The sequence below is a fragment of the Nicotiana tabacum genome, chromosome 11 (genome assembly GCF_000715075.1).
Source record: "Nicotiana tabacum cultivar K326 chromosome 11, ASM71507v2, whole genome shotgun sequence".
NCBI lineage: Eukaryota > Viridiplantae > Streptophyta > Magnoliopsida > Solanales > Solanaceae > Nicotiana > Nicotiana tabacum.
The window spans coordinates 106,071,130-106,143,218 of NC_134090.1; positions in this window are offsets into that span (position 1 = coordinate 106,071,130).

Below are 72,089 nucleotides of genomic sequence, written 5' to 3' on the forward strand. Positions count from 1 at the left end.
CTAGTATTGAGGTTCCTTCTATTGATTCTGTGCCCGTTGTTCGTGAGTTTCCTGAGGTATTCCCTTTAGACCTGCGGGGTATGCCACTCGATAGGGATATTGACTTTTGCATTGATTTGGCTCTGGGCACTCAGCCCATTTCTATCCCGTCGTATCGTATGGCCTCGCCTGAGTTGAAAGAGTTAAAGGAGCAATTGCAAGACTTGCTTGAAAAAGGTTTCATTAGACCTAGTGTTTCGCCTTGAAGTGCGCCGATGTTGTTTGTTAAGAAGGACGGATCGATGAAAATGTGTATTGATTATCGGCAGTTGAACAAGGTTATAATCAAGAATAAATATCTGTTGTAGAGGATTGATGATTTGTTTGATCAGCTTCAAGGTGTCAAGGTATTTTCGAAGATTAACTTGAGATCTGGCTACCATCAGTTGAAGATTAGGGCATCTTATGTCCCTAAGACAACTTTTCGCACTCGGTAGGGACATTCTGAGTTCCTGGTGATGTCATTCGGGTTGACAAATACCCTAGCAGCTTTTATGGATTTGATGAACCGAGTGTTCAAGCCTTACTTGGATTCGTTCGTGATAGTCTTCATTGGTGATATTTTGATCTATTCCAGTAGCCGGGAGGAGCGCGAGCAACATCTTAGAATGGTTCTTCAGACTTTGAGGGATAGTCAGTTGTATGCCAAGTTTTCAAAGTGCGAGTTCCGGTTGACTTCAATTGCATTCCTGTGTCATATTGTATTAGCAGAGGGTATTCAGGTTCATCCGAATAAGATTGAGGCAGTCAAGAACTGGCCCAGACCAGCATCAACTACAAAGATCCAGAGTTTCTTGGGATTGGCAGGCTACTATCATCGGTTTGTGGAGGGGTTTTCATCTATAGCAGCCCCGATGACCAGGTTGACCCAGAAGGGTGCCCTGTTTAGATGGTCAGATGAGTGTGAGGTAAACTTTCAGAAGCTCAAGACAACTCTAACTATGGCACCAGTGTTGGTTTTGCCCACAGGTTCAGTGCCTTATACAGTTTATTGTGATGCATCTCGTATTAGACTTGGTGCAGTGTTGATGCAGGATGGAAAGGTCATTGCCTATGCTTCACGGCAGTTGAAGATTCATGAGAAGAACAATCCGGTTCATGATTTGGAGTTGGCAGCCATTGTTCACGCGTTTAAGATTTGGAGGCATTATCTGTATGCCGTGGCATTTGAGGTATTCACGGATCACAAGAGTCTATAGTATTTGTTCAAGCAGAAGGAGTTAAATTTGAGGTAGAGATTGGAGCTATTAAAGAACTATGATATCACCATCTTATATCATCCGGGAAAGGCCAATGTGGTGGCCGATGCTTTGAGTAGGAAGTTAGCTAGTATGGGCAGTCTTTCTTATATTTCGATCGGTGAAAGATCGCTTTCTTTGGATGTTCAAGATTTGGCCAATCAGTTCGTGAGGTTAGATGTTTCTGAGCCCAGCCGTGTGTTAGCTTGCATAGTCGCTCTTTCTCCTTTATTGGAGCGTATACAAGATCGACGGTATGATGATCCTCATTTGTATGTCCTTAGGACACGGTGCAGCATGAAGGTGCCAAGCAGGTTACGTTAGGAGAGGATGGAGTTTTGAGATTGCAGGGTTGCGTTTGTGTGCCTAATGTGGATGGGCTTCGAGAGTTGATTTTAGAGGAGGCCCATAGTTCCCGGTACTCTATTCATCCGGGCGCCACGAAGATGTATCAGGATTTGCAACAGCATTATTGGTGGAGAAAAATGAAGAAGGACATCGTTGCATATGTGTCTCGATGTTTGAATTGTCAGCAGGTTAAGTACGAGCATCAGAGACCTGGTGGTTTGTTCCAGAAGATTGAGATTCCTGAGTGAAAGTGGGAGCGTATCACTATAGACTTCATTGTTGGACTCCCACAGACTCAGAGGAAGTTCGATGCAGTGTGGGTTATTGTTGATAGGTTGACCAAGTCAGCACATTTCATTCCTGTGGCAGTCTCATATTCTTCCGAGAGGTTAGCTAAGATCTATATCAGGGAGATAGTTCGCCTTCATGGTGTGCTCGAGTCTATCATTTCGGACCGAGATACGCAGTTTACCTCCCATTTTTGGAGAGTAGTTCAGCGAGAGTTGGGCATACGGATTGAGTTAAGCACAACGTTTCATCCTCAGACAGACGGGCAGTCCGAGCGGACCATTCAGATTTTGGAGGATATACTCTGAGCTTGTGTCATTGACTTTGGAGGCTCGTGGGATCAGTTTTTGCCTTTAGCAGAGTTTGCATAAAACAACAACTACCAGTCATGTCACACCCCGAACTTGGGGGAGCGAGACCGGCACCCAGTGCCTTACCTATCTTTGCGTACCATTGTGCAACTAAGAGATTCTGAACATATGCTGTCATACTGTGGGCCACATTGCAAGACGACATCGAATTCTGACTAAATATAAATATAAAGCTTGGCCAACAAGGCCGTCATATTTATCACAACTGACAAACCAACCAATATACATACAAGGCCTGAAAGCCCAACATACTGTACTAACTGACCAAAATATATCTACAAGCCTCTACTGATGGATACTCTGTGATCGGAATGGCTCTCCAACCTACTCATGACATATATACATATATATACAAGATATACATAAGGCTCTAGACCCGGAAACTTCGAAAGGCATGGAGCTTACCGATCAAGCTGAACTCGGGCAACACTTATTGAAGAGGCCTACTCATCTGTCTGTCTGACCTGCAGGCATGAAATGCAGCGCCCCCAGAAAAGGGACGTCAGTACGAAATAATGTACCGAGTATGTAAGACAATATACTAAAAGCGGAAACTTAATTGATAATATAATAACTGCAAGTAGCTGGAAGTCAAAGATAATCTGAAGATATGCTTACCTGCTGATACTAACTTCATTCTCTCAATATAGTAAGTAAAATAGTTTTCCGGCCCTATAAGGCTCGGTATACATATATATCTGCTCTGACGTAGTAGGCTCGCTCATAAGCGCTCGGCCATACTAGGCTCTGTATTTTGACCAACTGGGCTCGCTCATATGTGCTCGGCCATAGTAGGATCGTCATATAACTTACCATCTGATCAGAGGTTGCCCAATAGGGGCCTGCCCATCGATTATAGCTCGATGGTAATGAAAATACTTTTAATACTATATATATGTAACTTCTCTGCTCTCTTGACTGGTAGAAGGAAATACTCATTTGAATATGAATTCCCGATAAGGAGAATATTATAACTTGCAATACTAGAAAAATATACGCAATTTGCGAGTCTAGCAAAATATACATACCATGGCACACTTGGTCATAGAACTGAAGACTACAGATAGTTGAGGGAGGAGGTAGCCCGTCTATTCAACGAGGGTCACCTTCGAGAATTCTTAAGTGATTGAGCCAATAACCACTTCAAAAATAGAGATTCAAACATACAAAATGAGCATAAAGAGCCACAACATGTGATTCACATGATCGTTGGGGGAGTCGATATTCATCAAGAACCTGTATTTAAACGCACCAAGGTGACAATCACAAGGGAAAAGCGAACTCGGGACTACTTACCAGAAGAAACTTTGTCTTTCAACGACGAGGATGCAGGGGGGATCGAATAACCCCACAACGACGCATTGGTAATATCTATACTTATGAATAAAATTCAAGTTAAACGTGTGTTTATTGATCCAGGCAGCTCGGCAAACATTATTCAATCAAGGGTCGTAGAGCAACTAGGCCTCCAAGATCAAATCGTGCCCGCAGCTTGGGTACCTAACGACTTCAACATGGAAAGCAAAACCACCAAGGAAAAATCATTTTGCCAGTAAATATTGCCAGAACTATCCAAGAAACAAAGTTCCATTTGATAGAATATGACATGAGGTACAACGCGCTGCTTAGAAGGCCGTGGATTTATAACATAAGGGCAGTGCCCTCGACGCTTCATCAAGTCCTGAAGTTTCCAACATCAGAAGGAATCAAAACGGTGTATAATGAACAACCCGAGCCAAAGAAATGTTTGAAATCGATGAAGTAATACCGGTATCGGCGCTTTTATCAACAAAGGGATCAGAGTCAAAGGGAAAGCATGAAGTCAAATAGCAACCACAGTCACCAGTCTCGACCCGATTAGAGGAGCAGGAAACTTTCGAGTATGATGATTATATGATACCTCGAATCTTCATAATCCCCGATGATTCTGATGCAACATAGTCAAAGGGTGAAGAGCTGGAACAAATCATATTGATCGAGCATCTGCTCGATCGAAAGGTATACCTAGGCACGGGGTTAACGCTCGAGCTCAGGAAAAAAATCGTTCAATAACTTTTGGATAACATGGATTGTTTTGCTTGGTCCCACCTAGATATGACAAGGATCCCACCGGAGATCACTATGCATCGGCTGAGCTTGAACTCGAAGTTCCGCCCGGTAAAGCAAAAGAGAAGGCCCCAGTCCGAGGTTAAGCATGAATTCATCAAGGACGAGGTAACCAAACTTCTCAAAATAGGGTCCATTCGAGAGGTAAAATATCTCGAATTGCTAGCAAACGTAGTTGTAATCCCTAAAAAAGGAATAAACTTAGAATGCGCGTAGACTACAAGGATTTAAACAAAACATGCCCTAAAGAGTCTTTTCCTTTGCTGAATATCGATCGCATGATATCGGCCACGAGATCCTTAGCTTTCTTGACGCCTACTCCGAGTACAATCAAATACAAATGAACCCGGAGGATCCGGAAAAAACATCGTTCATTACTTAGTACGTACTTATTATTATAACGTAATGACGTTTGGACTAAAAGACGCCGGTGCTACCTATCAACGCCTAGTAAATCGAATGTTCGAAGAACAAATAGGTAAATCAGAGGAGGTTTATATTGACGATATCCTAGTTAAATCCCTACGAGAAGAGGACCATTTAAAACATTTGCAGTAGACCTTCGACATACTGAGAAAATACAACATGAAGCTCAACCCGGAGAAATGTGCGTTCGGGGTCAGTTTGGCCAAGTTCCTCAGCTTTATGGTATCAAATCGGGGGATCGAAATCAACCCCAATAAAATAAATGCAATCGAAGACATCACAATTATTGATAATGTCAAGGCTGCACAGAGGTTAACAGGGCGTATAGCCGCCCTAGGTCGATTTATTTCAAGGTCCTCAAATAGGAGCCACCGGTTCTTCTCACTGCTTAAGAAGAAGAGCAATTTCGCATAGACCCAGGAATGTCAACAAGCCTTAGTGAAACTCAAACAATACAAATCGAGCTCGCCATTGCTTCACACCCTGAAAGTGGACGAGCAACTCTACTTATACTTAGCGGTCTCGGAGATAACGGTAAGTGGGGTCTTAGTTCGAGAAGAGCAAGGTACGCAATTTCTTGTTTACTATGTTAGTCGTAACCTAGGTGAGTCCGAAACCTGGTACCCATACTTAGAAAAAATTGGCGCTCACTTTAAGGCCAAATGGGCCGTCGAGATCAGCGGGTACGATATTGAGTATCAACCCCGAACAACCATCAAGTCTCAAATCTTGGCAGACTTCATGGCCAACTTTACGCTAGCCCTTATACCCGAGGTCAAAAAGAAACTATTATTAAAATTGGGTACATCATCGAGGGTGTGGACCCTCTTCACATATGGCGCTTCGAACGTGAAGGGGTCTGGGCTAGGCATCATTTTGAAGCAACCCATGGGTAATACAATTAGACAGTCTATCAAAACATCAAAATTAACTAACAATGAGACCGAGTATGAGGCCATGATTGCATGTCTCAAGCTAGCTAAGAGCTTGGAAGCATAAGTCATCGAGGCCAAGTGTGACTCCCAACTTGTGGTAAATCAAGTCAACGAAACTTTCAAGGTTCGAGAAGATTGAATGCAGAGGTACTTGGATAAACTACAAGTGTCTCTACATCGTTTTAAAGAATGGACCCTACTATACGTACCTCGAGAACAAAATAGCGAGGCTGATGCCCTTGCAAATTTGGGGTCATCAATCGAAGACGACGAACTTAGCTTTGGGACTGTCGTACAACTTTCGAGGTTAGTAATTGAAAAAGGACATGCCGAAATAAACTCCACAAGTCTAACCTGGGATTGGATGAATAAGTATATCGAATACCTAAAGAACGGGAAGCTTCCATCGGATCCTAGGGAATCGAGGACTCTACGTACGAAGGTCGCACGGTTCACATTGGCCGAGAATAGAACATTGTACAGGAGAATATTCGATAGACCGTTGGCGATATGCTTAGGACCGGGAGACACCGACTACGTTCTACGGGAAATTCACGAGGGCACTTGCGAAAATCATTCTGGTGCTGAGTCATCGGTTCGCAAAGTCATCAGAGCAGGATACTACTGGGCCAATATTGAAAAAGATACAAGAGAGTTTGTTCGAAGATGCGACGAATGCCAAAGGTATGCGCCGATCATTCACCAACCCAGAGAGCAAATCCACTAGTCCTATCCCCATGGACGTTCATGAAATAGGGAATGGATATCTTCGGCCATCTACCATCTGCCCCAAGTAAAGCTAAATTGATTTTGTTTATGACCAACTATTTTTCTAAGTGGAGTGAAGCACAGGCCTTCAAGAAAGTTAGAGAAAAAGAAGTCATAGACTTCATCTGGGACCACATTATATGCTGATTCGGGATGCCTGCCAAAATTTTATGTGACAATGGAAAGCAATTCGTTGGCAGCAAAGTGACAAAGTTTCTCGAAGACCACAAAATAAAAAGGATCCTATCAACATTGTATCGTCCTAGTGGAAACGGACAGGCCGAATCGACAAACAAGACCATCATACAAAATATAAAGAAAGTATTGAACAATGCTAAAGGAAAATTGAGAGAAATATTGCCCAAGGTTCTTTGGGCATATTGAACGATGTCAAAATCCAGCATGGGGGCAACACCATTCTCTATAGTCTATGGTGCTGAAGCTCTGATCCCCGTTGAAGCGGGGAACCTATCTTCAGGTTTTGGTATGCAATAGAGGATTCAAATCACGAGGCTATGAATACGAGCCTCGAATTGTTAGATAAAAGACACGAAGTCACCCTCATTCAAATGGCCGCACAGAAACAACGGATCAAAAGGTATTACAATCGAAGAGCAATCTTCAACACTTTAAAATCGGGGATATAGTTCAAAGAAAGATCACCCTCAATACTCGAGACCCAAATGAAGGAAAACTCGACCCGAACTGGGAGGGACCGTATCAGGTCCTCGATATCGTCGGAAAAGGATCCTACAAACTTGGCACGATGGATGGCGACCAATTACCAAACAATTGGAACGTATCACTCCTCAAACGATATTACTTCTAAGGTACGACCTTCTCCATTTTCATTTATATTTTATACTAACCAATTACAGATGTTCAATCGAACACATCGAAGGGTTCTTCATCACAAAGTCCTTAGGTCTGAAAGCACGTGTTGCACTCTTTTTCCCTTAGACAAGTTTTTATCCTAGATGGGTTTTTCCGGCGAGGTTTTTAATTAGGAAACCATTGTTCGTGCTAACTTAGAATAATTCAACAGTATCCGAGGCTTCTTTAAAATCAACCTCGAATACTAGAGGCATCACCCTCGGATGTCAACTTTGTTACAAGGAAGATACTTCGTGTCAACTAGGTCTCGATAGGTAAAGTTTTATAAGGGCCAAATGGTCAAACGAACCACGCCCATGTAGATTACTCGAGCCCTAAAGGCAAATATGTACGCATGTATAATCTATTGAGAGAAGTATTTTTCCTTGCCAAATATTTCATGCCTTAGAGAAATTTTTACTTTACAATTTCACACTTTTGGTCTATTGTGGAAACAGGCTTAAGGGTCGATCACAACTGAAGTTCAAACAACCTATCCAATACTCAGGGATTGCCGTCCGAAAAATCGAAGTAATCGAATTATTAGAGTCTCGAGACCATAAGACCTTAAAAAGGCAACCCTCATTTTTATAGGCCAGGTCACCCCATTCGGGGACTGACACTTCGAACAAGTTCGAAGTATAATCGGGAAACAAGCTCAAGAGGCAAATCTCAAGTTAAAGGCTACGGCCAAACTAACACAGTTCAGAGACTTCTGAATTTCGTACTAAAATAGGCCTTCGAATATTTTCATAAAACCGGTTTAAAAAAGGATACCCTCGGCAAAATTACAAAGGGTTTCGATCACATCAACCCTCGAAAACCCTAAGGGGTACCCAATTGTTCGGACTCTCGAACCATTTTCTCTGTTTCATAATAAAGGCACTACGAAACAAAGGGTTTCGATATCATCAGCCCTCGAAAATAGTGGAATATGAATACATATTTATCTCATGCTAAGGCATAACAAATTTTTATGTAATTAACTCTTTAAGACAACGGGGGTAGAAAGCCTTATGTATATTAAAATGATCGTTCTACAAAGGCCACATCGGCCTAATACAAAAGCCTAAGGGCAATCGTTTGCTTTGAGTTTGAGGAATCATCCTCACTCAGTAAAATCATAAGGATTACCTTACTTCGAGTTCTAGCAAGTACTCACTCGACACTAGTTTGGTCTCGGTCCAAATTGCCTAGACCTCGAACCTATGAACGAAACAAAGACAAAGCAAGGGAAAAAGGAAAAACGATAGATTCAGAAAGGAAAGGAAAATATTTATATATATCAAAGTTTTTCTTACAAGGGCCATATGGCCCAATCAAAAACTCTTTTCAAAGGCCAAAACGACCTTAAAAGAAAAAACTACTAAACCTAAAAGTCTAGTCTTGTTCGGGAGAAACTTCGTCACCTTCGGAGTCTCCTCCGCTCTCGGATCCACTCATGCTACCGGAATCATCATCATCGAAAGAGACCAGCGCTTTGGATTCGGCTTAAAGTTCTTTTGCATTTTTTATCTCGGCAGTAAGATCGAAGCCACAGACGTGGATCTCCTCAAGAGTCTCTCTTCGAGATCGGCACTTGGCATGCTCGGATACCCAGCATGCTCGAGTCTGAGCAGTATCAGCAACTTCCTTTGCTTGAGCTTGAGTGACTTCACCGTCATATCGGTATATGGCAACGATTGCCTCAGCATCAGCCTTAGCTGTCTCAGCCTTAGATTTTGCCACAGCAATCTCTGTGACCAACCGAGCCTGGAGCTCCTCAATTTTCTTGGCCCTTTCTATGTTCTTCTCTTTCATACCTTGGAGCTGGCTTTTAGCTGAGGATAACTGAGCTCGAGCAGTCTCTTTCTCTAAGGCATGGTAGTCCATATTTTGCTTCCACACTATGGTTTCTGCCTTCACTTTATCTACCTCTACACGGAGTTGCCCGATCGTCTCGTGTAGTTGATGGACCTATGAGATCGAATTGTTAGCCACCACTCCCGAGCTGAGGCCATGAGATTCTAAGACTTTATTTACCTGCTCGGTCAGTTCGCTTTATTCTTTCTGAGCCATGGCCAGTTCAACTCGGAGGCCCTTGATTTCTTCTTTGTTCCACCCACTAAGAAGTTTAAGGTCATTCTTCTTCTCGGTAAGCCATTGAATATCGGTCTCGTACTGGTTTAGTTCTGCTTGAGATTTGGGAAATGCCTCCTGATAAAGCACCAAAGCCTACACAGAGAAGAAAAGAAATTAGACAAGAAGGGAAGAAACACAAGTATGATATCAACAAGGGGAATTAAGGCTTACCCGATTCAGAGCCTACTGTACCTCATTAAAAGACTCGACACTCCACCTGAATCTTTCCTTAATGTCTCCAAGTCACTCGATCTAGCGACGTCCTCAATCCTAGAAAAGTAACCACGGAAAGGGTCATCCCCTCCGTGGGCTCCTTCTATGGAAGGAGCCTTCATGGCCCTGGCCTCCTAAATCATCCCCTCAGAAAACGAAGGAAGCGACGGGGATTCTCCAATTTCAATTGCCCCAAATGGGTCACTTGGGTCATTCTCACCATTTCGAAGAGCCTCGAGCTCGACACCCACTGCCTCTTCAATGGCCTCTTCGCCTTGAGGCAAAATGCCTTTTGGCACGTGGACTTAGGCCGAAGCCTCACCTTCGACCTCATCGATCCTAGATCAGTCAGTATCGATCTCCATTGGTTCTGAAGCTTTTCGAGTCCCAGTGCTAGCTCGTGTACAGGCTATCAGCCCTGAATCATCTTCATTTTCTTCTTTCTGTTCAGCCTGTTCAGGCTCGTCTCGTAGCCTGAGGACTGAGTCCATTTTCAAAGGGTTGACATTTCCCCTACGGGTCTGCCTCTTTTTAGGCTTTTGCTCGTCCAAATTCGTAGAGCTAGAAGCCTCTTTCCTTTTCCTCTCTTTCTTCTGTTTCGGAGCAGACGGTTTGGGAAGGTTTTCTTCATCACCTGAGGGGGACCTCATCGGCACGTCCTTCCCAAGGCCTGTAAAAGGAGGGTAAGTAATATCAAAAGGAAATTCGGGTAGTGATCAGAGTTATTGGATTATACAAAAACTTACCATGGCTTCGGGCCTCCCATAGAACCCTCGACAATTCGCTCCATACATTCTCAGCGTGTGTCGATGTGGACACAAATCTCCTAACCTAGTTCTCTAGATGGGGAATCGCACCCAGCATCCAGGCAACGGTTGCACCAAATAAAACATCGGTAAAAAATGATGAAAAAGTAAAGATAATAAACAGAAGTTAAAAGATGAAGTTATACTCACGTTTCATATTCCATTTCTATAGAAATGACATGCTCTCGACCGGGATCAGGTCCGAGGTCATTACCCGGACAAATCGGCCCATCAACCCCGGTCCCTGTCCTTATCTATGCTTAAGAAAACTTCCTTAGAAGTCCGACGTTGGAGCTTTATTAGCCCTCATCAATAAAGTCGGGGGCTATATAAGCAAATGAGGTGGTCGAGGGTGAAGGGAAGCCCCTCAACTTTGCTCACAAAAAATCGAAGCAATGTCACTATCCTCCAAAGAGAAGGATGAATCTGGCCGAGGGTGACCTCGTACTTCTTACAGAAGTCCACAATGATTGGATCTAGAGGACCGAATGAGAAAGGGTAGGTATACACACTCAGAAACCCCTCCACATACGTAGTGATTGACTCTTCACGCAAAGGCACCTCTATGTGCTTATCTACCCAGTTGCAATCCTTTTTAACTTGGTTCAAAAGGGAATTGGTAATTCTACATATATACCTCGACATTGGCTCATATCGGCTCGGAACTGAGGGAGTTTTTTTCAACTTTGAAGTCGGAGTCGAGGACGCACGATGGAGGAAAGAATTCCTTAGTGTGTGGCTCCGCCACTAGTTGTTCACCGCCAGCTTAGACGAGGAAGCTTTTTCCTTCTCTGCAACGGTTTTAGATGTTTTCTCCATTTGGTTGAGGTTAAAAAAAGATGAAGGTGATAATATTTGATGTTCTAAAAGGGGATTAGTAGTGAAAACCCGAAAATTTGCAGATGAACTTGGAGAATGCGTAGGGTTCTTGAGGATTAGAGCAAAAAGATTGAAAGTAAAATTTTAAAAGAGTGGGAAAAAGATGTATTTATAATATGAAAATGATGGTTGGGTACCGGTGGTGGCCGACCATCGACTGGCAATTATTAAATGCTTGGAGGACTATATCGACAAGACGTTCAGTCGCCTCTGTTTCTTACGTCACGGTAATGACGTCATGGTATATCGGGGTAAAATTCGAAAACTAAAGTCATTTCTTGGCATTGCACTCCAAAAAACGAGGGGACTATCTGTATATGGTTAAAATTGGGCTCACCCGATTTTACTGATTTATCGAGACTGAGAATAGATCAAGGATTGGCCCCGTAATTTGTCATACCAAGGTATGAGGATAAGACATCGAGTTCGAGATTCACAGTACCTGTCGAGGTCGAGATCGGTGATAATGGAGGCTAAACAGAATGGACATCGAGCGTAATCGAAGATAGCATAATAACGGAAAGGTGAGATATCCGTGATTGACCGGGCATCATGGCGGAAATCTCGGAACGGATAAAATCAAGAGCGGTTATTTAGCTTATCATAAGATTTGTTTCTGTAATTAGAGTTATACCATAATTAGAATTCCTCTACTATATAAGGGGGAATTCCAGTCATTTGTAAGACACTTGGATTCACATATGTAAAAGCTATATGACACTTTCTCTTTAGTTTATATTCTTGTTCATCAGCTTGCTTATCTCTTAACTGTTTTGGTTCTGACCAATTCGAGGGCACTTTAGCTCAAGGGTTGAATTACGTTTCAATACTGGTTTGCTTTATCTTATTGTCAATTTCTATTACTAATCTTTATATTTATCAATTGGTATTAGGTAAAATCACGTGTCCTTAAAACCACATTATAAGTTTGATTATTATCCAATTTTAAGGTAAACAAACTCTATTTAAGTTTCCCCAAGTATATATGTAAGGTTTCATTGGAAACTGAAGCTAAATGCTAGTGGAATAGATGATGTACACTAACTTTAATTGGGTTTAGCTATGCGTATATTTGGGTATATAACCTGTTTCGAAGAGTATTTGAGAGTTTTTAAGTTGGAATTGTTTAACTCTTTAGATCTGATATTGGAATTGAGTTGGTGCTTAATTATAATGGGTAACATTAAATTTGCATATTTTTATGGAAAAGTGGCCTGGAGGCCACTTAAACTTGTAACGGTTTGTCATCCTGATATATAAAAACATATATTTTTTCTATTTGGACACCTCTACTTGATGAACTCATACTAATAAACATATTCGATTGAACATGTCCTTCACTCGCTATAACATGGCCGACACATCATATACTAAACCATTTATTCTTTGACATGTGTAATCTGTGGGTCCTAATTAACATAAAATTATTTTACCAGATTTTTATTCTCATTCTCTTTAAAAAAAATATTTTTTTATTTTCTTCTTCATAGTCAAAGCTCATGCCGGTCCACCACCATTCCACCATATTCCATACATAGCCATTATTAAAAAAAAATTCCATTCTCTTCATCTTAAAAATCGTCCTCTCAAAAGACCTCCTAAATCAGTAAAATAAGCCATTACCTTATCGATTCACCATTAAAAGGCCGAAAATAGTTATTTGCCGTGGACAATCTCTCAAACAAGAAAAAATTAAAGATGATATTCATTTAATATTTTTGCAGTGAAACTTTTAATGAAGAAAAATGGTTGTCTATTTTGATTGCTAAGGATGATGTATTTTTGGTTATTTTTCAGCAGTGTTAATGGGGAAGGAGACATAGGTTAGCAGGTCTAGGAGATATTGTGGTGTTTGGGAAAAAAAACCATTGGTTTATTTGAATTATTTTTTATAGAGAATATGTGCACTATTGTTGTACAGGGAAGAGCTTCAAAGCCTCTAATGGAGATGAAAAAGGAAAAAAAACAGAAGGACATGTCGGGGGAAAGAAAAGAAAAGAAAGGGGAAAGGGGATGGGGAGATGGGGTGTCGGTGGATATTTGAGACTTTTTTTTTATTCTTTTTCACTTTTTACCTTATCTTTTCAATTTTAGTTACTTCAGCAAACAACTTTCACGCATCTGATTTGCGTGATATGCACACACCATTGCCACATCACACATATTGTTGACACATAGACTTGATCAATGGTCAAAGGTGTTTATTGGTACTCATTTCGTCAAGTATAAATGTTTAAATGGAAAACTTGTAAATTCATTTACCAGGTTGACAAAAGGGTACAAGTTTAGGTGGTTCGGAGGCCAATTTTTCCTATTTTTGTTAAGATAAGGTTATTAACTAATGTTCGTTTCATGAACTGAGAAATAAAGAATTATAGAGAATAGTTTAATAGGGTCATGGGTAGCCTAATTGAGGTTATTTCAAATGGAATCGGGAGGAGATTTGATAGAATAAAACTCGATTATGTCGGTAGTTCATGAAGTTGATACTTAACTAGTGTTTATGATAACATAGATTGATCGAAAGAAGATAAAAATGACGCGCTTAGTATTTCGACACGAGTATATGAGTAGTAACCCTTACACAATTTATGTTTTCATAACCTACATGGTTTATATATGATTTTGAAAATAAATGTGTTACCGATGCTTTGAAATTGCATGTGGGACAAGTCCTTTACTCGATATGGTACCGAAATGGTTATTTGAGATGATTATTATTGTTTTAAATATTCTCATTGTTATTAGATAATTTTATCGTTACCAAAATAAAATTACATGATTTGATAAGAAATGACATGTCCTTTATTATTTTGAAAATGCTTTCATACGAGTATTGATTATTTACAAGAAAGAGTATTAATGGGAGGAGACTTTGAAGTTTCCCGTAGCTAACGGCGGGTTCGTTAGTGTAACGACCCGACCGGTCGTTTTAATAATTAACGTCTCGATCTCCTATTAATTGCTTTCCCCGTGTTTGTTCTACTATTATGAGTTGCCAGAAGGATTTGTTTTGTATTTTGGAGTGTTTTGTGACACTTAGTCCCTAAATGAGAGCTTAAGCTTTAGAATTTGGACCGTAGTCGGAACAATATGAAGATGGCCTCGGAATGGAATTTTGTTAGTTCCGCTGGGTGATTTCGGGCTTAGAGGCATTTTCGGATTGTGTTTCGGAGGTCCGTAGCTTATTTAGGCTTGAAATGTAGAAAGTTGAATTTTTTAAGTTTCCTTTTCAATAGTGAAATTTTGATATCGGGGTCGGAATCCGATTCTGAAAGTTGGAATAGCTTTGTAGGGTTGAATGTGACTTATGTGCAAATTTTGGGGTTAATCGGACTTGGTTTGGTTGGTTTTATCATCGGGTGTAGGATTCTTGAGATTTCTAGATCATAAGGCTTGAATTGGAGGGTGATTCATGGTTTTAGCGTTGTTTGATATAATATGAGGGTTGGAATAAGTTCGTATGATGTTTTAAGATTGGTTGGCATGTTTGGTTGATGTCCCTTTTGGATGTCTAACAGATTGGAATTTGAACTTAGGCAAAAATCTGAGTTGCCGAACCTGTCAGAACCGCACCTGCATGTGTAGGACCGCAGGTGCGGTGCCGCAGAAGCGGCTTGGTGATCGCAGAAGCAGGAATAGGCCAAGCCTCCAGGAACCACATGTACGGCTGGGTGACCGCAGATACAGCCACAACCCATCTCGTTAAGTGAATTTCACACCTGCGATGCCTTTTCCGCAGGTGCGCTCCAGTGACCACAGATGCGGAAATCGCTGGGCAGAAATATAAAATTTCGAGGGTTTGAGTTCATAACTTGGAAATCAAATTTGGAGCTCGGGATAGGGCGATTCTGTGGGGTTTTTAAAGAGAAGATCATTGGGTAACAATTGCTTATCCCTTTCTAGTTGTATTCCACTAATCTATTGTTAGTTTTATCACTTAATTTCGGATTTGGGGTGAAAAATTGGAAGAAATGGGGAAAAGTTCCCCAACCAAAAAATCTGATTTTTGAGGGAGATTTGGTGTCGGATTCTGATAATTTTTGAACGAGTGTTCTCGTGAGTGAATGGGTGTCCTAAATTGGTAATTTTTACCCGATTCTAAGACGTGGGCCCGGATAGGATTTTTGGGCATTTTTCTATTTTCTTATCATAGCTTCGATTTCTTAGCTAAATTAGTTGTTTGTAGTCATATTTACATTATGGTATTTATTTGATTAGATTTGGGCCACTCACAGTTGGATACTCGTGGCAAGAGCGTGGTTTCGGGTTGATTTTGAGCCGGTTCGAGGTAAGTGGCTTGCCTAACCTTGTGGGGGGGAAATCCCCTTAGGATTTTGGTTCTGTTGTTATATGAGTGTCGTGTACGTGAGGTGACGAGTGCGTACACGTGCTAATTGTTGAAAAACCCCATTTTCATTAAGTAAATATCTGTGTTTCCTTTTGTTTGAACACTAATTGTACTTAAAGCCTACTGTTTAGCTTAGGAAAGCATGCTTAATTGACTTAACTGTACTATCTGCTTAACTGTCTATTTGAATCATGTGCAGCATGTTTAGAATAGAAATCTCCGTTTCTTCCTTGGTATGAACTTGTATATAACTGTAGATTCTTTCTTGAGACTGTTGTGTGTTTACTTTGGGACTAAGGATCGGTAGTCCGGTAGATCCCCCTGCATGTTTACTTTGGGACTACAAATCGGTATTCTGGTAGATCCCCCTGCATATTTTATATTTGGGACTACGGGACAACACCCGGTAGATTTCCCTGTACTGGATATTTACTTTGGGACTACAGATTTGTATTCCGGGAGTTTCCCCTGCATATTTATGATTTGGACTACGGGACGATATCCCGGGAGATCCTCTAGACATTTACGTTTGGGACTACGGGATGATATCCTGGGAGATCCCTGTTGCTATTTCTGTGTACTGAGTTAGATTCTTTATGTGATTTTTATTCTTTATAGACTATTAGCATTTTAATTATATTGTCGTATTCCATACTGCTTTACCTTGCTTTTCATCTATAACCAGTAGGGCCCTGCCCTTCCTCGTTACTACTCGATCGAGGTTAGGCTTGGCACTTACTGGGTACCGCTGTGGTATACTCATGTCCTTTCCTTCACATGTTTTTCGTGTATAGATCCAGGTTCTTCGGCTCAACCATACTATCAGTGAGGCGAGGCGATCTTCAGAGACTTCGAGGTATATCTGCCGCGTCCGCAGACTGAGGAGTCCCTCTCTATTCTCTCTTTTAGCTATAACCTTCTGTATTTTCCTTTGATTAGAAATTCTAGAGTTAGAAAACTATGTAGTATCCATAGCTTGTGATTTTATGAGATTCCGGGTTTTGGGAGTTTGTTCAGTTTGAGAGTGTCTATTTGTATATGCCGAGCGACATCTTAAACGTTTTTATTATGTTTTTATCCGCAAATTGTTAGGTTTACCTAGTCATAGAGACTAGGTGCAGTCACGACAGTTCATGGAGGGTGAACTTGGGTCGCGATAGTTAGATTTGGTGCACCTTGTATTTAAGGATTACCGATTACTATAGCCCTCGCTAATGGGAAGGTAGAACTAGCATACAGTTATAATGTTCCCATCGAGTAGGAACCTACTGTTATATTTGACTTCTTTTACGAAGGGGTCCACATAGTGATATAGATTACATGATCATTTCTTGAAAACCTCTCAAACATAAAGATTTGATATGACACAATGCTTACCGAGTTTATTACCGAATTGTTAAATTGATTTCTGTTACCGAAAATACATAATGAGACTGATTATTATTTATTATTTTTGAAAGGGCATTCTTATTATATTTTCTGTTTAATGTACTAGCATGTTTTCTGACTTGTCCCCAATTAAAAATGGTTGTAGTTTAGTGTTATTACTCACTAAGATAGCGACTCACTCCCCGATATTTCTTTTACATAGACAACAGTTGACACGAGTGAGGGTTTTGTTAATTAGAGTACATGAGTTGATAGTTGCTGATGAGCCCAGCATTTGTTCGCGTGGGCGAAGATTTATTTATTTGTTATCATCTTTCCTTAAGAACTCTTAAAATCGCTCCATAGTCATTTTTATTGGTGTCATCAATATTTATTTGTTATATTTGACTAGTTACTAGTATTACACTCCTTTCCGTATTTTTTTATGGGTTTAGTATTATTATGTTGACAACGTTGGTAATGTCACGACCTTAAACTCGGACCCGGTCGTGATGGCGCCTCTCGTGAAGACAAGGCCAACCGATACACTCCCGATTCATTTTTAAGCAATTAAGCATTAAACTAAGTCTTTAACATAATAATAAAAATCCCAAAATAAGGTAATTAATACATTTGCGAAATAGACATAGCCCGACATCGGGGTGCCACCAGTCATGAGCATCTATCATAAAACCTACAAATCTGAGAGAGTCTACACAACTATTACATAACTAAAACAGGAGAAAATAAGATAGAGGTAGAAGCACTGGGCTTCGAACGCCGAGCAGCTACCTAGTGGATCTTTGGAATCTGCTGGAAGCTCTCTCTCAACCTTCACAAGCAGGACCTGAAGTGCCTGAATGTGCACACGGGGTGCAGGGAGTAAAGTGAGTACTCTAACTCAGTAAGTAATAATAATAAATGAAGACAGAGCGATAAGAAATCACATAAAGGCACATCAACAGGCTATAAAGAAGCTGTATTAAACCAGTGAAAACATGTAAGGTCACCTTAGTTCAGTTTAAACTTCTTTAAAAATGCCTTTTAACAGTTAAGCAAGTAAATGACAGGCAGCTAGAAAAGATAAACACATAAAGAGCCGCCCTTCGGGTACAATACCAACAGAATCAGCCCCTCAGGAAAACACATGGAACAATACCAGCCCCTCGGGCTATATCTCATATCACAATGGGTACCCGCGCTCACTGGGGATGTGCAGACTCTTGGAGGGGCCCCTTACGGCCTAAGCGCAATATCAAGCCATCTCGTGGCATAAACACATAGGTTCTCGGCCTCATATCAACAAGCCACCTCGTGGCATACAAATCTCAAGTCCTCGGCTTCTTAATCATAATCAGTGTTTTCTCACAATATAGGCCATCGGCCTTACTCAGTCAGAATCTCATAAGCCACTCGGGCAACAGTAAAACATGATGCTCATCCCAAAATATCATTTAATATATCATTTTAAGTGTTTACAGAGTAAACATGGCCGAGTTATGAAAACAGTAGAATATAGCATGACTGAGTACAAGTATAAAGTCAAGACAATGAAGAAATATCAATAAAAATCCCCTAAGGGTTCAAATAGTTGGCACGAGGCCCAAATATGGCATTCAGCCCAAAACATGATGATAGCAAACAGTCAGTCAAATACGCGGTAAAATAGTCATTCGGGATGGACTAAGCCACAATCCCCAATAGTGCACGACCCCACGCTCGGCATCTAGCGTGTGTGTCACCTCAATATAGCACAACGATGTGCAATCCGGTGTTTCATACACTCAAGACAACATTTACAATTATTACTCACCTCAAACCGGTCCAAACTCTAGCCCGCGATGCCTTTGCCTCTCGAATCGACCTCTAAATGCTCCAAATCTAACCAAAATCAGTATATTATCATCAATATATGCTAAAGGAACAAATCCCAGACGAAAATAATCAAATTAACTTGAGAATCCCGAAATTGCTCAAACTCGGCCCCGGGCCCATGTCTCGGAATCCGACCAAAGTCTCAAAATCTGACAACCCATTCAATTACGAGACTATCCTTACTAGTTTCACTCAATTCCGACTTCGAATCGGCTTTCAAATTCCAAAAATTCATTTTATGAAGTTCCACAATTTTCCCCAAATTTACATCCCAAATCTCTACTCAAATGATGAATCCAACGTTATAATCATGGCCAAAATTGAGTTAGAATCACTTACCCCGATGGTTTTCTTGAAAATCCCTCAAAAAATCGCCAAAGCCCGAGCTCTCTAGGTCAAAATATGAAATAAAACCCCAAATTTCGTATTTATAGAGCACCTTTCGGATCCCCATCACCGCTGACCGCGGTAACCACCGCTGACCGCGGTAAAACCACTGCTATAGAGGAAAATATTGACTGCAGTGACATGCTTTAGTATTTTGTCCATAACTATCTCTATAGATGTCCAAATTGTGATATCTTTAGCTTTCTGAAAACTAAACACGAAGAGCTACAACTTTCATTTTTGAATCATCTCAAATTTTTTTGTAAATTAAAAGATATAGGCTTCCGAAGTCAGACCAGTGAACCTGTGGATTCTTCATCACTGCGGACCGCGGACCATTTTCCGCCCCAGCGGTAAAACCACCGCACCCAACGGTAAAACATCCACCCCAGCTATAAATTTAAGCACCAGAACCAATGCCTGAGTCCCGGTAATGCCCGGACTCGCTCAAAACTCACCCGAAACACACCCGAGGCCTTCAGGACCTCAACCCAAACATACCAACACCTCCCATAATATCATTAAAACTTAGTTGAGCCTTCGAATCACTCAAAACAACACCAAAATACCAAATCAAATTTGGATTCAAGCTTAAGAACTTAGGAACTTTCAAATTTTACAAACGATGCTGAAACCCATCAATTCAACTCCGAATGACCTGAAATTTTGCACACACGTCACAAATAACACAACGGACCTACTCCAACTTCCGGAATTCCATTCCAACCCCTATATCAAAATCTCACATATCAACCGGAAAATGCCAAAATCCCAATTTCGGCAATTCAAGCTTAAACCTTCCACGGACCTCCAAAATACATTCTGATCACTCTCCTAAGTCCCGAATCACCTAACGGAGCTAACCAAATCATAAAAATTCCAATCCGAGATCATATACTAACAAGTCAAAACTTGGTCAAACCTTTCAAACTTTAAGCTTCAAACTGAGAACTGTTCTTCCAAATTCATTCCGATTACCCTGAAAACCAAAACCGACGATTTACATGAGTCAAAATACATCATACGGGGCTATTCATGCCCGAGAACTAGCGAGCAAAGTGCAAATGTTAAAAATGACCGGTCGGGTCGTTACATCCTCCCCCACTTAAACATATTTTTGCCCTCGAACATGCCTAGAATTGTTCTGAAACCATCAAATCATTGAGGAACCTTACCATGCACATACTCGGGGGTGATCCCACGTCACCCTATCTCATATAGGTCTGACAACACAATGTAACTGAAATTTCGCAATCCAACCTAGTCCATAAACCTTAGAACCACATTTCTACTTCTGAAATTATCCACAAGATCAGAATCTCACATCTATTCTCTGAATAAGCCCGAACAAGCTTTAGCAAACTGTACCTGCAACCTCAGATGCAATTACATGATGTACCATATAACTCAAACACTCGTAGCGATAACTACTAATCACAATAGTTGCTCAAAACAACCGAATATCTATAAGAAGTCTCTTATCCAACAAAGCCTCATTCCAACACTTCCGTATACTGCCAATGATAAATGAAACACGTAGAAAGTCATAACCATTCCTCAGATCAATCATTCGTGAAGCCACATCTCCTTTGGCAATGACCATAGCAATTTCTAAGCCGAACATCAATATTATCCTTCCAACACGCTAAAACCGAATCTGTTTGTATTCATTATAGATCCCGACGATCTCACCTAATCCAACACAAATACTCTGGTGATATGACACATCAATCCAAACTAAAGCCACAACTCGTGCAATCTACGCACCAATAAACAACAATCCAAACATACTCGAATCATGAAAATACTCAAATGAGAGAGCTGTACCGCAAGCTCACCAGTACCATCACAACACAATGCTCGAAACCTGTCACATATCGTAGAAACAGAACATACGAATCTAACCCGAAGGGTCATACCTCCACATAACTTCGCTGCAATACACGACCCTATCCAAACACTGGTCCACATGATACACCTTAAGTCACTATGCTCAAAATCGACAACCGCGCACAATTTGATGTCTACAACCAAAAACAAATCATCATAACCGCGACGAAGCAATTGACATAACATTACACAAACCCAAAAGGACATAACTGATACGCCATCTGCTTAGCAATACCCAATACTCTTCCCGCTCGAATTCCACTGAGAGACCCCAATAAAACCACACCACATGTGCCTATAACCAACAAATCCCAACGCTTTGCAACACGGAAAGGTAACTCATAGATCTCTTCAGATCACTAATAAGCTCAATAACAATCGAATCAACACATCCCTCAATAATACAACTCGGAGTCAACCAAGACGACTCGAGTTAGAACACACATCCATATTGGCCTACCAATGAACCCCTTATCAAGGAGTCCCTAAAATTGCTCCTTCAACTCCTTTAACTCCGTTGGTGCCATACGATACGGTGCCCGGTAACAAATCAATACCGAAATCAACAACCCTATCTCGCGACATGCCCGACAGCAGGAAACACATCCGGAGAATCCCTCATCACCAGAACTGAGTCAATGGTAGGAGTCCCTGCACTGACATCTATCACGAAGGCCAAATAAGAAAGAAAACTCTTCCTAACCATTTGTTGGGTCTTAAAAAATGATACCACTCTACTGGGAACATAATCCACAGAACCTCGCCACTCAATCTGTGGCATTCCCGGCATAGCCAACATCGGCGTCTTAGCGCAACAACCCAGAATAACACAGTACTGAGACAACTAGTCTATACCCAATATCACATCCAAAATTTAACATACTAAGCAACAAAGATCCACTCGGGTCTCCAAACCCCCAATAGTTACCACACCAGACCGATATATGCTGTCCACAACCACGACCTAACCTGTCTATGAGAACTCCAGTCTCTAAATCCATACAACACACGAATCACCATATCTGATCCCAACTTCACCGTCCAAATACACAACACACCTCTAACATTCAATCATCTCATGAGAGTTACTTCTATACTTCTTCTGTGCCACCAAATAGACTCGAATATCAGCAGTCGATCCAACAAGATAGTGCCACAATACTAATGAAGTATCCTCAACTCAATCACATTGCCCTTTCTAAAATGTATACCCTCATCAAGCCACACAAATTAGTAATATCATTTCCCTAATCATCTGAAGTTGCTCGTGCTGCTTAAGAATTTTATGACCTTCCTTTAAGAACTGAACCATAACCTTACACATACAAATCTCACTCCTACACAACATACTACATATACCATATCATCCTAGGGTAAACATGAGAACTTCATATACATTCTGAGCCACAAGCAACTACGTACTCAACTAGCCAAGAACTTTCCATTGATTCCATCTAGAAGGAAATCACAATACATTTCATACTCCTCGCGCTCATAGAAAAGATACATCTCCAAACCGTGGTAGAAATCATCAAGAACTCTCTGAATCCCCTTTGCACAAAACCAAACCGTCAGGACTGACTCCTTCTAACTCAACCAAGCTACGCAAGCCATCAATACCTAAGAGCATTGCCGCGAAACACCTGTAGAAACCCATTACCTTGTAAGCATCCAAAGGACTAATCATATCCTTACCATGCGGATCCGACCAACTACCAAGCTATCCCATCTATCCAAGTTCCTTCTGATTTACCTTCAACTTGATACTTCTTCTCGCTATAACACCATAATCATCGACCCAAACTCGCCACACGATACCCAAGCATAAAGCCACATCATCCTACGGTTCATAAGCCGCTGACTACTCTCTCAAATATCCCCAAAAGCACCACATTCGAAATACTTTCCCTAAAGAAACTTCCTATGAATCTAAAGCCATTACCTCCACCTTCCTAATACTGATGTGTAGAATCTATAATGATATTGAAATACCACGAGTCTTGACACCCTCCAATGCAAATATCAGTTTCTGGCCAAATATACAACCTGAAAATCTCCAATCATTACATGTAAAATCTTGAACCCATTAGAACTATTTTCGAGAATCATCCACTCTACTCAAACCGCAATTAGACCGATCAAATGAACCAAACGGCCTGTGCTCCAGTAGCACTCCGACACCGCAGAATGTAACCTCACCTTAATGCAACCAGGCAACTTCCTGTTCTATGCACCGCACATCCTTTACCAATAACAACTCAAGCCATTTAGTTATTCTTATACACCCATAAAGCATAACAAAACCTGCATTAAAATTTTCTTTACTCGAGCCATCCTTGGTCTCAACCTCCGAAAGCCATAACTTATTCACCAGTACGCCTCCACTGTAACCAACATAGCACATAACCGTGCAATCAATTAATCAATAGCAGACTCCCCCACTTGGCGTAAAGCCATAGATCAAAACACACAATAACTCATAATGCATATGCTCTATTAGTACCATAATACCATAGTGAGATTAAACTCAATCCTTCATAAAGCTCGTGCAACACAAACCATCTAGTACTTCAAATCTTCTGCAAATCTCACATTCACCCTCGTAACAGTCAAGCCCACTCTCTAAAGTGACCCAAATTCAAATTGCAACACATATATTTCACTGGTAATAGAGACTTTCCAATAAACGACATAAAGGATCACGCGAACTTTAGAACACTCCGTAGGAGATAATCCACCTGCTTCGCCTCAAACTAATATCTCTTCCTACCCTTCCACCGTCATAAACATTACGCAGTCACTTAATCTTCCTGAGTCTGAACTCATATCACAACGTGAAATATACTTCACTCCCCAACTAGGAAACATGAAAAGGTCCTTCAACATGCCCACAACTCGGTGTATACATCAAATCATGATGGGAATCAAGCAACGAATAGTTCTTACTACCCCCAAGCAGACCCTTCTTATCTCGTTCAAATCATATGCACACATCTCATAGTCACATCATAATCATCACATAGCCATCCAGTCATCACTACAACTAATAGGGACATTGTCGGACATACAAATTCAAAAGCACGTGCTCACACGATCAATGCCTCAGTGCTCAAGCCATAGGCAAAACCCGGCCTCAAGTCCTCCAGACTGGCCCAACATCAAAACACAAAGATCACACCTTGCCCCTCGATCAGGGAATCACAAGTCATCGATGTATATCTAATACTGAGCGCTCATGCACGCATACGAACGTGTGGAAGGAATTCAAAGAGTTACATTTCAATCTGAATCAAGGACGCACGATAAGAGTTCAAGAATGTGAAGTTTTTCCTAAAGGTTCTACAGCCTCCCGAGGATAAGTACAGACGTCTCTGTACCGATCCGCGAGACTCTACTAAACCTGCTCATGACTCATGAGACCTATGTAACCTAGGCTCTGATACCAACTTGTCACGACCCTAAACCCGGACCCGGTAGTGATGGCGCCTCTCGTGAAGACAAGGCCAGCCGACACAGTCCCGATTTATTTTTAAGCAATTAAGTAATTAAACTAAGTCTTTAACATAATAATAAGAATCCCAAAATAAGGTAATTATTACATTTGCGGAATAGACATATCCCGACATCGGGGTATCACCAGTCATGAGCATCTATAAAAAAACTACAAGTCTGAGAGAGTCTACACAACTATTACATAACTAAAATAGGAGAAAATAAGATAGAGGGAGAAGCACTGGGCTGCAAATGCCGAGCAACTACCTAGTGGATCTCTGGAATCTGTTGGAAACTCTCTCTCAACCTTCACAAACAGGACCTGAAGTGCCTGAATCTGTACATGGGGTGTAGGGAGTAAAGTGAGTACTCCAACTCATTGAGTAATAATAATAAATAAAGACTGAGCGATAAGAAATCACGTAAAGGCACATTAAAAGGCTATAAAGAAGTAGTATAAAACCAGTGAAAATAATGAAATAATGAAAACATGTAAGGTCACCTTAGTTTAGTTTAAACTTCTTTAAAAATGCCTTTTAACAGTTAAGCAAGTAAATGACAGGAAACTAGAAAAGATAAACACATAAAGAACCGCCCCTCGGGTACAATACCATCAGAATCAGCCCCTCGGGCAAACACATGGAACAACACCAGTCTCTCGGACTATATCTCATATCACAATGGGTACCCACGCTCACTCGGGGTGTGCAGACTCTGGGAGGGGCACCTTATGGCCCAAGCGCAATATCAAGCCATCTTGTGGCATAACACATAGGCTCTCGGCCTCATATCAACAAGCCACCTCGTGGTGTACAAATCTCAGGCCCTCAGCCTCATAATCATAATCAGTGTTTCCTCACAACATAGGCCCTCGGCCTTAGTCAGTTAGAATCTCATAAGCCACCCAGGCAACAGTAAAACATGATGCTCAGCCCAAAATATCATTTAATATATCATTTTAAGTGTTAAAACAGAGTAAACATGGCTGAGTTATGAAAACAGTAGAATATTGCATGATTGAGTACAAGTATAAAATCAAGACAGTGAGGAAATATCAGTAAAAACCCCCTAAGGGTTCAAATAGTTGGCACGAGGCCTAAATATGGCATTCAGCCCAAAACATGATGATAGCAAATGGTTTTCAATCAAATACGCAGTAAAATAGTCATTTGGGATGGACTAAGTCACAATCCCCAACGGTTCCTGACCCCACGCTCGTCATTTAGCACGTGCGTCACCTCAATATAGCACAACGATGTGCAACCCGGGGTTTCATACCCTCAAGGCAATATTTACAATTATTACTCACCTCAAACCAGTCCAAACTCTAGCCCGTGATGCCTTTGCCTCTCGAATCGGCCTCCAAATGCTCCAAATCTAACCAAAATAAGTATATTATCATCAATATACGCTAAAGGAACAAAGCCCAGGCGAAAATAATCAAATTAACTCAAGAATCCCGAAATTGCTCAAACTCGGCCCCTGGGCCCACGTCTTGGTATCCGACCAAAGTCTCAAAATCCGACAACCCATTCAATTACGAGACTATCCATACTAGTTTCACTCAATTCCGACTTCGAATCAGCTTTCAAATCCCAAAAATTCATTTTATGAAGTTTCACAATTTCCCCCAAGTTTACATCCCAAATCTCTAGTCAAATGATGAATCCAATGTTATAATCATGTATTTTAGCCGAAATTGAGTTAGAATTACTTACCCCGATGATTTTCTTGAAAATCCCTCAAAATATCGCCAAAGCCCGAGCTCTCTAGGCCAAAATATGAAATAAAATGCAAAATCTCGTATTTATAGAGCACCTTTCGGATCCCATCACCGCTGACCGTGGTAAAACTATTGCTAACTGTGGTAAAACCATTGCTGACCACAGTAAAACCATTGCTACAACGAAAAATATTGACTGTAGTGACATGCTTTAGTATTTTAGCCATAACATTCCCTACATATGTCCAAATTGTGATTTCTCTAGCTTACTAAAAACTAGACACGTAGGGTTACAATATTTGTTTTTGAATCATCTCAAAATTCCTTGTAGATCAAAAGATATAGGCTTCCAAAGTCAAACCAGTGAACCTGCGGATTCTTCCTCACCGCGGACCGCGGGCCATTTTCTGCCTCAGCGGTAAAACCACCGTGCCCAGCAGTAAAACCACCGTGCCCAGCAGTAAAACCACCTCGCCCAGCGGTAAAACTTCCATCCCAGCTGTAAATTTAAGCACCAGAACCAATGCGTGAGTCCCAGTAATACCGGACTCGCTCAAAACTCACCCGAAACACACCTGAGGCCCTCGGGACCTCAACCCAAACATACAAACACCTCCCATAACATTATTAAAATATAGTCGAGCCTTTGAATCACTCAAAACAACACCAAAATACCAAATCAACTTCGGATCAAGCTTAAGAACTTAGGAACTTTCAAATTCCACAAACTATGCCGAAACCCATCAATTCAACTCCAAATGACTTGAAATTTTGCACACACGTCAAAAATGACACAGCGGACCTACTCAAACTTCCGGAATTCCATTCCAACCTCTATATCAAAATCTCACCTATCAACCGGAAAACGCCAAAATTCCAATTTCGGCAATTCAAGCCTAAACCTTCCACGGACCTCCAAAATACATTCTGATCACGCTCCTAAGTCCCAAATCACCTAACGGAGCTAATAAAATCATAAAAATTCCAATCTGAGATCATATACTAACAAGTCAGAACTTGGTCAAACCTTTCAAATTTTAAGCTTCAAACTAAGAACTGTTCTTCCAAATCCATTCCGATTATCCTGAAAACCAAAACCGACAATTTACATGAGTCATAATACATCATACGGAGCTAGTCATGCCCGAGAACTAGCGAGTGAAGTGCAAATGCTAAAAACGACCGGTCGGGTCGTTACAGGTAATGTTGGTAAAAACTCATTTTTGGTTAGTTGATGAAGATTGTGATTATTTAGATGAATATTGGTTGGTTGTTATTTGTTTATGAGATAGAAACACTTTTGGATACTCCTAAAATAGGGAAAATTCTATCCGATTTTCTATAAATACTGATGAGGCTTACTTGGGGGCACTTGCTCCTAAGCACCAGTCATGATCCTAAATTGGTTCGTGACAATCAAGTAGAGCAGTTGACATTTATACTAACCTTTTTTTTTCAAAGTTGAAATTTTTTATTTTAGAACGGGAACTAGTGAATTTGTCTGTGCTTCGCACGTTTATAAAAAAATATTTTATTTTATATGTACAAATTTTTTAGATATACTGGAAAAATATACTCTAACATGCTATATATGCAGTTAAGTAGTACAACGAAGCGTGTGTGTGTGTGTGTGTGTGTGTATATATATATATATATATATATATATAATGGCACGTGATGATTTAAACATTTATTTGTATGAAGGAACAATAAAATAATACAACAATCATCTAAATGCCGAAATTATTATTACATTAGCATAATACATGAATTTAAAATAAAAGGACATCATCAAAACTTATATAAATGATCAATTTTGTCATATTAGTTAGACAATTATGTATTATAGTTTAAAAGCATTTAATGTGATGGTATCTTAACGAACACATCTTTGTGAAAAATATTTTCTTGTGTATATTTCCTCCTAATGCTTTTGTTACTCTGCCTTAACTAGAGATCTTGTTGTCGATCTTGATATCCCTCTTAAAAATGCAATATACAGTTGATACCCCGGGTCAGAAGCTTCAAACTTTTTAAGCGCACAATCAGGCAATATCAAGGTTTCAAAAATAGCTCCAGAAGCCAAGAACGTTCCGAACACTCGGGGACTAGCGTCAAAAACTCGAAACCATATGGTCCTCGGGTCGGAATATTCGAACTCGTAAGCCCTCAATGAGGCACCGACAAGCTTACAAAAATGGCTCCAGGGCAAACAAAACTTTCAATGACTCGGGGACTGCCGCCAATTGCCAGCCCCCATCGACTTATCAAGAATTTGAGGCCATAAGACCTCATGCGGGTAGCCTCAGTCTCGTAAGACCTATATAAGGTAATAAAAATATCTGTAAGACCTCAAGCAAGACATGAACCATACTTGTACCAAGTAGCCAATACTGTAAGACCTCAAAGGCATGTAAAACTTGTAAGACCTTACTAAAGGCATAATCTTGATATTAAAGTTAAGGCTATATATGGAACTTGTAAGATACCTAAAATGGCATACCCTCGATATAAATGCCGAAACTACTTCACTCAGGGACTGAAAGGCTTCGGCCAAACACAAATGACTACAATTACAAGGCTGTACAAGCCAAACTAACGCGACTCGAGGACGCCCGACCGTCGCTATAAAATCACAGGCCTTCAAATTACTTAGAAAAGAACTGGTTAAACAGGCTATCCTCGACATAGGCAAAAGTGCTTCGACCATGTTAGCTCCAAACTACAAGGCTTTGAGATACACAGCCACCGAGACAAACCTCCCGAGGTGCTCGATCATTGCCATATAACGACTCACAAATGAGGTTTCTATCGAACTGTCAAAGAGCGAGGCAAACACAATTTCAAAAAGTCCTTAACGAGGGAAAATAAATCCCATATAAGAGGTTGTACCGACCCAATGAGTAAGAGCCACTATCGCCAGCCCATACAAGTGGTCGTACCAACCCAACGCGTAAGAGCCTAAGGGCCAGCTTGAAATTCAAAAACTTGAGGGTCGAATGAGCTCGAGTCGATACCGAACCCGGAGACTTAACCCAAAACAGTTAACTAAATATGCCTAAGAGAAAATGCGTAAGAGCCACTATCGCCAGCCCATGCGTAAGAGCCTGAGGGCCAGCCTGAAATTCAAAAACTTGAGGGTCGAATGAGCTCGAGTCGATACCTGACTCGGAGACTGAACCCAAAATTGTTAAATAAATGTACCTAAGAGCAAATGTGTAAGAGCCTAAGGGCCAACATGAAATTTAAAAAAAAATTATTCGAATGAGCTCGAGTCGATACCCGACCCGGAGACTTAACCCAAAATAGTTAACTAAATATGCCTAAGAAAAAATGCGTAAGAGCCACTGCCGCCAGCCCGTATGAAAGGTCGTATCGACCTAAAGCGTAAGAGCCTAAGGGCCAGCTCTAAATTCAAAAAGTTTAGGGCCAGTGAGCTCGAGTCGAAACCTGACTTAGAGACCGAGCACAAAACAGTCAACTGAAAAAGCCTAAGGACCCAACGCGTAAGAGCCACTGTCGCCAGCACTAAAATCGAAGGTCGTATCGACCCAACGCGTGAGAACCACTATCGTCAGCACTAAAATCAAAGGTCGCACCGACCCAACGTATAAGAGCCAAAGCCGACTTTTAGACCTAATGGTCGGTAAACCCACGCCGAGGTCCCGACACAGGGACTAGGCCTCGCACATTCGACCTTCGACCATTACAAGTCACTCAGCAATAGCAAAAACCCGAGGGTCTCTCCCCCTCTTTGACGACTACATCTTTGATGGCTCCGCTGGAGGTTGTGCCCCAACGGTTCCAGCTGCAACCCCAGGACCTTCAATGGCCTCTCCCCCTCTGGGGATTCCTCCTTCATTCTCATCATCTCCTAAGCCACTACCCAATGCACCACCAGAAGTAAAAAGGGCAGCAACTTTCTTCTCTAAGATCTTCACCCTCTCAAGCTCGGCAGACAAATTGATACCCCCCGCGTGTATATCCTCGAGAGTCTGCCTCCGAGATTCTAACTGAGCATGTTCCATGGATCGAGTCAACTTTAATTAGGCCTCCTCAGGCACTCTCCCAGCTCGAGCATTTATTATAATGGCATCCTCTTTGTGCAAATATATAAGTGCCTCAACTTCGGTTTTGGTCACGGATAGTGCAACAACTAACTCAGAATGGAGACCTCTATACTTATCACTATATGCCCTCATGTCGTGAAGTTGGTGCCCAACTATGGCCATCTTTTCCTGGAGGGTATCCCTCTCAGAAGTTATCTCTCTTAAATGCTGTTTGAGTTCGAGAACTTTGGAGTCTCTGGCTAGGAGCTCCTCCCTCAATAGGGCACCTTCCTTCTCAAACTGCACGAATCAGGTCAAAGATGTCAAAACGCTGGGGTCTGACAAACATTCAGACAATAGCAAATGTAAACTAGGTAACCTGTTCAACAAGATGAGTCTTCTCACGCTCGTGATGGGTCACCTCAACCTGAAACTGGGCGAAAGTCTGATTATAAAGCGCCTTGGCCTGAAGCCATGAAAAAGACAAGTTAGAAAGACAAAAATCAAGACGATAGGCAGGATTTACAAAAGCTACATGCTCACAAAGCCTGTTCATCTCGCTAAAGACGAGTAAAGCATCGAGCTCGGGAATTCCCTCGGGAGCGGCTAAAGGCCTTCCAAATGCATCTATGCCTCCGAGAGGCACCCCCACATCGGAAGGTTCTTCATTCTAGGCGCCTTGCATTCCTGTAGGAGGTAAGGTCTTTCCCTAAGGGAATCGCTCACGACAATATCATCAACAGGGTTAATCGGGGCCGACTCTTGTCCCTGCAAGGCTTCAGAACTGGGTTCCACCGAACTGCCTGCCGAATGCTTCTCAGCTCGAGGGATATTTTGGCCATCAGCCTGCTCGGGGACATCACCCAATACTTCCTTAGTAGCCTCTCCAGCCCGAAGTTGGACCATGACGACATCAAGCTCCGGCTCGGGAGCCACTGTCTATATGGCGTAAGGGTCGATCGGGTTTTCCCCTCCCTCGGACGCTATCAAGAACCCTTCGAGTTGGCCACGGGGTAACAGCCTCTGACGCCCCACACCATTGCGACAGGAGGGGGCTTGCCCATCAGCCTACTTTCCCAAGAGGTGGCAGGAGCGCAACGACCATCCCCCTCACCTTCAGCTTAGGGAATTCCCACTGCTTCTAGAGTTAAGGCTATTGGGTCAGCCTTAATTTCTTCCACCTTGGTCTTTTTGGATTCTGAAGGCTCATTCAATGATTCCCTTTGTCTTTTCTTCCCTTCGTTGGGCCTCGAGGTGTCCTCTTCACCAGGAAATATTTCCTTTATCAAGGGGACCTCCCCCAGACCTACACAAATGCAAGAGGTAAGCACATGGACTAAGGACGCTATCAGTAGAAATTCTGAATAAAAGGTACGATACAGCAGGAGTAAAGGCTCACCATGATCCTTGGCCTCCCATCGAGCTCGGGACAGATCATGCCACACTCGCTCGGCTTATGGGCAAATTGAGTCCAACCGGCCGACCCAGCCGGCATGCCACACTCGCTCGGAACAGATCATGCCACACTCGCTCGGCTTATTTACTTACGTTCCATGTTCCACCTTTTGAGGAACGGCATCCTTTCCACCGAAATCAGGTCCGAAGTCTTAACTCAGACAAAATGACTCATCCACCCTCCATTCCCAACTTCGTCGATGCAAGCAAAAAGGGCCCTTGAAGCTCGGCAGTGGAGCTTAATTAGGCCCCCACGGAAGAGACGGGGGCTGTACATCCTGACCAGGTGATCGAGGGTGAAAGGCATCTCCCCAATCATGTTCACATAATACCTAATCATGTAGACAATGCACCATAGCGAAGGGTGAATTTGGTTGAGGGTCACTCGATACCGTTGGTAGAAGTCAAGAATCACGGGGTCTATTGGAGGCAAGGATGACCCCACCAGCCGGAGGGTAAATGGGTAAGTATATACACTGAGAAAATCAGCTTTGTATGTCGTTATATCCTCCTCCAGATAAGGGACCTCCATAAGAACCGCATCCCCCCAACGTCAATCGGTCCTCACCCTTTCGATGTCTGTTATTAAGCTAATATATTGAGACACAGGCTCACGACGCCCCGACTTCGAAGAAGGTTTATCGACCTTGAAATCGGAAGCCGTTGTAAAATATCATGGAACATATTCCCCAACGCGAGGAGGCGCTGCTGATTTGCCTTTAGATGAAAGTGAAGAGGAGTAGGTTACATTCTCCTAAGAAGCAGAAGCGAAAGTTTTCGCCATTCTTAAAAGATTTTAGAGGAGAAAAAGAAATTGTGTTTCTAAGAAAGAACAAAAGTAAAGGTAGAAGGAACTTTTTTGAGGGCTTGGTGGTGCAGTGAACGATAAAGAACGAGAGAAAAGGAATTTATAGAGGCCCAACACGCACGTTGAAGGAAGCCAAAGGACAGCCAGCCGTTGTAATTAGTACAAAGGCTTTTAATGGTTGTGTGTACGCGACCTTTTGGCACCTTATTTTATCATGTCAATCATTTGGCAAGATGTGACTGTCGTAGTTACGGATGTACTTTAAGGGCAGAGATTCGAGGTCGTTTCTTATCGTTTCATTCTATGAAATGCGGGGACTATCTGTACACGGGCAAAATCAGGAGGCTCAATTTTGCGATCATTGCATCTCTCCCTTAGCCTCAAAAAGGCCCCGAAAATCCGGGGAGGCAACTCGAGGCTTCAACATCGAAGGCTCTTCACACTCGACCTCGATGCAGCATGAGTCGATGGTTATCGAGCGTAAGTGGGAAGTTCCCTAGGCATGTGGTCCGAACTGGTGTCACCTGCAAGAATAGTATCAGTCTGTACCAGATTAGTAGGTAATTGTGCCAGCTATCTTACTTTGTAATAAATGCATTTTGTACTATGTTGAGGTTCTCTCTCGTATATAACGGGGATCCTTTTCATTTTATAGGGATTGAGTACACAACACTGAATATACAAGAACATTTTCTCCGCTCTCTAACATATTCTCTTGCTCTCATTACACCATTTATTGCTTATATTCATTGTGTTCTATTTATTACTCTTCATTTATTGCTTATCATTGGTCATAAAGAGCCATCATCGTAGCTCTCATAACTGTTATTCCTCTCTTGACTGCTCCAAGCCGGCCATCTGACTCGACCTCGAGGCCCCATATACTCCAGCTCAAGGCCCAGATCTCCCGCCGTTTGGTTCGACTATCACATCGTTTTCAAGCTACAATCCTGCTTTCTAATCTTTTACTTAGCATCCATTGCCTAACAATTAGCATAAAAATAGATCACGTATTTTTAGAACCACAAAATCAAATTTAATTGTAATTACCATTTTCACGGTAAACAGAACCATAGTTGCATCTATTAACCTACCGAGGCGAACGGCCCGCTTCCAAGAGAGTAGTGGAAACTTATCTCCCTCGTGGAATATACTTGAGAAGCGGTTGAACATAGATTTCTCAAGTTATCATAATATCCCTCAGTTCTTTCAAAAATAAGAAATTCAACTAGAAACATTAAAAATCTTGAAATCCTCAACCTCAGCTCTATTAAAGACAATTAATACGCATAATCAAATAACAGTGTCAATAAAGCATGGTGTTAACCTAAAACTACCAGGATATAAGCATGAATAATAGCTACATACGGACTATCATCACCTAGTGCATATGTAGCCCCCACAAATAGAAGCACATATTAATTAAGTTCACCTATGGGGTTAAATCCCTCTTACAATGTTAGAAAAGAGACTTACCTCGCCTCAAAACCTACTTTTCCGATCAAAGATTGTGCCCAAACCCTCAACTCGGTACCAAACGACTCGAAACTAGTCAAATATCATATAAAATAATTAATACATATTTAAAAGTTCGCATCCTAACTATCAAAGTGATTTCCCACGCCTATTTGAAGAATCCTTAAAATTCACCCCCGGGCCCACATGCCCGGATTTCAAAAATATTTGAAGAAAGTTGTTACCCATAACCTCATGAACTCAAATTTATGATTTTTACTTAATTCCATAACAAATTTCGTGGTTAAATCTTATTTTTATCAAAAACCTAGGTTTTCACCTAAATCCATGATTTTCACTAATTTACATGTTATAATCTACCCATAGACTATGTATTTAACACACATTGTGTATAAATTACTCACCTCAAAGTTCTAGGTGAAATCCCATCTCTAAGAGCTCCAAAAATCGCCCAACAATAGAATAAATGAGTCTGAAATGCCTAAGTCCCGTATTAATTGAAGTGGTCTGCCTTCTGGGATTTTCGCACTTGTGGTGCCACTGCCGCACCTGCGATTCCGCTTCTATGGACCACCTCGCGTAGTTGTGGACCAAGATTAGGCTGCCTCCTCTCGCTTCTGTGATCAGGCCATTGCACCTGCGTACCCGCACCAGCGGTAAAAGGCACGCACCTGCGACACTACCCACTCCTGCGATGACTACCTTTGCGCCTGCGCCCTTGCAGGTGCGATCCATCTTCCGCTTCTGCGATGATTGGGCAGCCCATGCTGGGCCACTTCTATGCCCTTTGGCTCGCTTCTGTGAACTCGTACCTACGTCCATTGCCTTACAGATGCGATCACAACAGAAGTCTGGTGCTTCAATTGATGGTTCCCAAGTTCAACTTGGTCCGAGCCTCGTCCGATTGACACCTAGGGCCCCGCACAAATGTACCAACAAGTTTGAAATCATAAAAAGGACTCACTCGAACTCTCGGAATGCCCATAACAACATCAAAACTAAGAATCATACCCCCCAAACCGATTGAATCAATATATGAACTTTAAGTTCTTCAATTTACTCCCAATACCGTGAGCGCAATTGATGATATTGAGGGATGGATCTTCCCTGGACATGAATCTTGTCCGAAGTATTTATATCTGGAGATAGATCTTCTCCATACGGCTGGAATAGCCTTCCTCGGTACTGGATGACTGCGGTTAGTGATATATATATATTCGAGGATGCATCTTCCCTGGGCCGGATGGCCATATACATTACCCAGTGGTTGAGAACTTGTGAGTGAAGGTACACAGAACATTGATCATGCTATCTGTGCATTGGTACATAGAGATTTTCCTGAGCTTTATACTCTGTACTGTTCAGACCGCATTCATTTACTGTTGAGTTTTTATTTGAACTACAAACATGTCTACTTTTCTATATAGTTTCATGGTATTACCTGTTGAGGTTTGGTTCATCACTACCTGTCAGTCCATAGTTTGGACTTGTTACTTACTGAGTTGGTGTACTCACGTTACTCCCTGCACCTTTTTATGCAGATCCAGGTATCTCGGGCCACGGTAGCGGTTGCTGATCATTTCAGTTGTGAACTTTCCTTGGAGATAGCGAGGTAGCTTCCTGGCGATCGCAGTCCCGCCTTCTCCTTCCTTATCTTCCTCTTAGTGTATTTGTTGGCTATTCTCAGACTATGTTAGTCTTGTTTATTTCGAACAGTTATTGTATTTTGCTCATGACTTAGTGACACCCGAGGTCGGGCTTGTGTTTTCCGCTTTGTTTTGACTTTTACTTTATATCTTTTATTGAATTTCAGTTGGAAACATGATTTTATTTAAGTTTTAAATGAAATATGAATTATTTAAAAATCAGTTGGCTGGCCTAGTTTCATGATAGGTGCCATCACGGCCGGGTCGGTTTTTGGTCATGACATGATTAATAAGTGTAAATAATTTAATTCAAAAGGGGACGGTCAAAATTGGTCGTCAACAGGTGGTACCTCAAGCACCATTGTTCCCTATGAACTAGCAAGAGGATTTATCTAGGTAGTGGCACAAAAATACAGGAGTAAAACATCCTTGCTCACACTTTGCAAATTATAACACTACAAGAATCATTCTTATTGATATTCCATGAAAATGTGGAAAGGCGTTATTTCATTACAGTGCTGGTGAATGTATTGAGTATTGCAGTGAACATCAAGGTCTACCCCTCCACGATAACACACAAGTATGTAGTGCTGATATTACCAACTCTGACTAAGGCGAATATCCGAAAGGCAAATGGCCAGAACCATCAACTAGTCTCCCATTTGCAGATGTCACTGGCTCCAGGAGGAAGCTGATGCATTTTGTATGATTCCAAAATGAAGATACTACTCTAGAACTATTGAGGATATAACAATCCAGTTTTTATGAGGAATGAAGGAACACATTAATCTAAACATATTAGATAGCGCATAAATAGTAAACAAGAACTTACTTGTTCTTCGTGGTGTGGAAGCGGAAGATGAATTGAACCGCAACTGGAATTACTGGTCGGCGGTGGTTGTCACGGTGTGTTGGAACAACCCCAATTTCACAGTCTAAACCCTTATTTCTAATTGAGAGAGAGAAAGAGCGCGTGGAAAATACTGCTTAAAGTATTCTTTAATGTACACACTAAGTGTACTTATAAAGGGAATATTAGGGTTAACTAATAACCCTATTGGTCCTTAAAGCACCCTTTATGGGTGGACCCAATTTTCCTACATCTCCCACTCATACATAATGGGAGTGATCATCTATTATGAGAAACATATTCTCATATCCTCAATCATTCATACAGGGAAGTAGACCGTGCGACCAGTATACTGTGACAGTTAAGTGTTATATATCTGTTAGGAGTATATAGCCTCTCGTCGAGTGCAAACCTACAAGTAGATCATAATGTATGCAGTACCCTAAATCATGTAAATCACATTTGATATAGTCTCAAAATCTCATATATCATTATTTTTTGTATTCATAATCATAACTCATAAATCATAATTGGTGCACCAGTGAATACAAATAAATGAGATTCCATCAATGATCTTCCTTTTTCTCACGATTCCCTTAACATTAGTATGACTGCTTTTCTAGTTATGCACCGCTAGACTGTATCTGTGTTCATGGTCTTTTGGAAACACACTAAGATAGCTAACATCACAGTAAGTCTCAAGTATCTGATCAGAGTCTCTAAGGGTACAAAATCTTGAGCTATCATAAAAGGTCTGGATCTCACACAACAATAAGTTGAGAATGGACTTATGTTAACCCAATTGGTCGACATTAGCACACATGGTATAAAACATGTGCTACAGCATTTTCTCCCTTTTACCAAGGAGCATATGTCTTTATCTCATAAAGAATGTTGTACAGATGATATTTAGACACCATAAGTATCTAAATTTGAGTTCTTTGATCTACAATATAATTTTTAACTCGCATCTGGCTCACAAAGTAGACTAGGTGAACGTTTTTCACCCTAATAACATTATGTCATTGTTTAAGAGACATTCTAATTTTAAGCGAATAGCTCTCAAATTATCCTTATGATAATTTTGCTTAAATCATGTCTCATCTCCTCACATCACTAAGATAAGGAGACAGTTTTCTGTGTGAGAAGGCCAACCTCATGTCTACTCGACATACTTATAAAAAATGAACAAAGAATGTACATAACATTCAACAATAAAAATATGTATGTATGTAAATCAACTTTATTGATAATCAAAGAACATCAGTTTGAGAACACGGGAAAATAAATAACAAAATAAAGTATCTCAAAGTCTACGCAAGCCTTGAGACCCAGTGTGTCTCACAAATGTATCTCTAGAAAAAGGCTTGGTCAATAGATTTGCTAACATATCTTTTGTAGACATATACTTCACATTCACTACCTTGCGTCTAACCATGTCTCTCGCATAGTTATACTTGATATCTATTTGTTTGGTTTTACAATGAAACTTTAGGTCCTTGTTGGAGAATATTGCAGCCTAACTGTCACAGTAGACTAACACTAGTTCAGTATTTTCAGCAATATCCAACAAGTGCTCCAAGAACTTTTTCAACCAAACAACTTCTTGTGCTGCTGATGCGAGAACCACGTATTTGGCTTCCATCGTAGATATCTCATGATCCTCTTTACTACTTGCCAATGTGCTAAACTTGTGTTGGTCTGATATCTACTTACCAAGCCAACTGCTTGACAGCTATCAGGTCTAGTGCATACCATAACATACATTAGACTTCCGACTGCGCTCCTATAAGGAACTCGGCTCATTCTTTCTGCCTCTTCAGGAGTCTTAGGACACATCTGACTTCTCAAGGTATGGCCTTTACTGATAGGAGTTTCAACTGGGCTACTATTTTGCATATTAAATCGTTCAAGAACTTTTCTAATGTAATTCTCTTGTGAGAAATACAATAGTTTCTTTGGACTATCTCTTGAAATCTTAGCTCCAAGAATATATGCAACTTCACCCATATCTTTCATCTCAAATTGGGATGATAACCATGACTATATCTCGGTTATAAACTCCTTATCATTTCCAGCTATAAGTATGTCATCTACATACAACTTTTAAATCACAAGCTTGTTTCTTGATCTCTTGGTATAAACGCAATGGTCTTCATCCATCATGGTAAAACTATTGGATACAAGAACATTTTCAAAGCGTATATAGCACTGCCTTGAAAATAGACTTCAAAAGTCTACAAACTTTTTGTTCGTGACCCTTTTCAATGAAACACTCAGGTTGTTCCATATATATTTCTTCATCTAGTTCTTCATTGAGAAAGACAGTCTTTACATCCATCTGATGTAATTCAAGATCCAGGCTTGCAACAATAGCTAGAACCAAGAGAACCGAGGTAAATTGTGCAGCAGACGAGAAAGTCTCTTTGTAGTCTATTCCTTTCTGCTGTGTATACCCTTTCGCCACCGGTCGAGCCTTATATCTCTGAACTGTGCCATCAGCCTTGAGCTTAATTTTGAGAATCCATTTTCTCCCAATTGCTTTGCATCCTTCAGGGAGGTCAACTAGTTCCCAAACTTTGTTGACTCTTATAGACTCCAATTCATCTTCCATTGCTTTTGTACATTTATCCTTAGAAGGGCATGAGAGAGCCTCTTTTACATTTTTAGGCTCGTTTTCTTCTTGTAGAAGCATCATAAATAGTTCTCCACCTTCAATATCAAATCTTAGGGGGGGAATCTTTTTACGAGAACCACGTCTTACTTGTGATTCATCATTGTTCCCATTTGGATCAATGTTGCTCCTACTCGGATCAAGATCATTCATCCTGCTCCCACTTGGAACAAGATTTGTGACCATCTCGCTCCCACTTGGAACAAGATCTATTTGGTCACTTCCACTAAAAGTAGAAGGATTACTCTCATTCGCATCTGATGATGAAGGAGGTTTTTGATGAGAAACTAATTCATCATCTGCTAAATTCTCCCACTCGAATTAAGTGATCCTTGTACTTCTTGATCCATTATGTCAAATAAGATTAGGTCTTGACCTACCTCTCCCTTCTTAGGGAACTCATCCTCTAAGAATGTGACATCTCGTGATTCAAAATCAGTTACACTCCCACTATCTTGCTAACCTATAAACACATAACCCTTTGAGGTTTCAGAGTATCTTATAAAGATACTTTTCTTTCCCCTCGGGCCCAATTTGCCATATTTATGAGAGGAATCATGTGTATAGGCAGCACAACCCCAAGGTCTTAATACACTTAGGCCGGGTTGTCTTCCAGTCCATAACTCATATGGAGTAGTAGTTAGTAACTGATTTTGTAGGCACTCGGTTAAGTACAAGTATTAGTAAGCAACACATCACCCCAATAACTAATTGGGAGGTTAGCTTGTGCCATAATTGACCTAACCATTTCTAGGAGCATTCTAATTCTTCTCTCTACAATACCATTTTGTTGTGGAGTATTTGGGATAGTCAACTGATGAACTATTCCCTTTTCATCACATATTATTAAACTGAATTGATAAATATTCACGACAACGATCAGTTCAAAGAGCTTTTATCTTCTTGTCTAATTGATTTTCCACTAAGCTCATATAGCTTTTGAAATAACTTATTGCTTCTGATTTGTGGGAAATCAAATAGACATAACTGAAACGAGTAAAGTCATCAATAAATGTGATGAAATAACTTGCTCCATGCCTAGTCCTAACATTCATAGGCCCACAAATGTCCGAATGGACTATTTGAAAAGGATATTCGGCTCTAGTCGCCTGGCCAAAAGGTTTTCTTGCAGATTTTCTAGCGAGACAATTTTCACAAATGGACAATTTCACATGTTCAGTGCTGGAAAGCAAACCTTGTTTTGCTAACCTTTGCATTGTTTGTTGGCTAATATGACCAAGTCTAGCATGTCATATGTTTACATCACTATCTTATTTATGTGAAGAAATAAACATAGAAAAACTAGCATAATTATTAAATGAATCATAATCCAAATCCATAATAATTAAACCTCCGGTCACATGACCAAAATCAAATAACGTTGAACCAAAAGTCAACTTGGCAGAATTGCTATGACAAAACAAGTCAAATCCTAACTTAAGCAAAACTGAAACTGAAATAACATTCCAACGAATTGTTGGTGCAAAGAGAACATCGTGTAGTATTAGGTTTCGACCACCACGCAGGACTAACTTGTATGTACTGATCCCTTCAACAGCAACTTTATTGTTGTTGCCTACATATATCCACTTTGCTCCACGTGGAACTCGCCGAAATTCAACAAAGGCATTGCGTTCCCAGGCTTTGTGGTCTGTTGGTCCTGAGTCTATAATCCACAAAGGGTTAGATTCAGTTAGAAAAACAGAACTAGAAACACAAAGTTCACTAATTCGAGCATCGTGGAATACCTTTCTAGGAGGCTCAGAGCAATCTCTAGCATAGTGACCCTTCTTGTCACAATTATAGCATTTCACTTTAGCAACTTTCACATATTTGGGACGTTTGTTCTTGCCTTTTTCAGTCTTTTCTCTTTTAGCAGGCTGGACTTGAGGTGGCCCTCTCTTCTTTCCCCAACTCCTTTTCTTTGAATCACTCTTGGTTTTGGAGGTTGTTGCCATGTGCAACTCAGCTATTAGCTTTGCAGCCTCAAGGCGTTCCTCCTCTAACCAAGGTGTCTCCGGACATCTTCCAGAGTTGTGATTCGCTCATTATGGGTCAAATGCATTTTCATATGATCCCAAGAACTAGATAAAGAGCATATGACAACTTGAATTTGTTGTTCATCAGTCAACACATGACCAGCATCTTTTAACTCCCCGATCATATTTGTCATTTGCCTCAGATGTGTTTTCATTGAATGTTCTGGGAGTTTCTTATATGAGTCAAATTTGATCGTTAAGGATCTCAGCCTTGCAGTGGAACAGGTACCAAACCCTTTACTCAAAGCATTCCAAAGATCCATAGCTCTTTGGTAATCCTTAAACTCCCTAGAATGTCATCATCTAAGGTGCTCAACAACGTAATGCGAGCAATGGAGTTCTTTTTTTTCCAACTGTCATAGGCTTCACGCTCACGCCTATGCTGAGCAGTGTTGCCTTCCTCAGGCTCATTCATGACATTGTTGATGGCCTCTAGAGCCTCTTGCTCCTCTAGCACATACTGGACTTTCAAGCTCCAGGATTCATAATTGTCACCATTGAGTTTCAACCCTTTGTTGAGCTCAAAAACAATGTTTTTCGAAGCAGTAGTCATTCTTTAACAAAATAAAAAATAAAATGAGGATCGTGTAAAAAAATAACGCAAGGCACGATGTTCTACATACATACATATTATGACACTAAGCATCAATTGATTAAGTTAATAAACACATATATTAATTATGGAGTCAAAAGTTCACTATGTTCCCAATCATCGTCCAAGAATTAAAATATTATGAAAATTGACCTATTAAATTATCTAACTAAGTGTCTTAATCATGTTTAAGACAACATAATCATCTTGCATGAATTTATAATTCCATGTGGATTATAAGTTAACAAATAACTTATATTAGCATGTAAATAAAATTAATGGCAAACTAATTAACATTCATTACATGCTATACAAATTCACGTAAAATTTACTTTAATGTTAAACTAATTAACATAACATGTCAAACAAATTAACAAGTATTGTTAATATTAAACTAATTAATATTGATTTCATGCTAAATAAATTAACATAAAGCATGTGTTAAATTAATTAACCAAAGTAATGTTAAAATAATTAATATTTCAAGCATGTTAAACGAATTAACAAATTAACATTTTTAGCATGTTAAACAAATTAACAAATAAATTTAATGTTAAATAAATTAACAAATAAATTTAATGTTAAATAAATTAACAAATAAATTTAATGTTAAATAAATTAACATTACAAGCAATTGGGATAATAAAACAGTTATAGCTTCATTAAAAGAATATAAATACTAAATTTATATTCTGAAAGTTAAGTCCATAAGACTAATTTTAATAATCTGAAATTTATTTAAAAAAATAACATAACTAAATTTAAATTTTATTTAGGCCATTAGCCTACAATAAAATTAAACAAGACATATAAAAGTGAGCCTTTAGCCCATAACTTAATTTTGCTATCACAGAAAGAGGCCCGTGAAACCTCTTAAACCCAACTAAATAGTTCTGCTAATTAAAAAAAGAGAAAATTGTTCTCTATAGCCTCTCAAAATTTTAATAGCCCATATTTTTCTCACTTATACAAAATGGTCCTGCGGCCCAAAAATATTATATCTAATAGTCCTAAATGGCTATTTTGTATATATTTTGTATAGTGACACTATATTTTGTATATTTTTTGTATAGTAACAGTCTATTTAGTATATTTTTGTATAGTGACAGTCTGTTTAGTATATTTTTTGTATTATGATAATCTTTTTAATTTTATATATATTATGTATAGTGACAGTCTATTGTATGTAAATTGTATAGTGATAGCCTATTTTGTATAATTCCCTTACACTTCCATGTTTGCCCATTAGGGACCCATTAAATCTCGTGAACACAAATTCTAGACAAACACGGCAGAATTCTCAAGCCATATGGCCCACAATCTAAAAAGGAATTTAAGTTCTATAAAATAATATAATTACAGATAAATTCTAACCACTGTTGTTAGTGTAAAGATTGGTGGTTCATTACAGAAGCGGCGCTTGCGACGGCAACATTCGGCAGCGGCTTCTTCGGCTGAGGAAAATGCGTATGATCATTGAGGAAGAAGGAAGTTAGGGTTTTCAAGAGGTGGTGGTTGTGTTGTTGGGTGAGGATGAACGGATGGTGTGATTTGAATTCTGACAGTGGCAGAGGAACGATGGAGAGAGCGGAGGAGGATGGCATAGAGAGGGGGAAGAGTGGCAATGGTTTGGGGCTAGCCTTTTAATTAGTTTTGGGCTATAAAATGTGTAGGGAAATGACACTGAAAAATAACAATAATAATACTGCAATAATATTATTTGTAAGCAGATACACGAATTGGCTTGAGTCATATTGGGCACTATCCTAAGAAACTATTTCAGCAATGTAAAATATTTTCCCAGGATTAAACAAGCTCATCTCCATTTGGGAGGATACAGGAATCAACAAAATTAAATATTACAGACCCCGCTATTTAAAAGAGAGGAACAAGAAAAGTTAAACTACCACAAAAAAAAAGGGAAGTTGGTGAATAATGAAATTAGAAGGAAAGAGAAGAAGGATTTCCTTTTGTCTTGCTGATGATAATTGATAAGAAAGGAGTGATTGGTAATAGCTATTTATAGCCTCATTTGCATGAAGACTTGTTGTGTATGCCATTTTACCAAGGCATTTTACCACCTTTCTAATGGCTTCTAGAAGGGATGCCACTTGGCTTTGATTATGACAATTGTCAGCAAAGTCTTTATAATATTGCCACAGTCTCACTATTTTAAAGATTTTCAAAAATAAATTTTCTAGATTTGCATGGTCCATATGTAATAGGTTTTGTGTCTTCAAGACTATGAACCAAATTTAGGCCAATAAAACTTAACTCACAGAATTGTTGGTGAAATATGATATTTCTATGAATTAATAATTCTTATTGTAAGTAAGAAATTTTATCAATCACATTTTGACCCCCGGTAATTTTGCTGTTCAACGCGATTTTGCGTCCAATAGGCCATGCGCGTGCCTGGTTATTCATGAGAGCTCTAGAGACTAGGCCAAAATCTCATAGGAGCGGCTCACTTCACTCTCATATAGGTGAATTCATCAAGTGTATACTGCTTTTAAATACACCATCCATAAATACTATGAATTTCATTAAGAGTTATTACTCAACCTCTCAATTAGTAGCAGTCAAGCACTCTCTTTTAGTGCATTAGGGCCAATATCGACCTTTCGTTACCCATATGAACTTACTTCATGGGATCTCCAATCACATAGGTTGGGTTACCATCTCTATTGACAACATGTCGGCCTTAACCTCATCTCTTTTGATGTTTGAAGAATTAATTTTCTTCCCACGGGTTTAGTCAGAGGATCGTCCAAATTTATCTCTGATTTCACATAGTCAATGGAAATTATTCCATCTCTCAACAGCTATTTTATGACATCATGTCTCAGTTTCATGTGTCTACTTTTTCAATTATAAGATTTACTCTTTACAATAACTATTGCCGCTTGACAATCACAATGTATAGACACATGAGGCAATACGTCCTTTATTAAAGGGATATTAGCTAAGAAGTTTCTTAACCACTCAGACTCAGAACCAGCTAACTCCAGAGCTACAAACTCTGATTCCATAGTCGATCTAGAAATGATCGTCTGTTTAGCTTATTTCCACGATATTTCACCACCACAAAGGGTGAATACATAACCACTAGTGGATTTTGTCTCATCTGAATTAGAGATCCAGTTTGCATCACTGTACCCTTCTAAAGTAGAAGAAAATTTACTATATAGGATACCATAATTTATGGTTCATCTCAAATATTTAATTAGTCTATCTAATGCAGACCAATGCTCTCTGTTGGGATTATGAGTATATCTACTCAGTCTACACACTGCATAGGCTATATCAGGCCTTGTAAAATTTATTAAATGCATCAGACTCCTAATAATCTGAGCATATTTAGACTAAGCAACTGGGTCACCATTATTTTTTTCAACTTACAGTTAGCATCAAAAGAAGTGCTCACAGACGTGACATTAAAATATTCAAACTTCTTAAGAAGTCTCTCAACATAATGTTCTTGTGACAACATTGTTTAATCTTCACTCCTTATAATTTTAACTCCCAATATTGTATTTACTTCACCCAGATCTTTCATATCAAAATTAGTAGACAAAAATAATTTTGTACTTTGTACAATATTTAAATTTGTACAAATTAGTTTGGATATTAGGAACGTGCAATACATCGCTCAATGCTAGAGTTTACCAGATGTGAGTTTGAGATGAATTTTTCCTTTCCCAAGAACACGAGTTGTTCTTGAGTCACCAAGATAAATAGTTTCTTCTCCTTCGTCAACTTGGATGTAAGACAAAAATTCATTTTTGTTTGCACAAATGTGTCTAGTAGCACAGAGTCTATCACCCAATCTCTTACATTGGCCATATTATTTATTTGAAAAATGACCGTAACAATTATATTATCTGCTTTAGTCAAATTTAATTTTGACTTAGCAAGATTATCAATTGTCCCAACTCTTCTCTTGCATTAAGGTACATTTTTCTTGAAGTTTTTAATATTATCATTTGATATGTAACAATGTCTATTCACATACATGTGTTTGGACATTAGTGTCTGCCAAAGTTGTGGATGCAATAACGTATTTACAACACCATGGATATCTAGCAGGACAGCTGGAACAGTAGCAGTAGAGACAACACTAAAATTGGTAGCACTATCAAAAAATTCTGTAGTAGTATTACTTGCCATAGTTTCTTAGATTGTAGGGAAATGACACTAAAAATAACAATAATAATACTGCAATAATATTATTTGTAAGCAGATACACGAATTGGCTTGAGTCGTGTTGGGCATTGTCCTAAGAAACTATTTCAGCATTGTGAAATGTTTTCCTGGGATTAAACAAGTCCATCTCCATTTGGGAGGATACATGAATTAGCAAAATTAAATATTAAAAACCCAGCTATTTAAAAGAGGAGAACAAGAGAAGGTAAACTACCAAAAAGAAAGACAACAAAGGGAAGTTGGTGAATAATGAAATTAGAAGGAAAGAGAAGAAAGATTTCTTTTTGTCTTGTTGATGGTAATTGATATGAAAGGAGTGATTGGTAGTGGCTATTTATAGCCTCATTTGCATGAAGACTTGTTGTGACATTTGCCACTTTACCAATGCATTTTGCCACCTTTCTAACGGCTTCTAGAAGAGATGTCACTTGGCTTTGATTATGACAATTGTCAATAAAGTCTTTAAAATATTGCCACAAAACGAATACTGCAATATTGGTTTGGTACCCTTCAATAGCAGAAAATATTTACTTGGATTAAACATGAACTTCTCTGTTTTGTTTGGTAGTGCCAAATCTCCGCAGACGTTGTGATTGCCAAAGTGTGAAATAAGCGATTCTGTGGTAGGATAGGTAGTGGCGGATTCAGAATTTTCATCAAGGTGTGTCATAATATAAATAATTAGATATATCGAAAAGTGTGGGGAGTCAACGTATAGTAAATATACATAAAATAAAAAAAATTATCTAGCAAAATAGTGTAATTTTTTGGCGAAGGGGTGTCGCTTGACAGGGGCGGATTTAGCGTGTAGTACGAGTTCCCGGGAACCCAGTAACTTTTGCGTAGACCCTGTATTTTTGTTAAATTTTTTATTAAATATCTATTTATGAACCCAGTTATTATTGTATATTAATTTGAAATTGCGACAGGAACCCATAAACTTAAAATCCTGGATCCGCCTCTATCGCTTGACACCCTTGCTTCAATATGGCTCCGCCATTGATTACCGGAACGTTTTCCAACATTACGTTTTTGGATATAAGCTACTGCATAAATATAGGGCGAGGGCCCTAGAAGCCACTGGAAAGCGGATGGCTAGCGGATTTTATGGCTAGCGGATGATATTACTTTCTAGTGGATGACTAGTAATAAATTTTGGGGCGAACGGCACAAATAGCCACTAAAAGTTGTGGCTTTTATTTTAAAGCCACTGTTTTCAATGTATTTAGACTTTAGCCACTCCTTTTAAAAAACTTATACCTGACTGGACGAAAATACCCTTATGGTATAACTTATACCTACGCTATCAACACAAGCAGCAGTTACACAAAGAGAAGAAGAGAGCAACAGCAGCAGCGGCGATCAACTGAGGACGAACCACCATTTCTCTTCCCGATTTCAAAGATACTGCAATCTAATCCAAAAAAACAACATAGATAAACAGTAAGTTGTAATTTCATGTGTTTCTATCAATTTTTATTTCGCTATAGTTATACTTTTTTAGATCTGTATTGTTTTGATTATATATTAGATAAGAATTTGATTTTTTTTGAATTTCTGGATTGATAAATTTATAGACACCGCCTCCTATGATAATTCTGTATTCCGGACATAGTGTCTTCATTTTGGAAATTGAATTCAAAAAAATAAGAACACTATGTCCTTAACTTTGATTCTACTGGCCTCATTTTGCAAATTGAATAAAAAAACTTAAGGACAAAATGTCCTTCACTTTGTTGTTGTTCTTCTGTATACAAAGTCCTGTAGATTGAGTTTCAAATTGTATGTTTTAATTTCTGGTTCAAATGTTAAGGACTGACAGTCCTTAACTCTTAAATACATGTTTAAATGTTAAGGACTAGTAGTCCTTAACTTATAATTCCATGTTTAAATGTTAAAGGACAGACAGTCCTTAGCTTTTAATTTCTGGTTCAAAAGTTAAGGACTGGTAGTCCTTAACTTTTAATTCCATGTTTAAAACTTAAGGACTGGCAGTCCTTAATTTTGAATTTTAATTCCATATTTAAATGTTAAAGGACAGACAGTCCTTAGCTTTTAATTTCTGGTTCAAAAGTTAAGGACTAGCAATCCTTAAGTTTTAATTCCATGTTTAAATGTTAAGGACTAGCCGTCCTTAACTTTTAATTCCATGTTTAAATGTTAAAGGACAGACAGTCCTTAGCTTTTAATTTCTGGTTCAAAAGTTAAGGACTAGCAATCCTTAAGTTTTAATTCCATGTTTAAATGTTAAAGGACAGACATTCCTTAGCTTTTAATTTCTGGTTCAAAAGTTAAGGACTGACAGTCCTTAACTTTTAATTCCATCTTTAAAAGTTAAGGACTGGCAGTCCTTAACTTTTAATTCCATCTTTAAATGTTAAGGACTGTCAGTCCTTAGCTTTTAATTTCTTGTTCAAATCCTTAACTTTTAATTCCATGTTTTAAACTTAAGGACTGACAGTCCTTAACTTTTAATTCCATGTTTAAAACTTAAGGACTGGCAGTCCTTAACATTTAATTCCATGTTTAAATGTTAAGGACTGGCAGTTCTTAACTTTAGTTACATGTTTAAATGTTAAAGGACTGGCAGTTCTTAACTTTAATTACATGTTTAAATGTTAAGGACTGGCAGTCCTTAACTTTAATTACATGTTTAAATACTCCAAAATAAATCAAAAATAAAATTAATTTCTTTCAGTGTGCAATTTTAGAAATTGTGTTGCGTTTATTAACTGTTTGTATTTTGTCCGTAAATGTTTCCTTTGTTATAATTAAACAAAATAAAAATAAAAATACATGTTTCATGCATATCTAGGATTTAATTATGCATTTAATAATTGAGTTAATTAAAATAAAATCACAAAAAATATGCATGTTTCACTATGTGATTAATATTTTGTCTATGTGTTAATAATTGTTAAAGGTTGATTGAATGTCTTGTAAAGAGTAATTTTGTTTTTTTATAATTTTAATTAGGATTTTAATAATTAAAGAATAAAATTGGAAATTAAAAAAAAGAGTGGAAAATAATAGGCAAAACGGACTGGGCCAATTAATTGAAAAGGCAGGCCCAAAACTAATTTAACCCCCCCACAGCCCAATTCAACATCCCCATATCCGGTCCAGTGCAAAGCAAACCAAACGATGACGTTTGGTTGTGTTTCATCAAGGGCCGTTGGATCAAAGCCATCCAACGGTTGAGTTCCCACACCCCTTACCCGACCCACTGCCCCGATCCAGCCCGACCCCAGCATTAAACCAAACGACATCGTTTGGCTAAATGAACTGATCCTGGCCATCTATTCAGTTTGATCCAACGGCTTGGATCAATTCACCCCTCCCTTATATAAACCCAAATCCTTACCCCGGCCCCCTAACTAAACACCCCCCTCTTCACTATTCATCATCTTCTCCGAAAGCACACCCCTAACCCTAGCCTCCCTAGCATCCCATCGCCTGAAACCCGGCGGCAACAACGCCGCCGGTCACCACCTTAACACCCCAGACTCCTCACAACCTCCTCTTCACGGATCTGGCCTTAGTTTCCTTCGAATCAGACCCCAACTCTTCGAATCTTAAATCGAAGGTTGGTCTGAAAACTAAACCCTCTCCGATGGTCTCCAAATTCACACCGTAGCTTCCCCTAACTACCCTAGCTATGGATCTAGTGTTGGTTTGGTTCGAATCCCCTCAGAACTCTTCGAATCTTCTTTTGAAGGTTCGAATCAAATATGAACTCACTCAGATTCCTTCCAAATTAACACCAAATGACCCCTAGGCTTCCCTCACTCATGTGTCATCTTTGGTTCCCTTCGAATCTGCCCAGAAGTGTTCAAATTTAAGATCCTCGAATCTGAAACCCTAAAAAATTTCCAATCTTGGAATTTTTTTCAAATTCAAGCGAGGGATTGAGGTTTAATCGACCTTAGTCGAAGTATTTTCAGTTGAAAATACTTCGACTAAGGTCTGTTTGATTTCAAAAGTCCGAATCCAAGTTGAGTTTGAGTCCGTATGAAAATTGAAGATTCAGAGGTATTTTCCTATTTCTTTTGTTTCCTACGTATGTATAGTTGTTTGTTTTAATAACCTGTGTAATTTTTCATATTTGTTTAGTTGATTCTATAATTCTGTCTCATACCCGTCTATTTGATCAGAATTATACTATTGTTTCTGTTGTTTTTGATTGTTTATAATATGTGTAATCGACTCGATTAAGTTCGTCGATTAGTTGTTTTGTAAATTCTTATTGCCATTAATGCTGTTTGTAATACCCTGTTTATCTGTTTGGAATTGATTATTATCATTGAAATCAGTCAATTAGTTCTTCCCAATTAATTGATTCTCGTTTAATAAGTCAGAAAGTTTGTCAATGATGTATGTATGTTGATTTCTGAACATTGAGTTTCAGGGCATTGTCAGTATATTGACAATGCTCCTGTGTTTGTTTGATTTTAGTTCAAAGTTGAAGTTCAGTTTGAATTATTGTACTGAATTCAGTGTAATGTTATTGTGATGTTAAGTTTGAATTCAAGTTTACAAGGGTTAGGTAGATACAACTGTGTTAGGAAGTTGATTAGGATTGGTTCTAGCTGTTTAAATCAGAAGGATAATTAAGCCTGGACAGATTTTAAAATCTGTTTTGTAATAGATTCTGATTTTGTATTAATGGGCAGTAATAACAGTAGGATTTCAGGACATTTCTGGGAATGAAATAGTAAAAAACAGTGTTAGTGCTAGTGTGCTGGAAGTGTAATGTTAGTGGCTGTTAATCTAATAGGATAATAGGAAACCAAAGGAAGTGGAGGGGCTGAAAATAAAGTAAAGGTATCCTTAGTGCTGTTTGAATAAGAAAAAGCAGTTCAGTGGCAGATTTTAAGGGAAAATCTGCCTTAGATAACAAAAGGGGGGTCCAGGCTGCACTTAAGAGAGGGGGGCAGACATGTATAAATACAGGGACAGACATTAGAGGAAAGGATCTGATTTTTAAGGCATTAGGAAATACACACAGAGATACATATACACAGAGAGATACACAGAGGGAAAAGATAGAAATTAAGAAAAGAAACACATACTAATCAGAAACAACAATCTGAAAAGAAAGAAGAAAACAAAAAGAAACAGAAGAATGAGAACACACACACCCACACACAATCTGAAACAGATATAGAAAAAGGAAAGAAAAACCCGAAACATATTTTTCCTGGAATCTGTCCGTGTTTGTTTATTAATACTGTGTGGTTTAAATCTGAAATTTTTTCTCAAATCTCTGTTACTATTGGTCTGGTTTCACGGGACTCGTTGATTGTGCTCAAAATCAGCTGCGTTATTTGGCATTTTCTGCCTATTTTTGTTGCTGCCATCACTGCTGAAATTCACTTCTTCTTCCCTCGTTTCCAGGTACATATATGTAAACTCCTGTCATGAAAAGCTTCAACGTGACAAATAAATGAAGCTCGAATTGTAATTCTGTTTTCTATTCACTTAAGTTTGTTAGTTTAAATTTCAGCTTTGTTTCATATTGATTAACTAGTAGTGAGTTCGACACGATGACTATAAGTTAATTGTCTTATTTTGAAATTCGTATAAAAGTTCTGTAATAAGTGTTATCCATTTTGAAATCTCATTAGTGTAGTTGAATTGTCAAAATAGGGAACATGGCAGAAAGATGGCCATTATTTAAACTTTATGGTATTATTAGTTAGGTACAACATAATATGGAAATATCAAGGAAAAAATGCATTATTGGTTTATTTTGTTACTTAGTTAGTTGTTCTTTAAAGCTAGGTGATGTTGGTTGCATTTTGTTATATTATGGCATAACAATGGTTATGTTTACAATCAATAGTTGAAAGTTGCATTAGTAAAATCTGCTATGTTCACAAGGTCAAACTATGGCGAATAATGTTGTATGCAATATCATTTTATTAAGTCAACAGGTAGATTTGTTCTCTTTCTTAATAACAAAGGGCCTAGGAATTTTACTATGCGAAAGTTAGTGTTTTCCAATAGTTCTCATAGGTTGAGAATAGAAATCGTTTCGATTATGTATATCCCAAACTCAATCATAAGCAGAATTAACTAAAATAATCATGCATATCGGATTAAGAACAAGCGATATAGAAGTAGATTAGAGTTATAACGTGTAACAATTTTAAGAGTGCAAAAATAGCATTCGTTGCAAAAAGAATAATGAGAATTCTTCGAAAATATCATTTCCTTTCAAGAATTGATTTTTTTTAGTTTCATACGCTATTCACATTTTTAGTATACATATGTTGTATTTACTAAAAAATAGTGTTAAGCATATGTTTATTCTTATCTTTAAATTTGAATAGCTTGGAGGAATGTAATTAATACGCGAAAATGTAATCAGCGATCAACATTTAATAAATTGTGAATTCTTTTCAAAGAATTTAAGGGCATCTCAAAAATGGGAATTTCTCATGATTTTCACATAAAAATGTATGAATATAATAAACAATTTGTGGAAAATCCATAATACCATTACAAATATTTTGCGCGATTAGGGATGCGTTCGCGTAACCTGATTATATTTTTAAAAGCAAATTCGGATTATGCATTCGCGCAACTTCAAGCGAATATTTAATAAAAGGGATTTCTTCAAGGATGTTAAAATAATTTTATATAACCCGAGATGTGCAGTTCACTGTTTAATCATACAAGGGCGACAGTGTTCTTAATTTTATTTCTAACTTCGAACGTATGATTATTTTTTTTTATAATAAAAATATAAAAAAATATATATTATCAACCTTTTGTGTACACGTATGCGTGGCACGATTCTCTGTAATTATAAAAGGTATATAATACGAATATACGTACGCGTAATTCGTTTATATAATTGTAAACAATAAACAGAAGCGGTAACAAAATCCTGCAATAAAAATGTAAAATCGAGATAAGCCAAGAATAAGAACAGTTAAGCGACCGTGCTAGAACCACAAAATTCGAAAATGCCTAACACCTTCTTCCGGATTAACAGAATTCCTTACTCAGGATTTCTGGTTCGCAGAATAACAAACAGAGTCATATTCTCCTCGATTCAGGGATTAAAACTAGTGACTTGGGACGCCTTAAAATTCCCAGGTGGCGACTCTGAAACAAATAAACAAATCCCATTTCGACTGTCCTTTAATTGGAGAAAACTCCCACGCACCCTCGCGGGCGCGGAAATAGGAGGTGCGACAGCTCTGGCGACTCTACTGGGGACAAAAGTTGTAAACTGTAACCCAGAACCACTGGTTCAGGGTTTAAAGAATTCGAGCTTAAAATAACTGTGATAATTGGCTTTATTTACTATATGATTTTCAACTGTTTATATGCTTAATATGCTAAATGTTGCTTTTTACCGCTTTAATATTATTTGAATTGTGAATATATACAACTGCTACGAAACCCCTTTCTTTCTGAGTCTTCTGAATTTATGGTGTACACGTGCGCGTGGCCCACCTTTCTGTTAAAGTCATACCAAATAAGACGGAGTTGGGACAAGTAACTAGGCCGGGTAGACTTTCGTGCTTCCGGTACGTTGCCCCCACTTCGGCTCAAACTGTCCGTTTGGGTAAGCCAGGTTTAGAACAATATGCCTCAGGTTTTTACTTAGAATAACTCAGCCATGTACCGGATCCCTAGTAGGAACGTCTATTTGCATCATGTACACCTGACCTTGGAGACTCAACACAGGGGTTGGGTTTGTCTAGGACAGGTGAACCCGAAATAAAAAGACCATCCTGATGCATCCTACTTGCTATATGTGCATTCATTTGCCTCGAACATGCTTGTTGACTATCTTAATTGAAATCATTGGGAGAACCGAGGAATAAAATGGGTTGTTTTAAGAAATTCCCAAAAAATAGTTTTAAATCTTGAAAAAAAAGTGTTTAATAAAAATAAAAAAAATAAAAATTTTGAAAATGATTTTTTTTAGTGTATATTTTCAAAATGAATCTTGACTTTATTAAATTAAATTTCAGATACAAAATGAGCATCACACAAAACCCCCCATCCACGAATACAGACGAGTTTCTATTTCACCTTCAAATATGGTGGTATGAATTAGGCGAAGATGGTCAAAAATGGATCGTCAAGCATTTGGGAAATCTCACGGATATTATGAAAGTTAAACCTCGTGATGATCTGATTGCGGCGTTAGTAACTTTTTGGGACCCTGTTCACAATGTCTTTCGTTTCTCTGATTTCGAGCTTACTCCTACATTGGAGGAGATAGCTGGATATGCTGGTTTTGACGGAAGTCTAAGAAATCAGAGCCTGATATTCACAAAGGCTCCCTCGGTACATCGATTCTTCGGTCTTCTGAACATCAGTAATCAAATCAGGAAAAGCAATGTCATCAACGGATGTTGTTCTTTCAACTTCTTATATTCAAGGTTCGGAAAGCCAGATGGATTTGAAATTCATGAGAAAGGCCTTACTAACAAGCAAAACAAAGACACTTGGCAGATTCACCGTCGCTTTTCCTTCATGGTGGCTTTTCTAGGAATCATGGTCTTCCCAAACAAAGAGCGAACAATTGATATTCGCACCGCAAAAGTTGTGCAAATCCTCACCACCAAGGAAAATCACACCTTTATCCCCATCATTCTCTCAGACATTTATCGGGCGTTGACTTTATGTAAATCAGGAGCAAAAGTCTTCGAATGATGCAAAATTTTGTTGCAAATGTGGGTGATTGAACATCTTCGACAACAGCCCAAGATCATACAGTATGGGCCAAGCAATAATAATTGCATCGAGAGTTATGTGGAAAGAATAAAAGATTATAAGGCTCCAAAAGGGATAGAAGCATGGGTATCTCATCTAAGGGCTTTAACGGCAAATCAAATTGAGTGGACTTTGGGATGGCTCCCGATGAGGGAAGTGATACACATGTCAACCTCAAATAGTTATTTGCTACTATTGGGATTAAGAAGCATCCAGCCATATGCACCCCTAAGAGTCCTAAGACAACTAGGGAGATACCAAGTAGTTCTTGATGATGAAGATTTGAGTATGCAAGTAATCGAATTACATCCAGAAGCCACTATTCCCGAGGCTCTAATTCAGCAGATGTGGAATGGATGTCGATACTTGAAAAGTGATACTCAAGTCCCAGACACTACAAAGGGTGAGATAAATCCTGGATATGCAAGGTGGTTTGAGGAACGGTCTCGCGTGGATGATGTGCCAGAACCTGAGCTAAGAAGGCCAACAAAAAGACCCCACATTCAAAGCTTTAATGATAAAACCCAAGAGCGGTTGATCTGGGGAGAAAAGGAAAAAGGGTACAAAGCAACTATCCATTCCCTAAAGGAAAATCTGAGGAGCCTCAGTCTGGAGAAAGATTTGCAAGCACAAGAAGCCGAAGGCGAGAAGAAGAGTCTAGCTTGTGAGAATGAAAATCTTCATGCTCGATTTCAAAAAATGAAAAAAGCTTCTGAAACACCAATGAGGAGTTGGAAGGATCAAAAAACCATCGCCAATCTTTTTGAAAGAATGCAAGATTATGATTCCATTCTTGCTACAAATGAAAGGGCGTTGAGCAAAGCAAAAGAAAGAATCCAACAATTAAACGAAGAAGCCAGATCTAATAAGGAACGCCAAGTAAGGCAATCTGAAGAAGACAGGGCACCATTCAATAAGGAAAAAGACCATTGGATACGATCAGAAGACCAACTTCGTGCACAACTAGAAGAGGCAAGAAGATACAATAGAGAGCATCAACAAGCGGATATCGACAGAGAAAGAGCACAGGCAAGATTAGAGCAGGCCAGACTCCGAGCTCTATTAGAGTCAACTCTAGATCGTGAAGACCGTGTCAGAGATATAGCCACCACTCGCCAGCAGCAATTGCAGAACCAAAACCAACGTCTTCAAGATTTCAGGGCACAAATCCATGACCTGGCGGTCTACACCTCTCAAAGTTATGTAAACTGCCAAGGAATGGATTATGAAAGGTTTACAGAGCATGCACCCACTTTTGCCCATCATCTAGCAATGGAGTTGGAAAGGATGTATCGTACGCTGGGAGGTCATCCAGGTCAAGCCCCACATTGAGCAGATAATCCACTAATTAACAACAAAAGTGGAAAGTGGGGCATGTTGTGAGATGTTAAGAGTTGTATCTTTTATTTTGATTTAAGTATTTGTGTTTCAAACCATTTTCTTATAAGGTTTTCAAATGTAATGTCTGTTCATCTTTGTATAATGAATAAAAGTGTTTGCCTTATAACCGAACTACGCAAGGTCTGATTCATGCGGGGGCATGATACGTAGGCAATCTCTATAAGATTCGACCACCACAATAAAATATATATAAGAAAATAAATAAAATAAGAGTGAACAATAATAAAAGACCAAGAAAAGCTGGGATGACGCAAGCAGCCGAGCAAATGCATAATAGAAATGGGTTACTTGTCTAGGAGCATTGCATCTCAACGTGTAATTAGATATGTGTTAAACTCTCAAAACTAACAAGTTTGTTCATTTCCAGAATTCAAGCAGTTAGTTTCTAAAGAGTATACTGGCATATTATCATTATCACACGAGATCAAAAGGACCGATACCCGAAAGTATGTCTATCCCAGATGTTGAAACAGGTATTGAGCTAGAGGAGATGGATGTCGGGAAAATGAAAGAAGAGATGTTTAAACTCAAGCAGCAAATGGCTGAAATGTACCAGGCCTGGTCTACAGGGCAGTTACCCCCATCTTACCCAACTAACCCTGCTTCATCAATGGCCCAAACTCAGGATAATCTTACCACTGAATTATCCCCAAATTTCCCCATTTACCAACACTACCGAGGAATCACCTCTCAGACACCGCAGTCTCCCCCTCCTAAACCAGTTCCATACTTTCCTCCACCTGTAACTCCTGTCTTTGTGGCACCTCCCACAGCTACACTCCAGAAATCTCCTAGTGAGCCTACATTCTAGGCCCAGGACAACCAATATTACCCCCCGGAGCCTACCCTCAAAGCCTCCGAAATCCATTCAACTACTCCTCGTTTTGACCTCCCAACCGAAAGTGACAAGCCAGCCAAAAATGCTGAACAAGAAGAGATGTTCAGGAAAGTCAAAAGTCTAGAACAATCGTTTCGAGACATGCGAGGGTTAGGTGGGCAAGTCAGTGTAGCATACAAGGATTTGTGTTTGTTCCCAAATGTACAATTACCAGTTGGCTTCAAGATGCCTAAATTTGACCTATACAATGGGCACGGCGACCCAGTATCCCACTTAAGGGGTTTCTGCAGCAAGATGCGAGGAGCTGGGGGAAAAGACGAATTATTGATGGCTTACTTCAGTCAAAGTTTAAGTGGATCAGCTTTGGAGTGGTATACACGCCAGGACCATGGGAGATGGTACACCTGGGATGACCTGGCACAGGCATTCGCATACCATTTCCAATACAATCTGGAAATCATCCCAGATCGACTATCTTTGACAAAATTTGAGAAGAAACACAATGAAAGTTTCAGAGAGTATGGCTTCCGGTGGAGAGAACAGGCAGCAAGAGTGGATCCTCCTATGAAGGAGAGTGAAATGGTAGACTACTTCCTCGAAACCTTGGAACCAACTTACTATGCCCATTTGGTTTCAGCGGTTGGGAAATCATTCAACGAAGTAGTGAAGATGGGAGGTATGGTGGAAGAAGGCCTCAAGACAAATAAAATCATGAGCTATTCAGCAATTAAGGCGACTACTCAAGCTATTCAAGGCGGGGTAGGAGGAATCGGAAGAAAGAAGAGGGAGGAAGCAGCGGTAGTTGATTCAGGAATTTGGTCGGGACCCAGAGGTTCACCGCCTTACTATAATCAACAACGACCTCGCCAATCAACTTACCACCACGATTCATCCCAACACTACTATCACCCTTCAGAGCCTCATTTTTCCATTAACCATGCACAAGCATACAATCAGCCACCTGTTCACGCTAATTGGCGTGCTCCTGCCATACCAAGTACTTACCCACGAGCCTATCCCGGACCAGGTTTTAGGCCTCGGCCAGTATTCAGGGGAGAAAGGGAACAGAAAAAGAAAACCTACACTCCATTGGGAGAGTCTTACACTAGTCTGTTCCACAGGCTGAGACAGCTAGACATGCTAAGACCAATACAATCCAAGCTACCCAATCCTCCTCCAAAGAATCTGGACTACACCATTAGCTGTGAGTATTGCTCCGGTACACCAGGCCATGATACGGAGAAATGCTGGCATTTAAAAAATGCAATACAAGAGCTGATTGATACTAATAAAATCGAGGTCCAAACCCCCGAAGCTCCCAATATCAATAGAAATCCAACGACAGCCCATCAGGAGGCCAATATGATAGAAATCATACAAGCTGATGGGAAAACAAAGAAGCCGTCACAAACTGTCATGATGATCAAGTCTCACGAAGCCAAGCCAGATAAGCAGTTAACAGAGGAGAAGCCGGTACTTAAGCAGAACAGAAATGGTGATGAACCATCTGTGGTAGACGAGAAGGGGTCTTCGAGCAAGGTTGCAACAAAGCAAGAAAGGTTGAAAGTGATAGTACCAGGGGTTGCCAGTAAACCCATTGTAGTCGTGGAAGGAGCCCGTGTAGATCGGGTTATTATCAAACCTGTAACCTAGCTACCAGTGATCAACAACAAAGCTATTCCATGGAACTATGAACGGGTGACTGTAATGTACAAGGGAAAAGAAGTCAAGGAAGAAGTATGTGAGGTGCAAGGCTTGACTCGTTCGGGAAGATGTTTTACGCCCGAAGAGTTAAGAAAAACTAAAAATAATCCAACACCAATAAAGAGAGCTGTGACGGAAGAAGAAGCGGAAGAGTTTTTAAGAAAAATGAAACTCCATGACTATTCTGTTGTGGATCAATTGAAGAAGACGCCCGCTCAAATTTCATTGTTGTCATTACTGATCCATTCAGAGGAGCACCGTCTGGCTTTGATGAAAATCCTGAATGAGGCTCATGTTCCTGAAAAAATCTCTGTAAATCATTTGGGAAGAATAGCCAACAGAATCTTTGAGGCAAACAGAATTATATTTTCTGATGATGAATTGTCTGTGGAAGGTACTGAGCACAACAGATCTCTTTACCTCACCGTGAAATGTGAAAACTCCGTAGCAACCCGGGTATTGGTTGACAACGGGTCAAGTGCAAACATCTGCCCTCTCTCCACTTTAAGCAAATTGAAAATCAAAGAGGAGAGGATCCAGAAGAATACTATCTGCGTACGGGGGTTTGACGGTGGAAGCTGAGATTCATTTGGCGACATAGTGTTGGAACTAACAATAGGGCCAGTTGAATTCACAATGGAGTTTCAAGTACTGGACATAACTGTTTCTTATAATTTGTTGTTGGGTTGACCATGAATCCATGCTGCTAAAGCAGTCCCGTCAACACTACACCAGATGGTCAAGTTCGAATGGGATCATCAAGAAATAGTTGTGCATGTGGAAGAAAGTTCAAATGCTCACAGTAGTGCCATTGTACCGGTCGAGGGAACAGAAAATGACCAGGGACCATGGGTATACCAAGTGTCCGACACAGTGTCGGTAGAGAAAATTCCAGAGGGGAAGTACCTTTCGAATCCAAAGATAACCTCTGCATTAGTCATGGTAGCCTATGAAATGTTAAAAAATGGTTTTATACTCAGCAAAGGTTTAGGCTCGTCTTTGCAAGGAATTATACAACCAGTATCTCTCCCCGAGAACTGGGGAACATTCGGTTTGGGGTTCATACCCACTGTCAACGACGTGAAAAAGGCCAGAAAGCTGAAACAAAAGGCATGGGTTCTTCCAAAACCAGTCCCACATCTATCAAAGTCTTTTGTCAAGACCGGTGCTAATAATCGCCCGATAACAACAATTCCTAAATCCCTGGTCAATCCTGAGGAAGAATTAATTGAAAGATTCGAGAAATTGTTTGACGATGTGAATATGGTGGAAAGCGGGGAAGGTTGTAGCAACACAGAAGTTCAATTCGTTGGGCCAGAAACAAAGCTTAATAATTGGAAAGCCACTCCTCTCCCCATTCGAAAGGAGTCTTGGTAGTTTATTTTGATTTTCTTTTAGTTTGTTTGGGTTACCTCAGGGTTGTAATCCCAATGCTTATCTTACAGTTTGTTTGAAGTGTGCAAACCTTGTTATCTTTCAGCATCCAATAAAATACAGTTTCCTTTATCATTCCTGATAGTTTTCTTTTTCCCTTTCTTCTTTTTCTGTACAGTTCTTTTTACGCTGGCTCTAGTGATATGGCATGCATGAGGAATCCTCAGCCCAGTCTTAAAAATCAATCTGGTTCCGAAATATTAATTCAAGAAATATATTGTGATTATGAATCAGAATATGATGAAGATGAGGTTTTTGAAGAGATTAGTAAAGAGTTAATTCACTTTGAGGAAAAAATCAAACCTAACCTGAGTGATACCGAGGACATCAATATAGGGGACACGAGTAATGTCCGGGAAACTAAAATAAGTGTCCATCTCGAACCAAAGATCCGAGAAGAGTTAATTAAAGCACTCATAGAATTCAAAGATGTTTTTGCATGGTCATATGACGACATGTCGGGCCTGAGCACTGATTTAGTGGTTCACAAATTGCCCACCGATCCAATGGTGCCTCCTGTCAAGTAGAGGCTGAGAAAATTCAAGCCTGATATGAGTGTGAGAATTAAGGAAGAAATCACCAAACAGTTGGAAGCAAAGGTCATTCGAGTCACTCGATATCCTGTTTGGTTAGCTAATATCGTTCATGTGCCAAAGAAAGACGGCAAAATTAGAGTATGCGTCGACTACCGCAATCTCAACAAAGCAAGTCCGAAGGATAATTTCCCATTACCCAATATCCATATTTTGATCGATAATTGTGCCAAGCATGATATAGGATCTTTCGTGGATTGTTATGCCGGGTATCATCAAATTCTAATGGATGAAGAAGATGCAGAAAAGACGGCATTCATCACACCATGGGGAACTTATTGCTACCGGGTAATACCATTCGGTTTGAAGAACGCCGGAGCAACCTACATGAGAGCGATGACCACAGTGTTTCATGATATGATACACAAGGAGATTGAGGTATACGTGGACGATGTGATCATAAAATCAAAGCATCAGGCCGACCACGTTGGGGATTTGAGGAAATTCTTCTTAAGACTTCGCAGGTACAACCTCAAGCTTAACCCTGCCAAATGCGCATTTGGAGTTCCATCTGGAAAGTTGCTGGGATTCATAGTCAGTCGGCGAGGCATCGAGCTAGATCCATCAAAAATCAAAGTCATCCAAGAATTGCCACCTCCAAGGAACAAAACTGAAGTAATGAGTTTGTTGGGAAGGCTGAATTACATCAGCAGGTTTATTGGTCAGCTTACGACAACCTGTGAGCCTATTTTCAAATTGTTGAAAAAGGATGCTGCGGTCAAATGGACCGATGAGTGTCAGGAGGCGTTTGATAAGATAAAAGGATACCTGTCAAACCCACCCGTGTTAGTCCCGCCAGAGCCAGGAAGACCTCTGATTCTTTACTTGACGGTCTTGGAAAATTCATTTGGTTGTGTATTGGGGCAGCATGACCTCACCGGCAGAAAAGAACAGGCCATCTACTACCTTAGCAAGAAATTCACAGCTTATGAGGTTAAGTATACTCATCTGGAGAAGACATGTTGCGCCCTGACTTGGGTAGCTCAAAAATTGAAACACTATTTGTCATCCTACACTACTTATCTCATTTCTCGTCTGGATCCATTGAAATATATTTTTCAAAAGCCTATGCCAACGGGAAGACTTGCAAAGTGGCAGATATTGCTCACAGAATTTGACATCATCTATGTGACTCGGACTACAATGAAAGCCCAAGCACTGGCAGATCATTTAGCTGAAAACCCGGTCGACGAGGAGTACGAGCCGTTGAAAACCTATTTTCCCGATGAAGAAATAATGCATATCGATGAGATCGAGCAAATTGAAAAATCTAGCTGGAAACTTTTCTTCGATGGGGCTGCTAACATGAAAGGAGTCGGGATAGGAGCTGTAATCATTTCTGAAACAGGGCATCACTATCCTGTTACGGCTCAACTGCGATTTTATTGCACCAATAATATGGCTGAATATGAAGCTTGTATTATGGGGTTAAGGCTAGCCGCAGACATGGGTATCCAAGAAATCTTAGTCATGGGAGATTCGGATCTTCTGATACATCAAATTCAAGGAGAATGGGAAACCCGAGACTTGAAGCTCATACCATACCGACAATGTCTACATGATCTTTGTCAGCGGTTTCAATCAGTGGAGTTCCGGCATATTCCAAGGATCCATAATGAGGTCGCCGATGCATTGGCTACTTTGGCATCAATGTTGCACCATCCAGACAAAGCTTATGTGGATCCACTACATATTCAAGTCCACGATCAGCACGCTTATTGCAATATGGTTGAAGAAGAATTTGATGGTGAACCATGGTTCCACGACATCAAGGAGTATATCAGGATGGGGATATATCCCGCACAAGCCACAGGAGATCAAAAGAGGACCATTAGGCGATTGGCAAATGGATTCTTCTTAAGCGGAGGAGTTTTGTATAAAAGAACACCAGATCTTGGATTATTAAAATGCATAGATGCCAGATAAGCTACGGCTGTCATGTCTGAAGTACATTCGGGAGTTTGTGGACCCCACATGAGCGGATATGTATTAGCAAAGAAAATCCTCCGAGCTGGTTATTATTGGCTTACCATGGAGCGAGATTGTATCAGTTTTGTGCGCAAGTGTCATCAATGCCAGATACACGGAGATTTGATTCATTCTCCACCATCCGAGTTGCACACAATGTCGGCACCATGGCCCTTCGTTGCCTGGGGCATGGATGTGATTGGACCAATTGAGCCGGCAGCATCCAATGGGCACAGGTTCATTCTGGTAGCCGTTGATTATTTTACCAAATGGGTTGAAGCTAAAACATTCAAATCAGTGACCAAGAAAGCTGTGGTCAATTTTGTTCACTCAAATATCATATGTCCATTCGGAATCCCAAAGGTGATCATCACAGATAACGGTGCTAATCTTAACAGTAATTTAATGAAGGAAGTATGTCAACAGTTTAAGATTACACATCGCAACTCTACCCCATATAGGCCCAAGGCGAATGGAGCAGTCGAGGCAGCCAACAAAAACATAAAGAAGATACTTCAAAAAATGGTAGAAGGTTCAAGACAATGACACGAAAAACTACCATTTGCGTTATTGGGATACTGCACTACTGTTCGCACTTCAGTAGGAGCAACTCCTTATTTGTTGGTATATGGCACTGAAGCAGTAATTCCTGCAGAAGTTGAGATTCCTTCCCTTCGGATCATCGCCGAAGCAAAGATTGATGATGATAAATGGGTCAAAATCCGTCTGGAACAGTTAAACTTGATTGATGAAAAACGATTGGCTGCAGTATGCCATGGCCAATTGTATCAAAGAAGAATAGCAAGAGCATACAACAAAAAAGTGCGTCCACGGAAGTTCGAAGTGGGTCAGCATGTGCTGAAACGTATTCTTCCACATCAGGTTGAGGCAAAAGGCAAATTTGCCCCGAATTGGCAAGGACCATTCATTGTGACCAGAGTATTATCGAATGGTGCACTATGTTTAACAGATATTGAAGGCAAATGCATAGACATGGCGATCAATTCTGACGCGGTAAAGAGATATTATGCATAACTTTTTGAATGTTTGTATTTAGCATTATTTCGAAGATTGGAATGACAAAGGCAATTTATTCTGCTATCCAAACACTATACCCTTTGCTTCCCCTTTGACCATATTTGTTTCTTTCCTACCCTCTCTTGGAATCAATGAAAATCAAATATGAAATAATAATAAATAAAAAAAAATCACTATTATTTAGTGAACTACGTTTGACCTGATTCCTCAAAGAAGGATACGTAGGCGCCTCACGGCTCGGTCATAGGGTGCACGATATGCATAAAGTGCACAAAAAGAAACATTAAGAGACCCCAATCAAGAAACTGGGGCAGAAATTGTATTGGAAATAAGAAAAAGATTCCAAGAGTTGTAATTTAAACCCATAACAAAACTATTTAACTTTTTTGATACCTTTCCATTTTCAACCACATACCAAAAAGACCTTTCGATCAATCTTAGAAAAGTGTTGAGTCAAGCAAATGAAGATGTTTCATAACACTCTGGTCCAAACAAGAAAAGAAAGTAAAATGAGAGAGTCTTATTGGTAAAAACCTTCGCAGGCACCATAAGGCGAAAAGGAATGAAGAAATAAACAAATGAGGAAGGTTTGCCGGTGAAAACTCTTTTAAATACAACGACCCAAATTGGGTTGTGGAAAATTTGGGAAAAACAAAATGAAACAATTGAAAAGAGGTTGGTTAAAAAGACTAGGTTGATTAATCCAAAATGCATACCATAATCATTGGTTCCAGTGACTCCAATCAGATAAGTCCTTTATTTTTTCTCCCACAGTCATCCAAATTTGGATTTTTCTTTTCATTCTAGATTTTTGAAATCGTCATGTTTTCGTCACTAATAATCTTACTTCTAAAGCTTTTGAGATGAGTTTTATTCCAAACAAATAATAAGGAATGTCAAGGTATACTACCAAAATTCAGGGTTGCATAGGACAGAAATACGACCATGATGGGCAGGAGGTAATAGGATAAAAAAAAATAAGATATGGGTGGAAGAAAAGTGGAATCAAAAGTGGATCAGCAATGTCAGGAGAGACATATGATTAAAGTTAAAAGGGTTTGAAGTGAAAACAACAGTTGGGGATACTATAGTCAAGGATCAATTACAAGGACAAAATAGTCTTTTCAACCATTCCAAGGCGATAAAACAAGACGAAGAGAAGCCCCACCATCGGCAAGAATGCCCCAGTTAACCACCCTTCTTTAAATTAACGAAGTTTTCTTTGATTTAAAACAGGGGCAAAAACAACATTTGTGTCAGGAAACACCTGGTGAAAAATTTAAGAAGAAATCAGGCGTCCACCTGGAGAATGAGGACGAAGAATTGAAAAAAGAAATCAGGCGTCCACCTGGAGAATGAGGATGAAGAATTTAAAAAGAAGTCAGGCGTCCACCTGGAGAATGAGGATGAAGTATTTAAGAAGAAGTCAGGCGTCCACCTGGAGAATGAGGATGAAGAATTAAGAAGAAGTCAGGCATCCACCTGGAGAATGAGGATGAAGAATTTGAGAAGAAATCAGGCGTCCACCTGGAGAATGAGGATGAAGAATTTGAGAAGAAATCAGGCGTCCACCTGGAGAATGAGGATGAAGAATTAAAGAAGAAGTCAGGCGTCCACCTGGAGAATGAGGATGAAGAATTAAAGAAGAAGTCAGGCGTCCACCTGGAGAATGAGGATGAAGAATTAAGAAGAAGTCAGGCGTCCACCTGGAGAATGAGGATGAAGAATTTGAGAAGAAATCAGGCGTCCACATGGAGAATGAGGATGAAGAATTAAGAAGAAATCAGGCGTCCACCTGGAGAATGAGGATGGAGAATTAAGAAGAAGTCAGGCGTCCACCTGGAGAATGAGGATGAATAATTAAGAAGAAATCAGGCGTCCACCTGGAGAATGAGGATGGAGAATTAAGAAGAAATCAGGCGTCCACCAGGAGAATGAGGATGAAGAATTAAGAAGAAGTCAGGCGTCCACCTGGAGAATGAGGATGAAGAATTTGAGAAGAAATCAGGCGTCCACCTAGAGAATGAGGATGAAGAATTAAGAAGAAATCAGGCGTCCACCTGGAGAATGAGGATGGAGAATTAAGAAGAAGTCAGGCGTCCACCTGGAGAATGAGGATGAAGAATTAAGAAGAAATCAGGCGTCCACCTGGAGAATGAGGATGAAGAATTAAGAAGAAGTCAGGCGTCCACCTGGAGAATGAGGATGAAGAATTTGAGATGAAATCAGGCGTCCACCTGGAGAATGAGGATGAAGAATTAAAGAAGAAGTCAGGCGTCCACCTGGAGAATGAGGATGAAGAATTAAGAAGAAGTCAGGCGTCCACCTGGAGAATGAGGATGAAGAATTTGAGAAGAAATCAGGCGTCCACCTGGAGAATGAGGATGAAGAATTAAAGAAGAAGTCAGGCGTCCACCTGGAGAATGAGGATGAAGAATTAAGAAGAAATCAGGCGTCCACCTGGAGAATGAGGATGAAGAATTAAGAAGAAATCAGGCGTCCACCTGGAGAATGAGGATGAAGAATTAAAGAAGAAATCAGGCGTCCACCTGGAGAATGAGGATGAAGAATTAAAGAAGAAATCAGGCGTCCACCTGGAGAATGAGGATGAAGAATTAAAGAAGAAGTCAGGCGTCCACCTGGAGAATGAGGATGAAGAATTAAAGAAGAAGTCAGGCGTCCACCTGGAGAATGAGGATGAAAGAATTAAGAAGAAATCAGGCGTCCACCTGGAGAATGAGGATGAAGAATTAAGAAGAAGTCAGGCGTCCACCTGGAGAATGAGGATGAAGAATTAAGAAGAAATCAGGCGTCCACTTGGAGAATGAGGATGAAGAATTAAGAAGAAGTCAGGCGTCCACCTGGAGAATAAGGATGAAGAATTTGAGAAGAAATCATGCGTCCACCTGGAGAATGAGGATGAAGAATTAAAGAAGAAGTCATGCATCCACCTGGAGAATGAGGATGAAGAATTGAAGAAGAAGTCAGGCGTCCACCTGGAGAATGAGGATGAAGAATTGAAGCAACAGAAGTCAGGCGCCCACCTGGAGAGCAAGGGAATATAATTGAAGTATTGAAATCAAAAGCCCGCTCGTATGAGAAAGGAGCACACTTAGAGTTAATAGAGCAGAAGAGTCCAACAAAGTCCCCTGCAGGAAACAACAAGAGTCCCAAACAGAGAAAGAAAATATGGGACACAATGAAAGGGAATGCGGAATAATCCAAATGCCCAAGAGTCACCAAGATATCAATACAACAAGAAACGCAAGGGCATGATCTAGATAAGATTTTATAATTCATGTACCATAGTCTAGTGTAGCTTTTTGTATTACCTTTGAAGCAAGGTGTAATGAAGCAAGGTGTAATAAGGAGGTCAGCAAGCAGTAAAAACAGCAGTAATATCACAGTCCCACGGTAGTCCCAGCTACCCAAAACTTCCCGAACTACATTGACCTGATTCCTTTATAGCCAAGGATATGTAGGAAACCTTTGAAGAAGAGGTTCGGTCAAATCTTTCAAAAAATGCTTCCCACGGAGTATTTGAACGGGCAAAAATCACTCGTATCCGCTCACTTTATCTTTGCATGAAAAACTCTTCGAGTTTCCGCACAAAGAGGGGCAGCTGTGAGCACGTGATTTTTGCCTCACGAAAACTACTCCAAAATAAATCAAAAATAAAATTAATTTCTTTTAGTGTGCAATTTTAGAAATTGTGTTGCGTTTATTAACTGTTTGTGTTTTGTCCGTAAATGTTTTCTTTGTTATAATTAAACAAAATCAAAATAAAAATACATGTTTCATGCATATCTAGGATTTAATTATGCATTTAATAATTGAGTTAATTAAAATAAAATCACAAAAAATATGCATGTTTCATTATGTGATTAATATTTTGTTATGTGTTAATAATTGTTAAAGGTTGATTGAATGTCTTGTAAAGAGTAATTTTGTTTTTTTATAATTTTAATTAGGATTTTAATAATTAAAGAATAAAATTGGAAATAAAAAAAGAGTGGAAAATAATAGGCAAAACGGAACTGGGCCAATTAATTGAAAAGGCAGGCCCAAAACTAATTTAACCCCCCCCACAGCCCAATTCAACATCCCCATATCTGGTCCAGTGCAAAGCAAACCAAACGACGACGTTTGGTTGTGTTTCATCAAGGGCCGTTGGATCAAAGCCATCCAACGGTTGAGTTCCCACACCCCTTACCCGTAACCCTTACCTGACCCACTGCCCCGATCCAGCCCGACCCCAGCATTAAACCAAACGACACCCTTTGGCTAAATGAACTGATCCTGTCCATCTATTCTGTTTGATCCAACGGCTTGGATCAATTCACCCCTCCCCTATATAAACACAAATCCTTACCCCGGCCCCCTAACTAAACACCCCCCCTCTTCACCATTCATCATCTTCTCCGAAAGCACACCCTTAACCCTAGCCGCCCTAGCATCCCATCGCCTGAAACCCGGCGGCAACAACGCCGCCGGTCACCACCTTAACCCCCCAAACTCCTCACAACCTCCTCTTCACGGATCTGGCCTTAGTTTCCTTCGAATCAGACCCCAACTCTTCGAATCTTAAATCGAAGGTTGGTCTGAAAACCGAACCCTCTCCGATGGTCTCCAAATTCACACCGTAGCTTCCCCTAACTACCCTAGCTATGGATCTAGTGTTGGTTTGGTTCGAATCCCCTCAGAACTCTTCGAATCTTCTTTTGAAGGTTCGAATCAAATATGAACGCACTCAGATTCCTTCCAAATTAACACCAAATGACCCCTAGGCTTCCCTCACCCTTGTGTCATCTTTGGTTCCCTTCGAATCTGCCCAAAAGTGTTCAAATTTAAGATCCTCGAATCTGAAACCCTAAAAAATTTCCAATCTTGGAATTTTTTTCAAATTCAAGCGAGGGATTGAGGTTTAATCGACCTTAGTCGAAGCTTGAAAATACTTCGACTAAGGTCTGTTTGATTTCAAAAGTCCGAATCCAAGTTGAGTTTGAGTCCATATGAAAATTGAAGATTCAGAGGTATTTTCCTATTTCTTTTGTTTCCTTCGTATGTATAGTTGTTTGTTTTAATAACCTGTGTAATTTTTTCATATTTGTTTAGTTGATTCCATAATTCTGTCTCATACCCGTCTATTTGATCAGAATTATACTATTGTTTCTGTTGTTTATGATTGTTTATAATATGTGTAATCGACTCGATTAAGTTCGTCGATTAGTTGTTTTGTAAATTCTTATTGCCATTAATGCTGTTTGTAATACTCTGTTTATCTGTTTGGAATTGATTATTATAATTGAAATCAGTCAATTAGTTCTTCCCAATTAATTGATTCTCGTTTAATAAGTCAAAAAGTTTGTCAATGATGTATGTATGTTGATTTCTGAACATTGAGTTTCAGGGCATTGTCAGTATATTGACAATGCTCCTGTGTTTGTTTGATTTTAGTTCAAAGTTGAAGTTCAGTTTGAATTATTGTACTGAATTCAGTGTAATGTTATTGTGATGTTAAGTTTGAATTCAAGTTTACAAGGGTTAGGTAGATACAACTGTGTTAGGTAGTTGATTAGGATTGGTTCTAGTTGTTTAAATCAGAAGGATAATTAAGCCTGGACAGATTTTAAAATCTGTTTTGTAATAGATTCTGATTTTGTATTAATGGGCAGTAATAACAGTGGGATTTCTGGACATTTCTGGGAATGAAACAGTAAAAAACAGTGTTAGTGCTAGTGTGCTGGAAGTGGAATGTTAGTGGCTGTTAATCTAATAGGATAATAGGAAACCAAAGGAAGTGGAGGGGCTGAAAATAAAGTAAAGGTATCCTTAGTGCTGTTTGAATAAGAAAAAGCAGTTCAGTGGCAGATTTTAAGGAAAAATCTGCCTTAGATAACAAAAGGGGGGTCCAGGCAGCACTTAAGAGAGGGGGCAGACCTGTATAAATACAGGGACAAACATTAGAGGAAAGGATCTGATTTTTAAGGCATTAGGGAATACACACAGAGATACATATACACAGAGAGATACACAGAGGGAAAAGATAGAAATTAAGAAAAGAAACACATACTAATCAGAAACAACAATCTGAAAAGAAAGAAGAAAACAAAAAGAAACAGAAGAATGAGAACACACACACCCACACACAATCTGAAACAGATATAGAAAAAGGAAAGAAAAACCCGAAACATATTTTTCCTGGAATCTGTCCGTGTTTGTTTATTGATACTGTGTGGTTTAAATCTGAAATGTTTTCTCAAATCTCTGTTACTATTGGTCTGGTTTCACGGGACTCGTTGATTGTGCTCAAAATCAGCTGCGTTATTTGGCATTTTCTGCCTATTTTGTTGCTGCCATTACTGCTGAATTTCACTTCTTCTTCCCTCGTTTCCAGGTACATATCTGTAAACTCCTGTCATGAAAAGCTTCAATGTGACAAATAAATGAAGCTCGAATTGTAATTCTGTTTTCTATTCAATTAAGTTTGTTAGTTTAAATTTCAGCTTGGTTTCATATTGATTAACTAGTAGTGAGTTCGACACGATGACTATAAGTTAATTGTCTTATTTTGAAATTCATATAAAAGTTCTGTAATAAGTGTTATCCATTTTGAAATCTCATTAGTGTAGTTGAATTGTCAAAATAGGGAACATGGCAGAAAGATGGCCATTATTTAAACTTTATGGTATTATTATTTAGGTACAGCATAATATGGAAATATCAAGGAAAAAATGCATTATTGGTTTATTTTGTTAGTTAGTTAGTTGTTGTTTAAAGCTAGGTGATGTTGGTTGCATTTTTTTATATTATGGCATAACAATGGTTATGTTTACAATCAATAGTTGAAAGTTGCATTAATAAAATCTGTTATGTTCACAAGGTCAAACTTTGGCGAATAATGTTGTATGCAATATCATTTTATTAAGTCAACATGTAGATTTGTTCTCTTTATTAATAGCAAAGGGCCTAGGAATTTTACAATGCGAAAGTTAGTGTTTTCCAATAGTTCTCATAGGTTGAGAATAGAAATCGTTTCGATTATGTATATCCCAAACTCAATCATAAGCAGAATTAACTAAAATAATCATGCATATCGGATTAAGAACAAGCGATATAGAAGTAGATTAGAGTTATAACGTGTAACAATTTTAAGAGTGCAAAAATAGCATTCGTTGCAAAAAGAATAATGAGAATTCTTCGAAAATATCATTTCCTTTCAAGAATTGATTTTTTTAGTTTCATACGCTATTCACATTTTTAGTATACATATGTTGTATTTACTAAAAAATAGTGTTAATCATATGTTTATTCTTATCTTTAAATTTGAATAGCTTGGAGGAATGTAATTAATACGCGAAAATGTAATCAGCGATCAACATTTAATAAATTGTGAATTCTTTTCAAAGAATTTAAGGGCATCTCAAAAATGGGAATTTCTCATGATTTTCACATAAAAATGTATGAATATAATAAACAATTTGTGGAAAATCCATAATACCAATACAAATATTTTGCGCGATTAGGGATGCGTTCGCGTAACCTGATTATATTTTTAAAAGCAAATTCGGATTATGCGTTTGCGCAACTTCGAGCGAATATTTAATAAAAGGGATTTCTTCAAGGATATTAAAATAATTTCATATAACCCGAGATGTGCAGTTCACTGTTTAATCATACAAGGGAGACAGTGTTCTTAATTTTATTTCTAACTTCGAACGTATGATTTTTTTTTATAATAAAAATATAAAAAAAATATATTATCAACCTTTTGTGTACACGTATGCGTGGCACGATTCTCTGTAATTATAAAAGGTATATAATACGAATATACGTACGCATAATTCATTTATATAATTGTAAACAATAAACAGAAGCGGTAACAAAATCCTGCATTAAAAATGTAAAATCGAGATAAGCCAAGAATAAGAACAGTTAAGCGACCGTCCTAGAACCACGGAATTCGGAAATGCCTAACACCTTCTTCCGGATTAACAGAATTCCTTACTCAGGATTTCTGGTTCGCAGAATAACAAATAGAGTCATATTCTCCTCGATTCAGGGATTAAAACTGGTGAC